The sequence below is a fragment of the Nelumbo nucifera genome, chromosome 1 (assembly GCF_055504915.1).
Source record: "Nelumbo nucifera cultivar China Antique chromosome 1, China Antique-T2T, whole genome shotgun sequence".
In the NCBI taxonomy this organism is placed as follows: Eukaryota; Viridiplantae; Streptophyta; class Magnoliopsida; order Proteales; family Nelumbonaceae; genus Nelumbo; species Nelumbo nucifera.
In genome coordinates, this window is record NC_142649.1 from 124,404,790 (window position 1) to 124,465,035 (window position 60,246).

Consider the following 60,246-nt stretch of genomic DNA (forward strand, 5'->3'; position numbering starts at 1 on the left):
ATAACAATTAACAAGGAAATTTTCAGTCTTACCAAACTCTGATCCAAGGGTTCAATTTGAGTCAATTGATCACCGATCCTAGGCTAAAAATAGAAATCTTGCAATTCAAGCATTTAACTTTTAGATTTATTAGGATAGCCATAATAAACCTTATACCTTCCTAGTTTAGTTTATCAAACCCAGCATTCAATCAACACTTATCATTAACCGACTGGGCACGACAACGTTCCATATCAATTAATGATAGCAATAAATTTTATGAAAGCAGTTAAACCAAAATAAAAAGAATTGAGATAGATGCAATTATAAAATTTTGTTCCGTTGATTCCCTTTAGGTTAAAACATGCCAACACATTGGTCAAAGGTTGTCACGAACAAATATATTGACCTAATTGCTACTTGTATCACTATTCATGACAATTACGGATCATCGAATCATGGATAGCCATAGGAAGATCAATATTAATTAATTTGTCAGATTAATCAACATCAACTTTCATAAAAATATACACAAGAATAAACATATACTTGAATTAAAGGCAAGATTTTAAATTAAGCACATAACCTCATGGTGACACAATTGAACCAGAAATTCCCCTTGAATCGGAAAAGAAAAGCTCAGCCACTCATGTTTGTCATCTCCTTCTTGCTTGGCTTCCAAGATGGATAGATCGATTGATGCCTAAAGCTAGTTCCCACCCCCCCCCCCCTTTATATAGCTTTAGGAAGATGGGTTGTTTCCAACTCCTTTTAGGAGTTCATTCTCAAAAATAGAAAGCCCTAATTAGTTTTGATCTAATCCTATCCTATCTCTTATCTAGTAGTCTCAATCTTCTTTATCTTTCTAGGATTACATTTGAAATTTAAATCTGATAAGACTCTTTATTCTTGAATTCGTGTTAGGCTTCTTTAATAATTTGGGCTGCTACAAGGCTTTTCAGCGAATTGGGCTTCAGTTGTGAGCTGAGCTTCTCTACGAATTTGCTTCGATTTTGGGCCCGATTTTGACATTGATGCAGACCGAATCTGTCAAGAAAGTTGTGGAGTTATCCCTTATCTTTCCGGTGCATCTTGAATCATCCCAATCGGACTCCAGTTGTGAGAGTTATGCCCAGATTACTGAACGGTGCCGAAACTGTGCAAAATCATCCGATTAGCCTTGTTTCCCTCCTGTCGCCTTCTTGTTTGCCCCGAATCGAAATACAAGAGTAATGAGTCCAATTAAATGTTAATTAAGTGTAAAAGAATGAATATTTAGGAATAAAAATATGATAATTTTTATTCACATCACAGCCTCTCGATCTCATTATGTAGTTGCTCTATCTCAAGCGCCTGCCTTTCGGAATGCTCATCTTTTGCCAGCACCTCGCCCTCTAAATTATTGATGACACTAATGGCCTTCTCCACTCTAACCTGGTACTCCGCCACCACCACTTCGGCATTCTTCACCCTAACGTGTTGTTGTTCGGACAACTTCAGGAGAGCGTGAATAATAGAGTTGGTCTTCAAAAGGAACAAATTTCACTAAGTACCAGAGATAACATCCTAGCAACAGCACAGTAATGAGATCGGGACAAACCACCATAAGATTGTGTAGCACCTTTGTGCCCAATTCAGAAGTCTGCTGCTCGGCAAGCTGGGAGACCTCCTCGGGGAAAGTAGCCTCCATGCTCTTTTTGAGGCTAGTCTGGAAGTCCATGATGCTTCGGTTCTCCTCGAGGCCCTCACTTGAAGAACCAACCCTGGGATGGCTGGATTGTGGCTCGGAAGACTGAGCCACCTCAAGATGATGTGGTGGCGACCTCCTTTCGTGGTCCTCCTCGACCAAGTTAATAACAGGGACCTCCTCGGGCTTAGTTGGGGTGGTAGGCTTAGTTGTTGGTTCATGAGAAGTATCACCTCGAGATGGCTTCCTCTTCCTCTTCTTCATGTCCGAGAAAAGCCCTTTCAACGAAAGATCAATCATGATGCTTGCAGAAGATGTGTAGAAAGTCAATCAAAGCAATACAAAGTCGAAGTAATATGAAAATAGGTGCTCGCACCTGAAGTGGCGACCTACTCGGAAGACTCAGCTCAGCCTTAACCAGCTTCTCCTCGGACAAGTAATCAACTTCAGGTCAAACTCTGCCAGGTTGCGCATTCTTTTCTGCGTTTTCCTATCCATTCGGTCCCCAATGTCCTTAATGTCTTTCCTCCAGTGCGTTGGGAAAGGCCACCCCCCGTCAATAGCAAGAGTGAAGTATCTCCTCTTTCAAGCTGGGACTTTCGAGGGATACTTGTGAAGGAGTTTGTATCTAGGTCGAAAGGACATATAATAACTAAAGTTGTCCTTGGCTATAGGACTAGCAGGATTCTGCTTTATCGAGCATATCGACCTGAAGGTATTTATGTCTAAGGGGAGACCGAAGTCATGAAAAATAGAAATTGTACTGACCAGGGTATAGACTGAGTTCGGGTGATGTTGGTCTATGGTGGCATCAAAAAATTTTAAGGCCTCAACGATGAATGGGTGAAGTGGAAAGCGAAGCCCGACCTTCAGGTGCTCCGCGGAGGTGGTTATTTCCTTGTCGTTATGGTCCCTAGGAAAACCTTCTAAGGGAAGGTAGTAACTGTACCGATTAGGAAATTTGTACCGAGCAGCCAGAGCACTAACTTCCTCGGTGGACATCATGGAAGGACCAAAGCGGTCTAGTTCTCTAGAACGAGCTACACGTCGGGAAGACGAGGCCCTCTTATGAGAGACTCACCGGTCTTGAATCGAGGTACCCACCTCTGTCAGACCAGACTCCAGGTCTTGAGCTGAGGTACCCTCCTCGGCTTGATTAGACTCCACTACTACTTCGCTAAACACGCTACTACTCGACATAATTGGAACAAAGGCAAAGAAAAAAACTGGAACAAGGGAAGATGACTTACCTAAGGGAAGAAGACCGACCTCGAAGACTGAAGACCGACCTAGTAACACCAAAGTTAGCGTGCAACCTCCAAACTCAAGCAAGACAAGGAAACATGGGTCCCCAAGGGCCACTATTTATAGCTGGTATGGCCAATCATAGATGGTCTAGATTGATCTGATCCAATGGCTCCCAAGAGGGTGGTCGCTCAACTTTCGAGGTCAAATTTGGTTGAACGCGTGTTTGAAGTCCGCGGACTTTATAGTTCGTGTGACGTCCGCGCGTTCCCGAGATACAATCAAATTCTAGAGTTGATCCAATCAGGTCGGTCAGGTTTGACCTATAGACCAAATGTTGGCCAAGCCAGAGACCAAGCCAAATCCACCCAGACTCGTCATGAACTCCTGCACCGAGTTGACCACCCCTGGCACGAGAGTGGGGGGCAATTGATGAGGGGTAATTCGGTCTGACCTATTAGCACACAGACACATGGAATGACCTACTGATTGGATGATGACTCGACATTTCCTGCCACCTCACCAGGCCAAGTCAGCTCAGGTACCTCGGGCACCTCGGCCAAGATCGAGGTCCGAGCAACTTGTAATGGCCCGACCTGCCGAGGTGACACGTAGCCCACTTCTAGAAGTTGGTCAACTGTCTCCAACCTTTCCAGGATCACAACACATGTATGCAAAACCTCACCCTCATCCCATCCAGATCGGACGGACTCGATAAGGCTTATCAACTCACACGAAGTCCATCTCTAGGTGTGGAATGGACTCTTAGTTATGCGGGCTGGGGATCTAGGAGGTGTTTCATAAGACCTACAACAGCTTTCCTATATAAGGGCTCCAACCCCAACACTACAAGGTACGCACGATTATTGCTCACTAGCTCTCTTGCTTACAAAACTCTCCAGCTCGTAAACAATAGTTGCTAACTTAAGCATCGGAGTGCCCACGCCGAGTAAGCCACCCTGGGTCCTCTGAGCATTCTTTCCTTGCAGTTCGATCAGTCAACTAAGCAGACCAACGTCCGAGTAGCCATCCAGCTAAGAGCAACCAGATCGTGCACCATCACCTACCACTAGTAGTGGCAAGGGTGGCTTCATCAGTAACAGTACCACTAACACCCATATCGGTGCTATCGTACTATGATTGGACATCGTTGAAGCCAAGGTCATAGGGAAAGGGATTTTGAGAAGAACCAACCATTTAAAAATTTTGAAATATTAAAACCCTAAAAAAAATTTAATTACCACTTACTCGGTTTGGTAGTTTGAAATATCAACTTGATTTCAACTTATGAAGCTTCTAAGCCTCCCAAATTGTTAACTAATACACTTGAGCAAGCCTTTTTTGTTAAAACTTGAATAAAGTTGAGAATTAGGGACTAGGGAGCAACAGACTAAGAGGATTAGAGAGTATAAGAATTTGAGTTATGAGAATAAGAGAAGGTAAGGGTATTTAGGGGTGATCATGAAAAAAAAAATGAAAAATTGAATCGAACCAACGAGACCAAACTGAAAATTCCGATCCAATTTTTATTAACCAATATTAAAAACTAACGATTAACCGAACTAACCAAAATGCACACACACACATATACATATGTATGTATGTATGCATGTATATTATATATTTTTTTCATAAAAGCTTTATATTTTATTATAAATATATATTTATAATATATAATATTATTTATTATTTATAATTATTGGAAATGAGTATTTCAAAAAGTTAATTATTACATTACTAAGATGCCCCCAAACTAACTATTATATAGTTGTTAGGAACATTTAAGTCATTTTCTGCTCCAAAGCCAAAGTATATAAATACCCACAAACATTTTCTGCTCCAAAGCCCAAGTATATAAATACCCTCAAACATTTTCTGCTCTTGGGGATATTTTAATAACCGCCCCCCCCCCCCCCCCCCCCCCCGAACAGAAGAAAAGAAAAATAGCTAATGCAGACTATTGCATGCTAACTTCATACTTCATGTTGCGTTGGGCTGAGCTGTACCATGTTGGGGCACGGGTCACACTAGCATGACCAACTTTTTTATTCCATGTCCTGTCAACCTGTAGGTCTTAAAATGCAAGTCAGACATGGCACAAGGGTATGGGTCGAGCCTGGCATTATAGTGATTGGGTCGTGCTAGTCTCGAGCTATGTCATACTGGTCCATCCCACTTTAGAACATTATTTCTGGCATAATTTTTATTTATTCAACAAATTTTTTAGGGTAAAATATTTAAACCTCTCCCAAGATTTGTCTTAAATACTGAAATAACCCCTCATTTTTTAAATTAGACTTAAACCTCCCATCTTAGATCCTTTCTTTTATAGAAGAAGAAAAATGACTTATATACCTTGAATTAAATGGGTCTCATAAATTGAGTGAAACACTCCAATCGTCTACACCATTGCAATATTAAAAAATTGATTGTCCTTTATATTATTCTTGGGTTTCTCCAAAGATAGATGGACCAATTATTAGCACTTTTATAAGGAAATTATATGGGGAAATCAGTCTGATTTTTCTTGGTTTTTCAAAAAAAATCAGTTCTTTTTTATCTATGGGGAAGTCGGAATGTGTTATGGGTTTTTACATTTTCATTGATTTTGTATTGTTTGAATGGAAATATAATTGGAGAAATAGTTGCAGTTCCATATCACCGAACAAAAAAATGGAACATAATTGTTTTTATACTCTACATATTTGTATTTGTGTTCCTTCCAAACTGAGTTTAAGGTTCAGTTTGGAAAGAATAGAAATGCAAATATATACAATACAAACACATATAAAATAATATAAAAGATAAGATTTTACACTCTACATATTTGCATTTGTACTCCTTCCAAACCGAGCAGCCAAATACAAACACGTAGTTGAGATGCCTTGGACCATTGCAGCCAAATAGAAATAGTGAGGATCATGCCCTACAAGATGAATCGGGATATGCTATATATCCACATACTATCGACAAGACACTACATGCTGGTTTGACTGGAACCCACCTTACAAATTTTTATGGGTATAGGAAAAAAACCTCCCTTGAGGTTTCTAACAATCCTGTGTTCTGAGAAAAACTACAGCTACCTCCTTTTCATTTTGAATTATGTAGAAAGTTGCCCTAACAAATGTATGTCAAGCAGCTCTAGTATGACAGTAGTGCTGGTCGGAGTCTAGGGAGAATGGTAGAGAAAAAGGGGAGAGAGAGAAAAGAGAAAAGAGAAGAGGGAGGAGAGGAGAGTTGTAAATAATTCTGCTTAATTAATTTGTTAATTGGCCTGTTCCGGTCTAATTTGGCCTAGATTCATGCCCATTCAATTGGGTTAATGTACTTATCCAAATCCACTATCTTACATGGCAATTTAGTAAATTTTAAGTCTCCATTATTGGAACAATTACCACAGGGAAGGTTATTATGATTGTCACAAACCTCAAGGGAGGTTTTTATATTTTACCCAATTTTTATTTGCTCGTATGGTCATAACAAATAACAAATTGTAACTTCCAAAACCTCCGGTTATGACATTGTGTCCCTTTGAAGTGGCATAAATTCCCCTCATTGTGACTATTTCCAACTATACAAAGATTTGTTAGTTAAGGGTAAATGAAGATTCACTTAGACTGTGTTTGGAATCAGTGTAAAACATTATCAATGTAATACACTGAACCAGAAAGTGACCATTGCTTGTTTGAAAATAGTGATGGGTGGAAGAGTGTTATCGATGTAAAACTTTAGAGTTGAGGTTTTACGTCAATTATCAATGTAAAACTACACTCCATCTAAACACACACAAAATTGAACCGGAGTGTAATTTTACGTCGATAATAATTACACCCTCTTTTCAAAAACATACAAAACTGAATCGATATAAAATTTACATTGGTTCTTGATTTATATCGCATCCAAATGCAGCCTTAAGGCCCCATTTGTTTACCGGTAAAAAAGGGGGAAAGTTGGTTAATGGGTATCTCTTTCCCATTGCCCATTGACCAAATTTACAACATTTTTTTTGCATCAATTACTGGGCCCCAAAGTAAAGAGAAACTCACCTATCCGGGTAAAACTTACCCATCTCCTAGGTGGATAAATTACTTTCCCACCTAGAAAAAAATTATAAAACATAATGGGACAAGTTTGCCCATTTTGACATTAGCTTTTTATGAGTAAAAAAGTAATTATATTAATTATATAGGAATCAAAAGACTGGTAAGTGAAGGAAACATTTACTTGAGTAAGTTGAAAACTTGTAAACAAACAAGGCCTAAAAAGATATGTTTGATGAAAACATGAAAAGATGGAATCTATTTGATTTACTGAATATTTTTTTTATATTTTTAGTAATTAGTAATTCAGAAATTCAGAATTTGTTGAAAATTAATTTATTCATATCAATATTTGTACTAAGGATTTTTAAGATATTCAAGTTTTCTATTTCTATTTTTTATTTTTTATGCAAACAATAATAAATGAAGAATTGTTATTAATTTAATTTTAAACATCCCATGCCAAAGTATCAACCAGTTGGTTGGTAAAGTCTCCTGCTAGTTGCAACAAAGACTTAGGATCAAATCTAGCTTGCACTAGGGTTGGGGGGCTTTATGGGTTTGAGGGGTGATCTCCCAATTGTGTAACATCATGAAGAAACAATTTTAAGCCTTTCCCTATATTTTGACATCTGCAAGAAAAAAAAAAATCTCTGGCATCTTTTACATTATTATTTAATAAGATCAATCAACTTTCTAATTTTTTCAAATAACTAATATTTATTAATAAAACAAATATTTGCTTGGATTTGATTTAATTCTTTGAAAATTAAATCTAAATATCATATTTTTTGCACATGTACACAGCATGGGCTATTACACTAGCAAATACTTAATCACCCTTTTTAATTTAATAAATGGGAAAATACAAAAATCTCCCTTAAAGTTTCTGACAATCATAAAAACCTCCCCTGTAGTTTCACTTTAATAAAAACCTCCCCCTCAACTTTTAGAAAATTCGATGAAAACCTCCCTTCCATCATTGACCCAAACGGAAAATGCTTAACTGATTAATAATTTCTTTCCAAATACCCATTTTACCCTTTTCTAAAATGGATACTATAATACTAACCGGTGAGCGGCGAAGAACAAATTATGCTAATCAATAACAATCGCCATTGACTGTGAAGAACAGTATAAATCAAAGATTATGACGCCATTAATCTCATCATTTGTTAAAATCCTCTCTTTCTCTTTCTCTCTGACTCCATTTTGTGAACTCGTAGAGAGAAAAGTCTGTATTAAGAATATGCTCCAATTATACAAATTTAGATTTTGGAACACCACTTTTCATAGGAATATAGATTGTTCACTATACCCTCAAGGGTTGTCATTTTAATTAATCACCCTAAACTTATGTTTTCCTTCATCACATTTAAAGCAGACAAAGAAATTAAAAATGACAGCAATAAAATCAAAGAGAAATAATTGGAGGTTACGTAGGTGTGCATGGGCCATGCATGGGCCCATGGACGTCTAGTTATCATTCCCCCGCAAGATGAATGGGGTAATGAGAAGCTTTTCCCGAAGAGAGGCAAAACGGGTTGTGGAAAGTGGCTTAGTGAAGATGTCGATTATCTATTCCACAGTTTGAATATACCGAATCTGAAGCTGCTTCTTGGTGAAAAGATCCCGCAGGAAATGGTATTCAACCTCGACATGCTTTGTGCGAGCATGGAAGACAGGGTTGGCAGCCAAATGAGTAGCACCCATGTTATCGCACCATATAATAAGGGGAGGTGCGAGAAAACCAATGTCTCGTAACAAAGACTGAATCCATAACAATTCTGTGACTGTGTTGGCCAGAGACCTGAATTCAGATCCGGCGTTGGAGTGAGCAATAGTGGGTTGCTTCTTGGAGCTCCAGGAGATCAGATTGGAGCCAAGGAAAACGGCATACCCTCCTGTAGACCGGCAATTGTTTGGACAGCCAATCGGTGTCAGTGTACGTCGTTAACTACTGAGATGAAGACCCGCGTAAAAGAAGATTGTGAGTGAGAGTACCTTTGAGATACCAAAGAATTTGTTTGATGGTTGTCCAATGCCCATCAATGGGAGAGTGAAGAACCTGGCAGACTTTGTTGATTGCGAAGGAGATATCTGGACGTGTGATGGTGACATTCTGTAATGCGCCAACAATACTGTGATATTCTGTAGGATTAGGTAATGGATCACTCGAGTCTTTGGACAAACGACTAGAAGTAGACATGGGGGAACTTGCAGGTTTGGCCCCTTCAAGATTAGTCTTACAAAGTAAATCCAGGATGTAACATTGCTATGAGAGAACCAAATTGTCTGACTTGCGACTGACCTCAACACCCAAAAAATAGTGCAAGGATCCTAAGTCTTTCAATGGAAAAACTATAGAAAGTGATTTGAGAAAGTCACTAATGGCAGCAGTAAAGTTTCCACTTAAAATGATGTCATCCACATATACCAACAGAAGGGGAGTGGATTTGTTGGAGGAGAAAATAAATAGAGAATGATCAGCAGCTGAGTTGCGAAATCCCTTCTGTTTAAGAACAAAAGTCAAACGAGAATACTGGGCTCGTGCTGCTTGTTTCATGCCATAGAGAGCCTTTTTCAACTTGAAGACATAAGTGGGACACCTGGGATCAACGAAGCCCTTTGGTTGATGAACATAAACGTTTTCGTCCAGGATGCCATGAAGGAAGGCATTGTCAATGTCCAATTAATGAACAGGCCAGTTCTGTGCAAGAGCAAGAGCAAGAATTGTCCGTACAGTCATCGGTTTGACAACCAGACTAAAGGTATCAAAATAATCAAGGCTTGGTACCTAGCTAAAACCCTGAGCGACCAGTCTGGCTTTATAACGGCCAATGGTTCCATCAGCCTTCTTTTTTATTTTGTAAACCCACTTAGTTCTGACAATATTCATGGAAGGATCATACGGAACTAGGTACCAAGTGTCATTTTTAATGAGGGCCTGATATTCTTTTTGCATGGCCTCTTGCCATTTTGGTGATTTGACAGCTTGATTAAAGTTTTTAGGTTCTTGTTCTTAGAGGAGAGAGATAAGAGCGTAAGGGATGGGATACCTTGTCGCAAGTTGAGACCAAGGCAGGGTCCCGCTCATTGACTGGGTACGCATGGAGTGAGTGCGTACTGGTTGAGAAATAGGTGCTATAGATTCTAGTAAATCTTGAATGCTACGATACCTCTGTTGCCGATCAGAAGAAGATTGCTCCAATGGTCCTAAATTTGGAGAGGTGGTTGTTGAAGTGGAACTAGATGTCGAAGCAAACAGAGACTGAGAGGGAGGAGAAATGGCTGAGTTGCAGATTGCAGTGGTGTCGGTACTAAAATAAGAGTTCCTATGGGAGTAGGAGTTGGACTTTGTTCTGTTTCAATAATGCCGGGAAATGAATCTTCATCAAAAACAACATGGCGGGCGATGAAAACATGCCCTGAAGGAGCATGGAGACATTGGTACCCTTTGTGAGAGGTAATGTATCCAATGAAAATACATGATAGGGACCGAAACTAAAACTTATTTCTGTTGTAAGGCCGCAAAAAAGGATAGCAAACACACCTAAAGCATCGCAATTGAGAATAATCAGGTTTCTAAAAAAGTTTCTCATAAGGAGACATACCATGCAATGCCTCTATTGGCAATCGATTTATCAAGAAAACTGCAGTTTCTACTGCATCAACCCAGAAGGAGAAGGGGAGCTTGGAGGAGGCCAGTAGAGATAAGGCAGAATCGACCACATGTCTGTGCTACCGTTCTACGGGTCCATTCTATTCGTGTGTATGAGGGCACGACAAACAGTGTGTTATTCCTTGCGAGTCCAAGTACCGGGAGAGAGAGCGATACTCTCCACCCCAATCTGATTTAAATACCTTGATTTTGGTATTGAATAAAACTTCTACATGTCTCTTAAATTTAATAAAAACATCACACACATCTGATTTTCGAGCAATAGGATACACCCAAGAAATTTTGAAAAACCATTTAGAAATAAAACATAATATGAGAATCCATTATTTGATTGAATGGGAGCAGGTCCCCATACATCTGAAAATATTAAATCTAATGGATGCTTAGGTTGAGAAATAGATGACTTCAAGGGCATTCTATGACTCTTGCCCATTTGACAGGACTCACAAATAGACTCATTAACACTAGAACGAATAAACGGAAGACCAAACTGTGAAACAACTTGTCGTACATTGCGCAGATTTGCATGACCAAGACGAAGATGCCAACCATGAAGAAAAGGTGTGTTCTCCACGAAGAGCTTTGGGAGAGATAGTGGCTGACATAGGAAAGTTGTATAGGTTGTCTCTACTGGTTCCTCGAAGTAGGATTCTCCTTGTATAGTCCTTCACATAGCAACAATCACAGTGATATTCAAAAAGATAAATTATTATCCCTGGTAAATCGACTGACAGATAATAGATTCTTGCAAATGGAGGGAACATGACAAATATCTCTCAAAGAGAAAGCATGTTGATTAAAAATCATAGAAGAAGATCCTATAAGATGAATATTCAAACCTTGACCATTGCCGACCTTCACTTGATCTGGTCCAGTATACTCAGTGTGATTCTGCAGATTGTCTAGATTTTGAGTCACTTGTGTCATAACTCTTTCAGTGAGAGAGGAAATCAGCCAACTCAACAACAGTTGGTTAATATCAGTCCATTTTTCGAATTCAAGGTTTACAATCATTTTTGTACCATCTGGGTTGGGTATCACTCCAGGCGGTGGCTTCTTCTTCCCTTGTACATGCTCCAATAGGTGGTGGTGTCAAAGGATGGGAAGGAACTGGGCACGCCACAAGAGGTAATTGCCACTTCCAAGTTTGATAAGAAAGTAATGAGTCACATTCTAGATTGAAGGGAGCGCACTACTCGTGGACAATCTATTATTGGAGGTTACAGGGCTGCTACCATGTGTGCCTGTCTCTGTCAACATGGCTCTGATACCAAGTTAAAGCAGACAAAGAAAATAAAAATGGCAGTAATAAATTAAAGAGAAATAAACACAAATAATAATATGCCTAACCTGCATTGATGGGGGGCGAATCAGCCATATTTATAGTTTACAGATATTCAATTATAGTAGAACTATACAAGATGAGAATTCAAGAGATAGAGTTTATCTGGGTTAGTTGAGATAGATCTTATCTTAGGATAGGATTAGGATTATCCTAGGTTTATTTAGGATAATTCTTATACCGGGTAGAAGTAAGATTATCCCAGTTAGTTATATACAAGAGTCCATTGGAATTGATTATGCTAAATGGGCTTGGAAGTTACATAGGTGTGCATGGACCATGCATGGGCCCATGGACGTCTACGTTATCAATCACCAATCTGATTTTCGATCTCCACTCCATTTCCCTAAATTTAAACTTCATTATGTCAATTCATTTTCAGTTGCCTTTTTCATTTCATCTTAGGTTTCTTCATCGACTGTGATGCCACTGCATGCTCCGATATCGACGGCCTATCATCGGTCCCCGACAACAAGTACGTCTTCCCAGGAGTGCCCAAATCAGTGATTATACCCGATAACCCCTACTTAGTCCGGACTCTTTCCACCTCCGATCTTTCTCTCTTGAAGGTTGTATTCGTCGGAAATTCTGCTACGTTCTATCGGTCACCCGCTATGTTAAATACTTTTATGGGGGAATCAATGGTATAAATTTGCCTCCAATTTTTTATTAGAGAGTTGGTGGGGTGTTCCGGAGCATCGTGAACACGACGGAGGATTACGCCATAGGGAGATGATCTTAGTATGGAGTCTTTGTTGCTGTTGGGAAGACGATGAGCATTTGTGTTGCTGGAAATACGTACGGATTTAGATCCATTTATCTCTACTTCGGAAGTTGTTCGTTTGGACATTAATTTTTTATTTTTTGTTTTTTAAATTTAAAACTCCAGATTCCCTGATGACAAATTTGATCGATACTAGGAACCATTTGAAGAGATCAGTCCTACAATACAAAGCTTTAGAGATCTCTCAATTTGGAATCTTCCGCCCTGAGACGTATTTAGCACTGAGTTAACGTCTGACCAAGGAATGCCTAGGGAGTTAATGACAACTGTCATTCACCAGTGACTGTTGTTGATCGACATAATTCGTTCTTCACCGGTTAGTTATTTTAATACCCATTTTAAAAAAGAATAAAATGGGTATTTAGAAAAAAAAAAAAATATATATATATATATATGCATCGTTTAACGTTTTTCCTATGAAACTACATGAGAAAATTTTACCCTTAATAATTTGACTTTGTTCTATTAATTTATTAAAAACGGCTCAGTCAACGCCACTTACAAGTCACAATCCCATTAATGGTGAGAGTAACTAGGTTATGGATAGCCACTAGCCGGCAGGTCTCGTAAGTACATGGACCACATGGTTGAGTAATTACACATTGGATTTTGACGAGAATAGAAACGAATTAGTCTGTGATTCTCATTCCGCCCCCACAAACGCCCCATTGTCACGAGACATCCCGCCGTTTATTGTGAACATCTCCCGATGATATATATATTCACAATACACGGCAGGATGTGCTGTGGGGCGGAGATGTGAGCTTGATCTGTATCCGCGTATTGCAGCCAGACATGCATAATGGATCCAATTTCATGTTGAGACGTGTGAATACAGATTATATTACAAGTCTGTTGGAATAGTTTTTGTTGTGAAATGAAACAAAAAAATAAAAAATAGATTATGTGTTTGGTTGCATGTAATTTTATTACATTAGTATAAATGTATGGGAATGCAAATTCTCATTTAATTTTGTTTTGGATGTTACTTTATTTTATTTGGTCTTAATTTTTTTCATTTAAACTATAATAAAACAAAATAAGCTAAAATTTGAAATAAAAATAAATCTGAATTTACACTCAAATTATTCAGTTCAAACTGAATTATCGAATCAAAGATTTTGGTTTCGGTTTTTTTTCATTTTTTTAATAATTCAGTTCGGTTAATTCGATTTTTAGCAATTTTGGTTTTCGGTTTCAGTTTTTAGATTTAAAAATTCAGTTAACCAAAAAAACCGAATTAACTAAAATTCATTATATAATATACAATATACATATGATATATATTTATATATTAATATATTACATATAATGTATTATAATGAAATTAAATTTCATAATATATATTATAGGTTATAATATATAATATTACATATATATTAATTAAATTCAATTTTAACCAAAAACTGAACCGAAATTTTTAATTCAGTTATTTCCATTTTATTGTAATTCGGTTTTGATTCAATTTTCATTTTTTTATTTTAATTTTAAAAATTTGATTTATTCAATTTGGGTTTTAACCAAATAAACCTAATGCTCACCCTAGCCATGATTTTGCATTTGCAAAGCAACCAAACACAGCCGAACGGATCCCAACTCCATAAGGATGCAGTTTTATTGGGTAATCAGGCGATTAATCCGCTTAACTCATAAATACCGCTTATTTAACCTGAACCCAAAAGGCCAGCGGTTTCTGATTTTCACCTCCTGACCATCCCGGTCGGATTCGAGACTTACAAAACTGGTTTGGATTTCATGATGTCTTCTTTGTTATCTCTACTCAACAACATTAATCCATGTATAAGATTCCAACTTGATGGATGGTTTTGATTGGCTACATCAATTTTCTATAGAAAAAAAATGAGAGAGAACTGTTCCCGGGCTAGGTTTTGTTTATGTATCAATTTTATTCAGGCTCAAACCCGAATTGGATCATAAATTTGAAAATAGAATTTTTTTTATTTTTATATAATAAAATATATTTTATTAAATAAAGTATATTTTTTATTATTTAATATATAATATTAAATTAAACTTGGGCCTTTTTAAAAAAACTCAAGTATGACTAAAAAATCGAACCTGATGTTTTAAACTTCAACCCGAACTCACAAACCGAAAATTATAACCAACTTAGTATGGACGGGCCCGTCAGACTACTCGACCATGAAAAGGTCTAAAATCTAGAGAATTGATAAAAAAATTAATTTTAGGAATTTTTATACTACACTCCACCTCAAAATTCTGATTTGAATAGCAGACTTACCACAACAATTCAAATTTATTCATTTTACGGTGGGCGTCTCCTCTCTCTCTGCTACCGAATTCGTTCATTTATTAAATCCGATGGGCTGGTCAATAGATAGAGATGGTTTCGTGGTCTGCGACGGTTTCCTCCGTGGACAAGGCTGCTCTTTTTTGTTTAGCACGAGATTGGAATTTTGGAATTGGAGCCCACCCCGTACAACTCTTTGTTTTATCATTTTCTATCACGCGCATAGCCCCATTGCACCAGATACGGCTCTCACTGGACCTTTGTTTCTCCTTACGATTTCAGCTAACAATATTTAGTTTTGGGCATTTGACTCACAAATGCGTCACTTTTCTCTCGAGTCTGTATGTTCTTGATTCCGAATCCTCTATTTATTTAATTGAACTTACCCAAAACAGTGGTTTGATTCTTCGCAGTTTCTCAGAACTGTTTCAATGGGGATGACTGGATTGTTTGACCTCGAGAAGCATTTCGCATTCTATGGGGCTTATCATAGCAACCCTGTAAACATATTCATACATATGTTGTTTGTTTGGCCAATCCTCTTTACATCTCTTGTTCTTCTTTACTTCACACCTTCTCTTTTCGGCCCCCCTCACGTTGAATTCTCTCCTTTCGGGAGCAACGTTAATTTGGTTTTCAATTTCGGGTTCTTGTTAACTTTGATCTACGCGTTGTTCTACATCGCCTTCGATAAAAAAGCTGGTTCCTTGGCTGCCCTTCTCTGTTTCTTCTGTTGGGTCGGGAGCAGTTCTCTTGCAACCAAACTTGGCTATTCCCTTGCTTGGAAGGTAATTGCGAGCTCTTTATTTCTCCTTCTTGTTCACGAATCTGATGTGGGTTTCTATTATTTTGTGGAATTAGATATCGTATCTTTCTACCGAATGGTACATTGATGGGGTTGCTTTGCTATTCTGCTATGTTATTTTGCAACTTGGGTATCGAATTCTGTTATTTTGGAACTTTTTATTTGTTTTATCCCTATGTATGAGTAATTATTTGCTGTGTGTGTGATGAAAATTCTGTCTTTGATTCATCTGTCATTACCAAGGGGATATTTTGTTTGTTTTATGCCTTTTCACAATAAACGATTAGAAGGAAAACGTTTCTGTTTTGTTCACAAACTAGTGTAGTTTTTACTTCTAAGTTCTAATATTTGATATTTAAATCAAGTCATTTTAACTTTCTGTCCTTTCATTCTTGTCATCATGGCTATTCACTATTGGTAAATTCTATTTCTTCTGGAGTTCTAATTTCATTTCTCTTACTCTGAATAATTCTGTAAGGTGAAAAGTAAACTTATTATTTGTTTTATCTTTCTATGTGAATAATGTGTTGCAAAAGATGTATTGATTTCGTGTAGTTGGAATTACTATACAATCTGTAAGTTTCTAATGTTAAGTACATCATGTTAGTACTCTTTTTTTTTTCCTTTTCTTTTTGATAAAGATGTTAGTAACTCATTTGCTTTGTGTCGGATATTTGTCTCTTTCAGATGTGGAATCTTGTCTCCCCTATCCTGTGCTCTTTTAATTCTAGATCTGATGGGTTTTCTCAGGGACCATTCCTTGGTGCATGGTAAAATCTTGGGTTGACAATTGTGAGAACACAGGTTGCTCAGAGTAGCAGCTTTATGTGAGAAAATGTCAAATGTTAAGGTCATATCCAGTTCACCCATCCCAAGACTCTTAATAGTATTATGCAATAGCCCTTCATGTGATGGGTTTATCAGTTGTAGTATGGTCGGGCATTCCTTTGTTCATTCTGATAGTTTTCACCGCATAAAGCCTACTTCTGTTATTTGCTTGCTGCAGTCCTCTTTTCTTTGTTTTTTATTTTCCCTTTGGTTATTTGTAATCAAAGAATGGGTATTTTAAGACACGGTTGGAATGGTTAACACTGCATGACCTTTTCATTTTTTTTTTCATACCTGACAGATCTAAGTAAGTTGGCTTGTTGGTTTTCTATCTTCTTTTTTTGTTATATTAATCAGAAATTACCTTGTTTTCCTTGATTTACTTTTGTTTATCTGACTTAGTTGTGGTATTTAGGAATTGTTTCTGGTTTCTCTTCTTCTTCAACCAGTTCTGTTTATCTTATGTTATCATTATGTCTCTTTGTTTTTCATCTTTCTTTCCTTTACATTTTTCTAATCCCTGCAACTTTAATATTAAAAACTTAATGCTTTTGCCTTTCATTCCAATGGACCTTTGTCAGTGACTTGGCAAATCACTGCTAAGTTTATCATTTGCACAGTTGTGATCAACATTTCACACAGAACCTCTCCCAAATCGAATATGGTCTTCTCTGAGTAAAAGAATATAATTTCTCCTTTTGCATCATATGTTGTTGGGTGTTGATTTTTTTAACCCTGCACAAGTTAGAATGGCCCTTCAGTTTTTGTTTTCTATTGATCAATTTGTGGCATTTCATGTTAGCCTAAGCAGAATTATTATCTTTCTGTGCTAGGGTTGCATTGTAGGAAACCTCATATATCAGACTGTTTGGAGAACATCTTTTCCGAATTTTGATGTTTCTACGCTCCTTTGCTACTTTGATTCTGCATTCCTTAATGCTAGAAAATACTTGAAAAGCTTAAACTCAATTCAGAATTTGGGTCTTTTTGATTCTAAATTTGACATGAGCCTGCACTGAATAATGAGAATGCTATCTCTCTGAGGACCTGGATAATTGGATCAATAAATCCCAAGAGGCCAAAACTCTCGTCTTCATGTTCCTGAATGGTGGTCGCAGTCTGATAGGGTTTTATATTCTTTTCCTCATTTTTTCCCATTGGGGTTTTGCAACAATGCTATAGAAGCATTTTATCTTTAATTGCACAAAAAACAAGCATTATGAGGTTAACAAAATAGCTATGGATGTTTAGACTGTACAGAGCCAAATAAAAGTTTGAGCTTAGAATAAATTTGGGACTCATCTCTTTTCTTGATGGTTCTATAATGAGAAATTCAGCATTTCCAACAATGGAGATATCTAGGTGATTGCCTTTTCAATCATATTAACTTTGTTGTGGAAAAGAAAGAAAATACTAGGAGGTAGCCTATTAAGGAGACTTCAGGAAAGGTGGACTTAAAAAGAGGAATAGGGCAAGAATAGGATGTGGAAACTCAGAATGGGGCAGTAGGTTAAATGCATATGGAACATAGTAACTAATGAAGCTTCCTGGTTATAGAATAGAGGAACATAACAAATACTCCAGCAGCTAACAGGGTCAGGGCAATAAAAGATTCATAATGATGACAACCATAAAACTTAGACCATAGCATTCTCAGTGTATAACGGGAAGAACAGTTGTATGATATTAATAGTTGACTTGAAGATTCGGATTGTCAGGGATGTTTTGTTTTAAATTTGGATGCTTTTGAAGTTTATGTTATCTACTCATTGTCGTTCAGTGATTACAGCAAAGACCTACTGTTTGGACTGGTTATATATATACATACACACAGTGTTTTCAACCCACCGTTGACCCGACCATTTGAACCGTCACCCGGCCAAGATTCCAGGTCTGGCTCAGTCAAGACCCGTCATACAGTAAAAAACTGTTGACTTGGTCAAGAACTGTTTGACCCAGCCGGTTCAACTGCTGACCAGTTCGACCCGGTCACCGGGTCGTGGGTTGCACACTCAATGTAATGCAAACTTTTGAAGGCCATAACTTTATCCGATTGGGGTGATTTTTTTTTATTTTGGGTAACTTTTCGAGATCTATGCGTCCAAAGCTGTCATAGGCGCCTTGCCCCACTATTTTTGCGAAAAAAAACCCTTTTTGGCCTCAAATTCCAATTTTTAATATTTTTTATAAATAAAAAACTAAAAACTGAGTTAAAAAATATAAATGAAATATAAAAATACATATAACATATCTAAAACGTATTTATACATATGTATATATGTACACACACACACATATATATATAGATATACTTAATACATATATATGACGACGTGGAACGGTCTGAACCGTTCGACCCAGCCAGTCGAACCGGTGACCGGTGACCCAGAGGCAAAAACAGTTTGGCCTCTGGGTCGGTTTTAATCATCTCAAATAGATACTGATTTGTTGCCTACTAAAATTTCAGCAATTAATAGATTAGTTATGGTTGGCAGGTGTACTTTGAATCCTTGATGTATGGATTTGAGTTGTATTGATCATGCACAAGACGGGAATCATGCATATTTCAGTTCTCAAAAAAGTTAGAAAAGCAAGATAAGATCCGTAAAAAACATCACAGACATGTTAAAGCACCTTCTGAATATATGAAAAGGATAACTTACTGGTTATGTTTTATAGGGGTGCTCACGGTTTGGTTAACTGAACCGTGGGCCTTTTTCTAAACCAAACTGATAGTACTGGTTTTTGGAAAACCGGTAACCGAAACCAAATTGAAGCTGATCGATCAACCGGTTGATAGGTTTGTTTAACTGTTGGTTCAGTTCGTCAGTTTTTCGGTTTTCTATATTCATAATATTATATATAAACAAATATTATTTTATATTATAAATATATATTTATAATTTATAATGCATATATATATATATATTCATTTATAATATATAAATAATATAAACTATATATAATATAAATATATGTATACTGGTCGGTTTGGTTAACTGGAATTTTCAGTTTGGTCTTGTCGGTTCAGTTCTGTTTTTCAGTTTTTCTTGATCACCCTTAATGTTTTATCATGGTTATGTTTGAAAAAAAAAAAAAAAACAGAGTATGTTTTACAGTGATGCAAATGTAACAGTGTCTTGAAGGATTAGCTTATGGTAAAAAATAGAAGAAATTTTACATTATATGGTTGGGTCTATGTGTCCAAAGCCTAATGATGCAGCTTTCTTGGCAGTGAGTTCACAAAATCCTTAGCTTCCAGAAGCATGAATAAGATTTAGGACAAACAAAAGTGAGATAAAGTTACTTTGGAGCCCAAAGGAATATAAGCTTCATGGACGATTGAGGCACATAGTGCACATTTAGTCAATGAATGCAACATTGAATCTATAAATTCTAAGCTTGTCCATCTTTGTTTCTTGTGCTATGGTTGGGCCAAGGGGAGGCTTCTTGGCAAATTGAATGTGTATTGGCTCTTGTAGATGGACAAAGTACCAATGTTGGACAGGTCTAAAATTCTGACACTACCTATGAAACAGTTTTTGGATTTTCTTTTTTTGTTTCTTTCTTTGCATGACATAAATTATCATTTACCATGCCTTATGAATTTTACCTTTTCCTGGAAAAAGTTTCAAAGGTGGCAAAAATTACATTTTTATAGTTATTTGTCCTTGTCTGTTGGTGTATGATACAGTATATTGGCTATCCCATTGCTTAATTCAATATATTTATTAGGAAAAAATAATTACTTGCTTCTACTTGGTAATAATACTACGTTTTTTCTTGTTTTGTTGGTTCACCAATCTACAGCTTTATGGACAGTTTAAACCATATGCTGTCACTGTACAATTGTAATAGCTTACAATTTTATGCCCATGCCTCTGTGTATTTCGTTACAACCACTTCAAGTGCCCAACTTTCAAAGGTCTTGGGTCATCTAGGATTTTCTTTTAAAGAAGAAAAAGCCATTTTGATTCCATTTGAAATGAATATGTCACTAGGAAAGCCATTAGAGTAGATGATCCCTGCAACATTAATCACTAATTGTAATAATTTCAAAAATTATGAAAGTGGCCAGTTACATGGAACATCTGACAAACTAAATCCTACTTTAATTTTGTACTCTAACAAAGGTTATGGTCAACCTGGATCAGCCACCAGTCTCTTGTTGAAGTTTCTGGTTGTTAAACCTAACTCATGAGCATTTAGTACAATGACAAAGGTTATAGACAACTTGGACAGTTGGACCAGCCACCAGTCTTGTTGAAGTTTCTGGTTGTTAAACCTAACTCCTGATCAATTAGTATTTCGTATGTTCTATTTTCCAAGATTGAATATATTGTTGAGGCATCTTGTTTCTCATTTAATTTCAATTATTCTTCAGGTTGTTCTGGCAGCGCAGTTGTTCTGTTGGACTGGACAATTCATAGGCCATGGGGTCTTTGAGGTGATTTATTGTTCTAATGTGAAACATGATTCATCATTACCGTTCAGGTTTATACAACTTATTTTATACTTGTGTAGAAACGGGCACCTGCCCTTTTGGACAACCTTGTTCAAGCCTTTTTGATGGCTCCTTTCTTTGTTTTGCTAGAGGTAATTTTCTAAAGTTTTTCAATTCTCTGATGTTTCTCTTATTTTAAGAGTAAGTTGGGCATACTTCATTATTGGTTGTTGCAGGCTCTTCAAATGTCCTGTGCTTATGAACCATACCAGGGTTTCCATGCAAATGTGAAAGCAAAGATTGATGCTGAAATCAAAGAATGGCAGGCTAAGAAACAGAAGAAGATTTCCTAGTTTGGAGCTAGGGTGTCAAAGCAGAACATTTCCTATTTCACAGTAGGGGATAGTCTGCAGTGAATACTAGTTGCATAGAGTTGTGGATCCTTCATCTATGTTCAATTGCATCCATGATAGACTATAGCTTCTGTACATCAGGAGATATACCTTATGAAAGCAACATACAGGTTTCATATAAATATGGTGTTTCATATTGCTTGAAAAATTGCATTCTGGATATAAGACATACAAATGGCACTAACTATGGCTGTTTGAGTCATTGGAGATTCTATTAGAGATGCGTAGGGAGAAATATAATAAATAAAAGATTACAATCATCTGATCTGGTTAATCCTTGGACCTAGGAAATCTATTTGATGGGATGAAAACATAACCTTCTGGTTGTAGTAAGGTAAGCTCTGTTTTATCCTTTTTTTTCATTTTCAACAAATAATATGTATTAATTCAAAAGGGTGTACATGAGCGGTCCATCACAATAAAATTATGGGAACATAGATCTATAGCTATACAAAGAGGCCCTCTCCACCCGAACTAGCAAGTAGATCAGAAACAAAGTTAATTCCCTTGTAATCCATTTGAAATGAATTTTTAAGCATCCTGTGATTTCCCTATATTAATTCAAAAAATCGAGCCAATTTCATGGACCTTCTCCCTAGATCCTTGATCTATCTGCTCTCATTTACTGAAGCCCCTTCCACAGATAAGGAGAAAGGACAAGCTGTTTTGCCACTGGACGGCCTGTAGAAGATCAATAACAAAGCTTTAGCCTTTAGGAGAAAGGACCAAACTGTTTTGCCCTGGTTGTAAGAGAAAGTAATGATGGAACGGCTCTACGAAATAACACCTGTATGTTCTTAAGTTCTTTTCCTTGAGGCTCAGCTTGGGATGAGTGCATATACAAATATGTTCAGTGTATATCTAAGGAATCTAAACCTTGTAGTTGCACACTGAGCCAAAGTAATAGTTGTTTAAACAGCAGTAAATGTAATGTGTAAAAGGTTTACATTTTTATTAATTCAAGCAGGAAATTTTGTATTTTTCTACATACTTTAAGGTTGTTTTTTTTCTTTTCTTTTATTTTTCTCTTTTCTGTTGGTTTCAATATCTAGGTTAAAGTTATAGGAACTAATATATACTGAATTAAAGGAAACCTGTCATAAGCTTATAGCAGTTTTGCAGCAATTTGTTTACAGCAGTATGGACAGTGTGATTTGAATAGGCGATTACAATGGGCCCAATACAAATAAAAAATAAAAAAACAATAGAGGACATCCAAAATGTGGAACTTAAATTGGGTCAAGGAGAAATTCTGGTTTTAGGCTTTTAGCTTTAGTTGTAGTTGTCTTTTTCAGTTTTGGTTACTACAATATTTTTTAGTCGACTCCACATCCGAAGATACAGTACGGTGGACGCCAATGTAGCTGTTGCCAGGCTCTGGTTTTTGAACTCCTCTGCTCTTCATTGTTTTTCTTACTTCCAACATGTCATTCCACTGGCCTGCACTCGCATACATGTTTGCAAGAAGAACATAGTCTCCACTATGCTCTGGCTCCAACTCCAGAAGATGCCTTCTCACACATTCCCCTAGTTCAAGGTGCCCATGAACCCGACATGCACCCAACAGTGCCCTCCAAACAATTGCATTACACCTGATAGGCATGGTCTGTATCAGATGGTAAGCTTCCTCCACTAATCCTGCTCGTCCAAGAAGATCCACCATACATCCATAGTGCTTTATGGTTGGTTGAATTTGGTACTCCGTGTTCATACTTTCAAAATACCGTCTTCCTTCATCTACCATCCCTCTGTGACTGCAAGCACATAGCACTCCTAGGAAAGTCACATCATTCGGTGTGTTAAGCTTCCTTTCTACCATCTTGGAGAAGAGTTTTAATGCTTCATCAGCATGCCCGTGCATCGCGAGTCCTAGGATCATCGAGTTCCATGATACTATGTTCTTCTCATTCATCTCATTGAACACCTGACGCGCCTTTTCAATTGTCCCGCACTTGGCGTACATATCAATCAACGAATTGGAGATGGAAATGATACGTGCAAGACTGGTACAATTGATACGAGAATGGACCCACTTCCCAAAATCTAATGCACCCAATTCAGAACATGCAGAGAGGACCACAACCAAAGTGGCTTCATCGGGTTCTACGTTACTTTGTTGCATTATTGAGAACAGGTCCAGTGCTTCTTTGTATCGCCCACAGTGAACGTAGCAATCGATAATGGTGTTCCAAGCTACTAAATCTATTCTGGGTATTTCATCGAACAGCAAACGTGCGGTTTCAATGTCCTTAAGCATGCCGTACATGTGAATGAGGGTGTTCCTCACATAGACATGCGAGTCCAGGCCATGCTTCAGGGTAGAGCAGTGAATTTGCTTGCCCAACTCCACCCAACTCAACTGCCCGCATATCTTGAGCAAGAAAGAGTAGGTGAAGTTATCTGCTGTGTGTCCCTTATTCTGCATTCTCCTGTAGAAGTCGAAAGCAGCTTCCGGTTTGCTTGTATTTCCAAACCCCCTAATCATGGTATTCCAAACGAACCCGTCTGGATTTTGGATTTGTTCAAAGACTGAAATCGCGTAATCCATTGGTCCATGTCCGGACACTGCACAAAAGTTGATGATTTTGCCCACCACATAGAGGTTTTGGTCAAATCCAGTTTGGATGACTTGGGCATGAATTTGTATCAAATCCTTCATGGTGGAACACTGCTTCAAGAGGGAGAGGAGACTTTGTTCTCTTGAATTACTGCTCTCATGTGGATTTGATTTTAATGTTGTCGTTGATAATTTTGATGAAGGAAGAGGTAGTGATGGTGGTGTTGAGGAAGAAGATGCATGGAACGCCACCGAGAGAGACCATGATGCATGAAACCATGTTCTTTTAATAGAAAAACCAAGGGAAGGCTCAAGGTATGGTTTTAGGCAATTGAAGTAGTTGTTAGTATTCATACTCGATAACTAATAACCTGATTGCTCCGACTTCCAACTAAATTCCAATAGGCAACATCCACACTCCACATAAAAGGCAGAGCCCACTCAGCTTAATTTTATGATTGTTTGGGCTTCTAAAATGAGAATGGATAGAATATTGACACACCCATTCAAAGATCAACTTTTATTTATTTTTATAGAAAAGTGAGATGTTCCTCAAGCAGGGGTGCAAGTCGGGCGGGTTGGGCCGGGTTTATGGTCAATTCAGGCCCGATCCTAAATTTTGGACTTAAGGCCCATCCTATAATTCGATGCACTCGGGTTGGGCTTATGCAAATATATATATATACCCTACTTCTTAGTCTCGAACCCAACTCGTATAAAATTCTGGGTTGAGCCGGTTTGGGCTCAGACTGGGCCCGCCCAAGTTGCACCCCTATCCTTAAGTCAACTAATAGCCCGCCAAACAATTGAAGAGTACATAAACAGTAATTTGTTGGGGGTCAGGTGTGGACCAGTTCTCTCTCTCATTAACTTCTTATTCCATTTACTCATAATTTGATCAACTAAAATGGTAGGAAGTAGGAACCTAACAATTGAAATCCTAAATAAACCTGGGCCTCAGATCAAATGCAGTTCAAATTTAAAACCATTATTACTTTTTAAGTCTTCCAGAAGCCACATCATATTCAATACGTGTACTGTACGTGGTGTCCAAATACTAACTCTATTCTTACATGTTCGGGTCATGGTTGAGCTGGTCCAGAGAGATACATGGCCACCTAGTCATTGCCCGGTCAGCCCAGCCACGTCGGCATGGCTCGACCAACTCCGTGATATATATTCATTCCGCAGCTTAGGTCGGGCTACGTTATTATTGTGACCCCCCATCTTATCCTCTCAGCCATGTTAGCTACACGTTGCACGGATAAGCTTACCTCATCTTGACAAGCCCGGAAGCCCAATCCGACCAAGACACGGATCTGTGGCTATAAAATGGTATTCCATGCTCAAGGTAAGGGATCAAACTCCTAACACCCATACTTTCGCTTTGTTCAGCCCAATACACTCTTACCTCCTACTTACTTGAGCTTCGAAGTACCTACCTGGGGATAGCTCTCCAGGCCTCTGACTTCTCCTTTCTTGATCCCAGGTCTTGAAGCGCAGCCTCGTCCTTGTAGCTCGGCACCGCCCTATTGACAAGGATTATCTGGTTGCTCTCCTCAGTTCATGCACCACCTCGGATTGAGTAGCATCAAATTGGTGTCGTTTGTGGGAAACGCACAAAAAGCCTTTCCCGAAAAACTTTTCATCCTCACCACGCAATCAAGAAAGCGATCAAGATGCCCAAGAAACAGTTTGAATGATCAACAGGTCGATCCCCATCTCGAGAATCTCGGCATCGCAGTCCTCCTCATCAAGAAATCCCATAGCCTCCAGTTGTGGTTGATCCTATTCAATTCCGAGCAATGCAAGAGAAGGTCGATAAGATCTTCGAGATGATGCAGACACAAGGATCTGCAGCATCGCCCAACCGGGGCATCCCCCCTCATGCCCTATCACGTACGAAGGACGATCCTCATCCCGAGGACCCCAAAACGCGTCAACCGGAAAGGAGGGGAGCGTGGTACAAGCGTGAGAAGTATGACACAGCAAGAAGGTCCGCCTCCACAGCCCGCTCTCATGAGCCCAAAAACCGCAGTAGGACACACCAAACCACACGAATCCCCACCAAAGAGAGATTCGGAAGGCGGACGCCACCTCGCTTGGTCTCCGTCATGAAGTCCAACTCAGTGAAAGACCGCTCCACACGGCCCAAGAAGGAGAAAGTCGTGCGTACCGCGGTCTCAGATAACAGAGACATAAAAATCTGGGACATTCGACAATGATTAGAAGAGTTGGAGCACAACCAAGGCCAAAGAAGCACAGCGCTAGTTCTAGATCAGCCTGCACAGCCAGCCACACCAACTGCTAAGGAACCACCGTTCACCCAAGAGATCGTGGACGAGGTGCCTCCCACAGGGTGGCGGGCACCTCATCTCGACAAGTACGACAGGAATACTAACCCCACCAACCACATTGAGGTGTTGAAGGCTCAAATGATGTTGCACGGATCCTCTGAGGGATTGATGTACAAAGCCCTAGTGGCCACCCTTACAGGTCCAGCCCTAACTTGGTATTACTCCCTACCTCCAACGTTCCATAGCGTCGTGGGAGCAGCTAGAAACCCAATTCCGCACACAATTCACGGCGAGCCAAAAGCACTGGAAGACCTCAGCCAGCCTTATGCAGGTACGACAAAGGAAGGCAGAATCTCTCAAAGACTACTTGGCAAGGTTCAACAAGGAAGCACTACAAGTCCGGAACCTGAATCAGTCTGCGGCCGCCACCGCTATTCAACATGGACTCTGCCCCTCACCATTCAACTTCTCCATCTCAAAAAACCCTTCACAGACCCTAGCCGCACTAATGAGCCAAGCGCAGAAATACATCAATGCAAAAGAGGCACAAGCACAGCTGCAAGACAAGGAAGAAAGGCTTGATAAAAAGAGAAGAGACACAAAGGAGCGGAAGTCAGATAGATCAGATCAGGACCACAAAAGGCAGGATCGCCAACCCGATCATAGAACGTGAACACCACTGCCGACCAATCGGAACTTCATGGCGCTGAATACACCGCGGTCTAAAGTTCCGATGCAAATCCTTGACCGCAATTACGTCCGCTGGCCCGAGAAGATGAAAACACAAGGCAACAAGAGGAACTGCAACAAGTACTACGAATTCCACAGGGACCACGGTCATGACACGGAGAACTACTTCGACCTGCACAACCACATCAAAGATCTAATCAGGGGTGAGTACCTCGGCGGGTTCATCAACAAAAGTTAGAAGCCAGCACAGGAGGAACAGCGCGCGGAGAATGCTTGGCCACCGCCCCGAGCTCCTCCTGCCGGTGTGATCCATGTGATATCAGGAGGGATCGCCGCAAGGGGAGAGAGCAACTCGGGGCGCAAGAAGTATGCGCGGCTGTACGAAATCGACAACCGAGAACACAAGAAGAAGCGCAGCCAGTCAATCACCTTAACCGATGATGACCTCCGAGGGGTTCAAACCCCGCATGACGATGCCTTGGTAATCACAGCCAAGGTTGCCAACTTCGAGATACAATGGATTATGGTTTATACAGGTAGCTCCGCCGATGTGCTCTTCAAGGATGCATTCGAGAAGCTCGGCATCGACAAAGAGCGCTTCACGCCCGTCAACAGTCCCCTAATGGGCTTCTCTGGGGAGTCCTTCTTTCCCATTGGAAGGATAACCCTTCCCCTCCTAATCGGAGATGGCAACATCACTACGAAGACCATGGTGGATTTCATTGTGATTCGTTGCCCCTCGTCTTACAACGCTATCCTTAGCGGGTCGACCCTTAATGCTCTACAGCATATGGTCTCCACATTCTACCTCGCCATGAAGTTCTCCACTGAATATGGCGTAGGCATAGCACGTGGAGACCAAAGGACTGCGCGGCAGTGCTACTTGCTCTCCTGTTGAGGACCACGCCCAATCGTGGAAACATTGATGGCTGAAGCTTAGGGCCTAGGGGACGAGGTGAGAACCCAGTGCAATCAGCCCGTTGAAGACTTCATCCAGGTGCCACTCAAGAAGAAGACCCCGAGAGGATAGTCCAGGTCGTCTCTCTCTTAGATGACCGCCTCCGAGAAGAACTTATGTAGCTACTAAGGGATCATGCTGACGTGTTCGCCTGGTTAGCAGTAGATATGCCAGGGATTGACCCCAAAGTCATCTCGCACTACCTGAACGCCGACCCTTGCTACCGACCTATCAAGTAGAAGAAGAGGAGCTTTGCTACAAAATGGTGGCAGGTGATCATTGACGAAGTGCAGAAGTTGCTCGACGCCGACTTCATTCGGGAAGTGGAGGATATGCATCAACTTCACCAACCTAAACAAAGCTTGCCCTAAGGACAACTTCCCTTTGCCAAGGATTAATCAGCTCGTTGACGTGACGACAGGACATGAACTCCTGAGCTTCATGGATGCCTTCTCAAGATACAACCAGATTCAAATGCACCCAAATGACCAGGAGAAAACGGCTTTCATGCACCTCAAGAACGCCGACACCACCTATAAGTGGCTGGTGAATGAGGTATTTAAGGACAAGCTCGGCCGAGCACCACCTTGCCAACCTAAAGGAAGTCTTCGGCACCTTTCGGAAGTATAAGATGAAGCTGAACCCAACCAAATGCGCTTTCAGGGTCGACTTGGGTAAATTCCGGGGGTTCATGGTGACACAGAGGAGGATTAAGGCAAATCCAAAGAAAATACAGGCCATCCTAGACATGCAATTGCCCCGGACTCACAAAGAAGTGCAACAACTCACTAGTAGAGTAGCCGCCTTCAACAGATTCATGTCCAAATTTGTGGACCGGTGTCTGCCCTTCTTCAAAACCCTTAAGCGACCGAAGGACTTCCAATGGACCGAGGAATGTGAACGGTCCTTTCACAAACTGAAGCAGTATCAAAGCTCACCACCTCTCCTCAACAAACCGAGCCTAGGGGATGAGCTATTGCTCTACCTCTCAATCGAGGATGAGGTCGTTAGCTCAATGTTGGTTAAGGAGGAAGACCGGGTATAAAGGTCGATCTACTATACCAGCAAAGTTCTCAATAGCGCGGAAACCCGGTACTCCAACTTGGAAAAAATGGCCTTGGCATTGGTTACCTCGGCCAGGAAGCTTAGGCCATACTTCCAAGCCCACAGCATTCGAGTGCTCACTGACCAGTCGCTCAAGCAAGTCCTCTAAAGGCCAGAATCATTTGGCCGCTTGATCAAATGGAGCATAGAACTGAGTGAGTTCGACATCAAATATGCACCCCGACCTGCAATCAAAGCTCAATCCTTGGCCGACTTCATTTCTGAATGCACATTCACTGCCAAGGATCCTGCCCCGCCGCCACAAGTATGGACTCTGCATGTAGATGGCTCACCAAATTAGCAAGGCGACGGGGCCAGCCTCATTCTTCTCAGCCTAGATGACACAGTGTTAGAGCATGCTCTCAAGTTCAAGTTTAAAGCATCCAACAATGAGGCTAAGTATGAGGCCCTGATCGTCGAACTTCGCCTCATCTTAGACCTGGGAGCCCAAAGAATTGAAGCCTTCAACGACTGCCAGTTGGTAGTCAACCAAATCCTCGACCAGTTTGAGGCGCAGACACCTATGATGGTGAGCTATCTACAGAAGGTGCAAGACTTCATCCACTGGCTTGGGCATTTCAACATCCAGCAGATTCCTCCAGCCAAAAATACACGAGTCGGTGCACTGTCAAAACTAGTTAGCTCCGCGAAAGTCAACCTCGACGCAACAGTGTGGTTAGACATGCAGACTCAGTCGAGCATCTCACTGACAGCCCTCCTCATACTCCCGGTGCACCACGGTTCGTCCTGGATGGACCCCATCACATAGTACCTTCGAGAAGGCACGCTTCCAGAAGATCGGACGAAGGAAAAGAGACTCCAGCATAGATCAGCTCGGTACTTCCTCATCCAAGGTCAGCTCTACCACCACTTGCACACTCTCCCTACCTGAAGTGTCTCTCTCTAGCTGATGCATATTACATCCTCAGGGAGATCCACAAAGGCATCTGCAGAGACCACCCAATGTGGGCACCCTGGCAGACAAGGCACTCTGGCAAAGTTATTTCTGGCCGACGATGAAGCAAGATGTAGCCCAGCTAGTTCAAAAATGCGACATTCCAATTTCCATCATCAGCCCGCAGTCCCCTTGAAACCGATCACTAGCCCGTGGCCATTCGCTCACTGGGGTATGGACATTCTTGGTCCCTTCCCCACCGCAGTTGAGCAAAAGAAGTTCCTCCTAGTGGTCGTGGATTACTTCACCAAATGGGTGAAAGCCGAAGCTCTGGCATGCATTACCGTGCATAATGCTCGGAACTTTTTCTGGCAAAGTATTGTCTGCCGATTCGGTATTCCATGCATCCTCATCACAGACAAAGGGACGTAGTTCATCGACCGGAAGTTCGAAGCTCTCTATGTCGACCTAAGGATTGACCACCGAACCACTGTTGTACATCAACCACAGAGCAATGGGCAGACCGAGATGACCAATCGAACCTTATTGCACGGCCTGGAAACTCGACTGGATCAGGCCAAGGGAAGGTGGGCCGAGGAACTGTCGAGCATACTTTGGGCATATAGGACTACTCCACAGACGGCTACCGGAGAGTAGACCTGTTCATGGGCCGGGCCGGGCCGGGCTCGAGCCGGGCTTTTACTTTTTATTAACAGAAAAATGTTAGGCCCGAGCCTGAGCCTGACCCGACCAACGGGCCTACAACTTGGGCCCGAGCCCGACCCTGATAAAAAGCCCGTAGCCCGACCTAATAAAAGAAATTCAAATTTTTCCCTATTTAAATGAACATTATCTACTTTAATTCAGATGTTTTTTCCCCTATTTAAATGAACAATGGGCCTACAAGTGAATCAACAACCTTCTTAAATCAAAAAATTTATTCAAATGGACATCACATAGGGTTTCTACTTAGGTTTAACTATAGGTCGGGCCAGGTCAGGCTCATGTTGGCCTATTTTGGCAAAGCCCGAGCCCGGCTCAAATTTTATGCGGGCCGGTCTTTTTGGCCCGAGTATAAACCCGCGGGCCAAAAATTCAGGCCACCCGGCCCATGAACAGGTCTACTGGAGAGACACCCTTTACATAGACCTATGGGGTCGAGGCCATGGTACCCGTGGAAATAGGCTCCCCAACTCTCCGGACCGAGCTTTTTGACGAAGATCAGAATGACGGGGACCTCCACACAGAGTTAGACTTGGTAGAAGAAGCTCGGGACTAAGCACATATCAAGATGGTAGCGCAACAACAGAGGATGGCGAAATACTATGATTCCAAAGTTAGAAGATGCGAGTTCAAAATAGGTGATCTCGTCCTCTGCAAAGTCAATGTGCCCGCACCTGGGGGAGGCAAGCTTGGACCAAACTGGGAAGGGCCATACAGAGTCACCAAAGTCCTTTGACCAGGCACCTACAAACTCAAAGACCTCAATGGCTGACCAATACTGAAGAGTTGGAACATAGGGAATCTTCGAATGTACTATCAGTAGTTTGACGATAATGCAGAATGTTTTATTCCAGCCACATATCTGATTGTCCTACACACTACACACACACCGCGTGAGCTGCACTACACAGCCGCACAACACATGTGTAGCTCGACACAACTCACTAACTTGGTTGATCTTCGAATGGCCCGAGCCCACGATGCATAGCTCAGTAGCGTATCGCTGACCAACTTGACTCAGTTGTTCATGGCCTGAGCCTAAGGTGGAGAAGAATGTCCCCGCCCATCAAGACCTGAGGATGGTCATTAAACTCCACTCACCCATTGACTAACAGTCGGTCAGAGCTAGTCGAGCAATGGCCAACCCTCGAAGGTCCCCAAAGGCTCCTGAGACCAGAAACTGAGCATCCCAGAGATGAGAGCTCGAAATATACTCCGGCTCCACTAGCCGAAGACTGAAGATCTCATCCAACCCTAAACCTCGGCCAAGGCAAGGCCGAAGAACCCAAAAAAAAATGATGTATGCACACAAGTTTAGAACAAAAAGTTTCATTAAGTTAAATAGTCAGTACAGTAGATGAAAGCTCGGCATACCGAGCCATTACAAGAACAAGAAAAACAAAGGAACTCGCAGCTGTTTAATCCTCAGCAGAGGGATCAGTGGCTTCGTCACCGCCGTCACCATCTTCACCATCCTCGTCCCTGTCGGATTCCTCATCAACAAGATTGCCTGAAGCAGGTGGAGTATCCAAGTCGTACGCCTCCCAAGTCCGCACAACCTCGCTCAACTCTGGGCAATGACGCAGAACCCTCCTAAGGAAGATGTTGAATTCAGTCTCAAAGGAAGCCGAGGCATATTGATTCATCTCTCGTCAGAGCTCCACTGAGGCCTTGTATCACTCTACCGCCTCTTCGGCGGCCTCCTGCCTTAGCAGCTCCTTCTCCGCCTTCAGATCGGTAATCTCCTACCTCAGGTCGCGCACTACGTTCGCCTGGTCAGCCAATTGGGCCTTCAACTCGGCCACCTCCTTCTCCAACACGGCTGACCGTTCCCCAACCGCCTTCAGCTCGGCCAATTGAGTCTTCTACCGCAGATATTCGGAATGCTCCACTTCATACATTCCCCACAAATTTCGAAGGCAGTCAACCAGATCAATCGTCGAGCACACATTCTGCGAACAGAAGAAACACCCTTAGTGTGAAGAAATTTACTTGAAGCAACGAGAGCAAGCACGAACTTACCTGAGCCACCGCTCGAGTGAGTGAGCATTCCAGGGCGCCACTCCCGGTGTTCACAACCTCCTCAATGATATACATTGCCATCATCCCACAAAGCAACTACTCAGGGACTTCAGGGATTTCTAGCTTGTCCCTGCTACGGACCGACCAGTGCGGCATGTGGATCTCTGAGCTACTACCTCTAGCTTCAATCTGCGAAGGAAATGCAGCCCGACGAACTTCCTCAGGATCCACAACGACGACGTCCTCATCATCACCTCCCCGTTGCCGAACTCTTTTTTGGCGACAGGGCACCCTCTCAGAAGACCTCGGCGGAGGATCTACCTCCGGACGGACCTATGGCTGCGCACTAGCTCGGTTCTGCCTTTGTCGGTTCTTCCTCATCCGGCAGACAATATCCTCCTCGCTGGTCATCTCCACACCTATGCCGACGAATCATAATAGTAAGTACAAGATCATAGAAGCAAAATATATATATATATACACAAGTGAACAAATCAACGAAAAGGACAGACCAGCCACTCTGCGCATCAACCCAGCGAGCATCAACATTTCCGAGCGTATGTACACTGCCATGCCTCTCTCATAAATCATGCTCAGAGCCGACCTCTCCTCCCAGGTGAGCGCTGACCACAGAGGCTGGGGTACTCTCGTCCCCAGCTCCTGCAGCATAACCGAGAAGGGGAGCCCCCCAAGACAATGAACAAAGAAGAAAGTCTCCCTCCAATGCTTCATAGAACTAGGGACTCCAACCAACACCTTGATGTTCTTCCTATTTGAGAAGCAGTAATAACCCTGTTGGCAAGGTTTCAACTAAAGGAGGAAGCTCACCATGTCCAGGGTTAGTTCGATGTCACGAACCGCACAGTAAGACATGAGGCCGAAAAAAAAACTAAAGGAGTATGTCATCAGCTACACCAACAATATTTGGTACCACCCAAGCACCCTGGCGTTCCCTTCATTTAGAGGAAACCTCAGCCCGACTTCCAAACTGTTCTCGTATACGCATATCTCGTCGGGCCGAGCATCTGTTGCCATCTCACCTGGCTGCGGGCACCTCATCTGGAATTCCTCGGGGATGTCGTGCATAGCTCGGATCCGAGCCATATCCCTAGGGGTCAAGACGTAGGGTGTGGCCCCAAACCGACGACCAGCCCGCAAGGGAAGCTCTACTTTTACCCTCGAAGGACCAACCTCAGCAACCTCAAAATCCCCAACCTCCGACTCATAGTCAAAATCACTAGAACCCAAAGAAGAGCTAGAACTAGAAGAAGAGTGGGGGGATGAGGAAGACATCTTATCGAGCTAAAGACCGAGGAATAAGAGCAAAAGCCGAGGAACGCCAACAACACCTCGCCGAGCAATCCAAGCAACTCCTTTCACAAATGACGAAGGAGAAATTCCCGTCCACCCCTTCTTATAACCCCTAGGAACGCAAATCAACGCCAGATCAATGGTAGGGATCAAGCACCGCTCTCATGGAACTCGGGAAGACCAATCAACGCGACTGTCACAGCACGCGTATAGCCTCAGAAACCAAAGCGATGACCTTGACAAGCAACGCTCAGAGCATTAATTGCCCCGGTTCGCCGTTTGGCACCAGTCCAACAAGCGCCGCGGATGCCAGGGGTTCACCCAGGACCATCAATCCAATTCACCCCTCGGGCCTCCCTAGGACGCCGACCAAAGGAGGCCACGCGTTGCCTCAACCGAGCACCACCAAGCACCCCACTCTTTGACTTCGAAACTGGGGGAGTGGTGTTCGAATTCCAAAATTTCAATTTACAAGTTCCTCAGTTGAAGAGTAGAGACCCTAGCTCCGTAGCTTGGCACCTCCAAGGCCCCCGACTTCGAAGCTCAGCCTCCCACGGGCATCAGAAAGCCCTTCCTCAGCACCCGGTCGAGCTAAGCCCCCGACTTCGGAGCTCGGCACACCATGCCCGAGCATCATGGTGGCCTTAACACCAAAGCCCGGCCTCCACCAGGAATTAGAAAGCCCTTCCTTGACACCCAATCAAGCTAAGCGACCACGCAGCATTTCAGCCGAGGAACAAAGAGCCCTTCCTCGGCTCCACCAGGAAGACATAGACCTCGAAGCTCAGCTCAACACCTCAGTGCCCTACCGAGCTACACGGCTGCGCAACACCTCAGCCGAGCACTCCCCATCCTCGGCTCCAGAACTGGGGGAGTGGTTCGGATTTCGAAGTTACAATCCTTGGAGTTCTGCAGTCGATAATTGAACGACCCCTCGGCCATGGCCTACATTGTGCGGACCTCAGATTCTAGCAAGTGCCAAGAAACATCAAATGGATCAAACACTCAACCAAACTTCAACTAGCCTTTGACTTGGAGTTCCTCAGCCGAGGAACAAGGCATTTTGTCATTCTACACCTCGGCCAAACACCTTATGCCTCGACTTCAGAACTAGGGGAGTGGTGTTCGGGTCATGGCTGATCTAGTCCAGAGAGACACGTGGCCGCCCAGTCATTGCCCGGTCAGCCTAGCCACATCGGCATAGCTCGGCCAGCTCCACGGCATATATTCATTCCGCAACCTAGGTCGGGCTACGCTATTACTATGACCCCCCATCTTATCCTCTCAGCCACGTCAGCTACACGTTGCGCGGATAAGCGTAACCACGAATAAAGATGAGTAAGGAAGACAACTCCACTGGGGATTAGGTCTCTATCCCGAATACCTCGGCGACTTACCTCATTCCGACAATCCCGGAAGCCCAATCCGACCAGGACAAGGATCTGCGGCTATAAAAAGGTATTCCATGCTCAAGGTAAGGGATCGAACTTCTGACACCCGTACTTTCTCTTTTCTCGGCCCAGAACTCTCCTAGCTTGGCCTAACCTTCTACTACCTCCTACTAACTTGAGCGTCAGAGCACCTTGGATTGAGAAGCGTGTCCTCATTCTTATAGCTCGGCACCACCTTGTTGGCAAGAATTATCTGATTGTTCTCCTCAGTTCGTGTACCACCTTAGATTGAGAAGCATCATTATCTTATTCATCAACAGATTTTATGAATCCAATTGATTATGAAATAATGTATAAAAACAAATTTAAGGATAATCCAAAACATACATGGCTCATTATTTACCATAGGCAGATAGAAAAGGCCAAAAACAGAACAAATTATCCATATATAGAGTTTTGGGTTTTCAAAGAGAGAATCCTTTGTAATTTGTATTGCCAGACAATCTATATAATGTTTAGGAATTAGGAGTAGAGATGAAAAGGACTTTTTTTTTTTTTGCTTGCTCGAGTTTCCTATCCTACATAGAATAATCAAACAACATTGTTTTCCGAGTTTGCAGGGCATTTGCTTGCACGGTTTTCTTACATAGACTAATCAAACTTGGATTTAAACTGGGTTTTGATTCAAACAAAAAAATCATGAGGTCTTTGTGATCGGCCTCAATCAAGCTACAGCCAGGTTCTTTCTTCACCCCACTGTCATCCATCAACTTCCTCACCTTCTCCACGCCATCCCACTCACCCATGGAAGCATAGATGTTTGAAAGTAGTACGTAATCCCCGCTCTGGTCCCGTCTCATTGCAAGGAGTCGTTCATTTGCGCGCTCCCCTAATTCAATATTTCCATGAGTTCCACAAGCCCCGAGCAGAGTCCTCCAAATAATGGCATTGGGTTCAACGTCCATGACCTCTACAAATTTGAAAGCTTCATCCAATAGTCCTCTACGCCCTAGCATGTCTACCATACACCCATAATGCTTAATATTAGGTTCAATGCCGTACTGAATCCTCATAAGATTGAAGTATCGACGACTCCTCATCAACCATCCCACCATGACTACAGGCAACCAAGACACCAACAAAAGTGATCTCATTTGACCTGATTTGATTTTCTCTCTGAGCATTTCCTTGAATAGACAGATTGATTGCTCAGCGTGACCATGAAAGACTAAACCTCCAATTATGGAATTCCATGTGGAGACATCCTTTTCTGTCATCCCTCTGAACACATCGAGTGCCTTTTCAATGCTGCCACACTTGGCATACATGTCTATAAGTGCATTTCCAAGAACAATGCTTAGTCCCGAACCCATCTCCAAAAGAGAGGAGTGTATCTGTTTGCCAGCCTCCAAAGCCCCAGAGTCTGCACAGGCAGACAACAGGCTCAACATGGTCACTTCATCAGGCTGTTCTCCTGCACGTCGCATCTCTTCAAACATTTCCAGAGCTTGGTCATTGGACCCAGATAGTACGTACCCCGCAATCATCGCATTCCAAGTCACTACATCTCTCTCTGGTACTTGATCGAAAAGTTTCTTCGCACAATCCACGAAACCAAGTCTTTAACAGGGATTTCGTCGAAAAGCTGACGAGCCATCTCCAAATTACCTCGTCTAGCATAACCAGCGGTCAAGGCAGACCAAGCGACCACATCCCGTTTGGCCAATCCATCAAAAAGCATTCTAGCAACAACCAAATCTCCACAGTTAGCATGAAAGTAAATAAGGGTGTTCCTCACGAAAGTATTGTGCTCGAACCCAAGTTTGATAATCTTTCCATGAACCCCATTGCCCATTTTAACCCATGAAAGTTTAGTGCCGGCCTTGAGAAGAAACGGAAAGGTGAGGTTATCAGGACTTTCACCCCTCGCTTCCATTTTGGTATAAATAGATATAGCATTTGAAGGAGCCGGACTTTGAGCTGAGCCTCTAATCATTGTGTTCTACATGAAGATGTCCGGTTCAGAAATCTGCTTGAACAGTTGGTGTGCGTAATCCATGGTCCCAGAGGGGGCAATGGCGCAGGGGTAGATAAGCTCTCTCAATGCGGAACGGCTGGAGTTGAAACCGTGGACTACCATAAAACCATGAATTTGCTTCAGAGTTCGGAAATTTGTACAATGTCGCCATAGATTCGACCGTTGCTGGAGGTTGGAGCCGTGGCCATTTTTCTTTCTGATCATCACAATTCACAAGAGCTTTTTATACATCCCATCAGCTTCACATGCCTCCATAAAAGTCCATTGTCCTCATTGTCCTCCATTAACCGCGCCCGAAATCTTTATTGTATGCCCATGAATGACCCATTAGCAAGGATTAAAGTATGGTACGAGTTTTTTGACAATTAGGATAAGATAAGTTTGGAAAATGCATAAATACGGACGAAAAATATGAAAATGTTTAAGTACAATAGGAGAATATAAAATAATTTCATAAATATATTAATAATATTAAATTTAGGATGAAATAACAATAAATAATGTATATATATACATATGTGTGTATATATATATGCCCATGAATGACCCATTAGCAAGGATTAAAGTATGGTACGAGTTTTTTGACAATGCAAGAATACGGACGAAATTTATGAAAATGCTTAGGTACAATAGGAGAATATAAAATAATTTCATAAATATATTAATAATATTAAATTTAGGATGAAATAACAATAAATAATGTTAATTATTATATTAGGAGAATATATATATGTATATAATGTATATTTTGATGATGTATATGAAAGAATATATTATAATTAATATAATAGAATATAGATATCAAACAATTTTATTGATAATGTATCAATCAAGAATCCAAAATGCAAAATATATGCTCCTATTATATTTTAATTATTATATTAGTTATTATCTATTTTACTATTTTTACATTTTTACATTAACAAAGAAGTCAACTGAATATTAAATTATCAAATGAAAATTAAAATATCAATTAATAATTTATAAAACATATAATCTCAACCTAAATTATATCAAATATATTAAAATATTTAAGATACATATCATAGGAAAATTCATAATTTTTAACTACGAAAATGATTATTTCATTATTAATATTTTATTTCTATACATTTTTAAAATTAAAAATATTTTTATAGTAATGTAGATTAGTAGATTTGATAGATCCTATTTAATATTATAATTTTCTATTATTAATATTTTTATTTCTATAATTTTTCTAAAGTTAAAAATCTTTTTTTGATACAGATGTATATTAGTAGACTAAGTCATGTGCAAATTTATAAATTTTAAGTATTAAAATATATTTTTTATTATTAATATTATATTTGTATAAATTTCTTGAAATTGAAATAATCTTTTGAAACAAATATGGATTTGATATATTATTTATTCCATAATTTTATAAAATTATAATTTTGATTTTTTTTTAATTCGAGTTGTTAAACATAAATATTTAATATGTATTTGGGTTGACTTTTGACAATAATAATAAAGGTTATTTTATTTTACATATTCACATAAGTGTTGGGATAGCTTCATGGCTTAAGAATATCTGCCCAGGTTTGAATCACCTCAACACTCTTTTTTAGGAAAAGGTGTGTACACGTGCATTCGTGTATTGTGCATAGCAACGTGGAGTACCAGTTCGTATCGGACGACAACATATACCTCCAGTCGTAACGTATCCCATGTCGGGTGCTACCGATACAGATACGATATGCCTTGTATCAAACGTATCATATCAATATTTTAATCCTTGCCCAATAGACAGTAGCTGATAAGACTACAACTTAGGCCGAGTTGGCCCGAACCCAACTCAAAAAAGTCGGGTTGGGTTGGGTCGGGTTGATGCTCGGGTTAGGGTTTGGGTTGAAATTCATGAACCCGACTTTATTTTGGATTGGGTTAGGGTTGACCCCTTAGGCAACCCGACCCAATAGTATATGTCATATATAAATATATATTATATATTATATATTATATATCATATATTGATTTGTTTAGATGTATGATAGTTTTGTAGCCCTCACTACATATTATTATGTCTTTCTTTTAAGATAATCACTTCACTTAATCCCAAGTGAAAAGACTAAAACCTTAATAACATATTTTATGTTTTTTGGATATTTTATTCTTCATCTCCTCTCTAATGTTTGCCACCTATAAAAGATCTATCAAAAATCATAACTCATAATAAACTATAGTCATTTCAAACACTTATTTTTTTTTTGAATTTTGTATTAAAAGATAACTAATAAAAACATCAGCAAACAAATACTAATAAAACATAGGATTAATATATAGTGAAAATTGAGTTAAGATTTGAGATTTGAGATTAAATAGTTTTATGAGATTTCAAGGGATGGGAAGAAGGTTGAGTGGGGCCCAACCCAAAGTTGGGTCAGGGATTGAAGGAATTTAGTTAGGGTTAGGGTTAGGGTTAGGGTCGGGTATGTCAGATTGAAGGTTGAATTGGGTTAGAATTGGGGGTTTAGAACTTAGGGTTGAGCTAGGATTGGCCTCAACCCGACCTAACCTGGTAGCTGATAAGGTCACTTTGTCTAAGTTTGTAATTGATTTTGAGACACATGGTCCCACCCTCGGTTTCTTAAAATGAGTCGGATTCGGATTAATTATTATCAGCATTTAATAAAAATATGATATTTAAATCATTTATGAGGGCAGATTTGGCCCTCTAGTAAAATTGTGACACGTGGCACCTCGTGACAACTAGGCGACACCCAGGTAACAACTTACCAAGTTGGTGTCCCACTCGGGCACCAGCCTGGCCGGCCTGCGCGTGGCCTGCGCGACCTGGCCGACCTGGATCAGCCTGGCACACAACCCGACTTGGCCGACCTGGCAACCCATAAGACGTGCCCACCGATAAACTCTGCATGCATACCCCACGATCCGTGGAGGCCGGCCCACGTTTTGGAAGTTGGTCAACGTGCATGGTGGTTACCTCCAAGGAGCTCGGTAGCTCACCAAGGAGCTCGGTAGCTCTCCAAGGAGCTCGGCAGCTCACCAAGGAGCTTGCCAAAGAGCTAGGCAGCTCTCTAAGGAGCTCACCAAGGATCTCACCAAGGAGCTCGCCAAGGAGCTCGCCAAGGAGCTCGGCAGCTCACCAAGCAGCTCACCAAGGAGATAGGCAGCTCTCCAAGGAGCTCGGCAGCTCGCCAAGGAGCTCGGCAACTCTCCAAGGAGCTCACCAAGGAGCTCGTCACCAAGTAGCCACTAGGGAGCTCATCGCCATAGGCAGCTTGCCACTTGTAGGGTAGCTCGGTACAGAAGAGTAGTTCGGCATATCACAGGAAGATCTCCTGCCTGACAACCATACCTGACAAATCTGGTGGCAGCGCCCATATCTCTTGCCAGGCGGCGTCGCGTCTGCCGTCTCTGAAAAAGCATGACACGCTTGACGAGTCCATACCCTACAACAGCAGCCTGCACCTGCCACCTCAGTCTTGGCAGTAATGGCTAGGGCAGTGGCGGTTACGCCTGATGTGACTGGGCACCGCTATATAAGGACTCTGACCCCCAAAGCCAAGGGGGAGAGAATGAAAAAATGGAGGTAATCCCTGCTCTCTAGCTCTCTCATTCCTCTAATATCATCTTCAAGCTCTCTACAATCAGAGTGCTAAGTTAGGCATCGGAGAGTCCCCGTCGGGTAAATACCCCTGGGCCCCTAGTTCAGTTCTCGCAGGTTCCTCAGCTCTCACCGCCTACAAAGAGGAGGAAAAGATGGAGTTCTCGCAGGTCCCTCAGCTCCCGTCGCCTACAAAGGAGATGAGATCACCTCACGCAGAGGGCAGTCGGGTTGCGCTACACCAGGGAGCTCCACCATCCTCTGAGTTACAGGCCGCCTAGGAGCAGGTCAAATGACGAGTGCACCAAGGTAGCTCACCACTAGGGAGCTCAGCATAGCTCTCCCCCAGGTAGTTAGCCATCAGGGAGCTCGGCATAGCTCGGGTAGTTCGGCATAGCTCTCCCCTAGACGGTTAGCCATCAGGGAGCTCGGCATAGCTCAGGCAGTTCAGCATAGCTCTACCCCAGGCAGTTAGCCATCAGGGAGCTCGGCATAGCTCTCCCCAGCTCGGCATAGCTCTCCCCAGTTCGGCATAGCTCTCCCCCAGGCAGTTCACCACCAGGGAGCTCCACCATCCTCTCCTGGGAGCAGGTCAAATGACAAGGTACTTAGCCAAAAAATTGGTTCATCAATCATCTTCGCCAATAAATAAATATTCACTTCATATAAATAAGCACTTATATATGCAAATATCATCATGCTCTGATCTTAGTCAAATTAGATTCGGATACCTCAAAATATGATTCAATTGTAAATTGATCTGATATTTGAGATCCAAATCAGTTCAATCGAATCAAATTTCAAACTCGGACTTGGATAATCCACTAGACAAGTCAACTCAAAGCCTTACTCAGTCTCTACAAGTGTTACCACAAGTCCACATTACATTAGAGTTGCATCATTTTTCCACTGTTTTGCAAATTGGATCGGACTGTACGGTCGAACCATTTGACCTAGGAGTTGATCATATTTTTTGGTCCGGTTTTGAATTGGACTTTTTTTTTGAATAAAAACGTTGAATTGGTTAGAAAACTGCTGACCTGAATGATGGAACTTTTAAACCATTCTACTTTGGATGTATTTTGTTGTTTAATAAAAATTTATCTAATTCATTTTAAAATTATTAACAGAAAAAAAATACGATTGAGAGATGGGGGATGGATTGAGACGATCTTAGTTTTGAGATTACTAAAATCAGAGAGAGAGAGAAACAATATCTAAGAAGTCAGATATGAGATTAGAAAAAGAGAGTTGTTCTATTGCCGTCACTGTCATTATTGCTAGTGAACGCCCACCTCCTCCTCCTCTTCCTCCTTCTACCTTCATTATTTCCTTCCTTTCTTTCTTTTCTGCATTTCTACCTTCATTTCATTTTTTTTCTTTCTTTCCTTACTTTCTTGTTACTCAAAAAAAAAAACAGATATGTCTATATGTTTACCCTAATATTCCAATCTAAGGGTCAAATCACACTGCTTGAACCATTCGACCCGAATGGTTGAACCACTAACTCAAAAACTGATGATTAAAACGATTCCATTTCCAGTTCCATTCTTAAAACATTGCCTTTTTCATTACAAATGGAAATCGTCCATGGAATTAGAGGGTATCGGGCCAATCATGATTATGCCACATCATTATGATATGTGATGATACACAATCTGGCCGCTCCTAGCTGGAAGTGATTTTGCTCCTAGTTGGCGACGGGCAAAAGAGACCTGTGTGAAGAGAGTTAAGGAGCCCGGGGTGGTTCACCCGGCGGGAATACTCCGACACTTAAGTTAGTACTCGGTTGTGAGCTAGAAAGATAAGGTTGCAAGAAAATGAGAGAGCTAGAGAATGGTGATTGCGTGACACCTTTTCCCCTGGGGGAGCTTGAGTCTTTATATACTGGTGCCCTGTCAGATTTGGTGGGGTTGATCACAAATCCCTGCTGTGGCGGGATCCATTGTCAGGTAACGTTTCAGAGTGACTGACCGTCCTTATCAGAACTAGGGAGCAGGTGGGCTAATGCGACTGTTGTAAGGTACGGTCCCGCCAAGCAGGGGACAACCTTCAGGCTTGGCAGGCACGGCGTCGCCTGGCAGGGGACAACCTTCAGGATTGGCAGGCACGGCGCCGCCAGGCGAGAGGCATGAGTGTAGTCCTCAAAGTTGGCAGGAACGGTTCTACCAGGAAGGGAGCTTCCCGCGAGACATCGGGCAACCTAATAATGGGTTGCCTTGCAGCGAACTAACTGATGGCGAGTTACCTGTGACGAGCTACCGGTGCAGTGCCAAGGTGATTTTGTCTGGGCCAGGTCATCTTCGAGCTGATTCATTCGCTTGGATCGGGTAGGCACGAACTAGGCGCTGATGTTCAGTTCGCGAACTGAGATGATCTTAGCCCGAAGTAACTTCAGCTCTGGATATCAGCGTACTCGAACTTGCTCTGTGGCGAGCTGATACTTGCTGAGTTGTCACCCGCGTTGTCACGCCTACGTGCCGATCTGTTTATGTCGAGTTGTCGTTTACACCGAGTCACGTCCATGTGTCTCCCTGTCACGAGGTCGGGCTACCTGATAAGCGGCCACGTCAGGTAACTATGTAACCCAGGAATTTTCCCGATGTGACACCAAAGACACATTTGTTAGGGTTTAATTTCATATTGTACTTGCACAGGATTTCGAAAACACAATGCAAGTCACTTATTAAAAAGTTCGAAAGTTGGGTTTTGACGACCATGTCGTCTACATAGCATTCAACCTTGTCGCCGATCAATGGCTCAAAAATTCGATTCACAAGTCTTTGGTAGGTTGTCCCGGCATTTTTCATTCTGAAGGGCATGACCTTATAACAATACAGCCCCAGTTCGGTAATGAAAGCCGTTTTTTCTTTATCGGTGGGGTCCATCTTGATTTGATTGTAGCCTGAGTATGCATCCAGAAAACTCAATAGCTCATGCCCTGAGGTCGCGTCCACTAGACGGTCGATCTTGGGGAGCGGAAAACAATCCTTTGGGCAGGCTCGATTCAGGTTAGTATAGTTGACGCACATGCACCATTTACCATTGGCCTTCTTTACCAAAACGGGGTTAGCTACCCAGCTTAGGGAATGGACCTCCCTGATGAAATCGGCTGTGAGAAGTTTCCCGACCTCCTCGTTGACTATCCTCCAGCGTTACGGGGCGAGGTTGCATTTCTTTCGTCTAACGGGCCTGACTATGGGATCAGTGTTTAGCTTGTGAGTTATTATTTTTTAGTCTATGTCAGGCATTTCCGCTACGGACCATGCAAATACATCTAAATTTTTTAGTAGAAAACTTATCAGTTGGGTTCGAAGAGGTTCTCCGGCTGCTGCCCCGATCTAGAGGGTCCTGGTCGGGTCTTCTTCCGAAGTTGGGATGAGGATCGTTCCCTCGGTCGGTGTAGCTCGCTCCTCAGGATACTATACGGGCCGTTCAAGCTCAACGCTTTCCGCCAGCTTGGCTTTCCCCTTGAGGGCCGCGACATAACACTTCCGGGACTCGAGCTGGTCGCCCCGAGCTACCCCTATCCCGAAGTCCATGGGGAACTTCATTGCTAGGTAGTAGGTAGATACCACCGCGCGAAGCGCGTAGGTGATGGGACGTCCTATAATGGCATTGTACGGGGAGGGCATCGCGACCACCAGGAAGGGGTGCTCAAACCTCACGACATTGGGCCATGTTCCGACTTCCACAGGCAACAAAACTCGACCAAGGGGCCTGACTTCTTCTCCGTTGAAGCCCACTAGAGGGGTACTTGCGGGCTGGAGGTCGCTTTTCCGGAGTTGCAGCTTGTCGAAAGTGCTCCTGAACAGGATCTCGGCTGAACTTCCCGAATCCACCAAGATGTGTCTGACTTCAAAGTCGTTGATCTTCATTCTTATGATCAGAGCATTATCGTGGGGATAATGGACTCCTCGCACATCGTCCTCGGTGAAGGATATAGGGTCCGAGGGCCGCGGTCGTTTCGAAGGGTTCTGTTTTTCTTGTTCCAGCTCGCAGACCGAGGCCTTTCCTGCTACTGAAGTGCAGCCCGCGACGATGGACCCGCCAGTGATAGTGTTGATCACTCCGTGAACTGGCCTTTCCTCGGGTGGTTGTCTTTGCTCACTCTATCTATTACTGGATTCGGGAGCATCTCTCCTCTACTTCCCTTGGCGATCTGTCTGATTTTTATTACTTTTTTGTACAAAATTTTTCAAGTATCCGCGACGGATGAGCTCTTCAATCTCGTCGTAGAGGCTTTTACAGTTCTCAGTACTGTGACAGTGGTCCCTATGGAAGTGACAATATACATTCTTATTTCTGGTGGCGGGGTCCCCCTTCATCCGGGGTGGCCACTTTACAAACGGGGCATCTTTAATCGTCATAAGAATTTCCCCTCGCTTTGCGTTGAGGGGGGTGTAACTCGTCCTTTCAGCTGGAGGAGTTTGGGAGTGCCAACTTGACCTGTTTTCTCCCCTGGCCGGGGACTTGCTTTTCTTCCTCTTGCCGCTTCCATGATGCGTCCTGCCGTCGTCCCTCCTCCTCTTCTCTACTGGAGCTCCGACTTTTTGATTCATTTCCTCTTCAGTCTCAATGAATTGGTCAACGAGCTTGAGGAATGCGGTGATGTCCTTGGGCTTGTTCACCACCACATCCCACTTGAACTCCCTGTGAGTGACTCCTTTCTTTGCTGTGGCGAGTCTCACAGCGGGGTCTAGGTTTGGGATCAGGAGGTAGGTGTCGTTGAAGCGCTTGATGTAGCTCCGGATGGACTCTCCTTCTTTTTGAACTATGCTAAGGAGACTTTCCTGCGACCTTGGACACTTCTTGCTGGTAACGAAGTCCGAGGTGAACATTTGTGCGAACTGCGCCCAACTTTTGATTGCTCCGGACGAGAGGTTCCTATACCATGTACGCGACACCCCCCTGAAGGTCGTGGAGAAGGCAATGCACATGAAGGCTTCACTAGCCCCAGCAAGGTGCATCTAGGACTGGAAGGAGTCCACATGGTCATTTGGGTCAAACGACCCGTCATATTTGTCTAGAGGGGGTACCTTGAAGTCCTTCGGCATGGGAGCTGCTAGGAGCTCAGAGGAGAGGGGGGAAGGCACCGAGAGGAGAGGGGTAGCCTTTGTAACTTCCGAGTTTGCTCCCGCCCTACCTTTGGGTTGTTTGGGTCAGCTGGGTTCCGTAAGCCGTTCGGGGATTATTTCACGGCACACCTTGGGACGCCGTCTTCGCTGCTTCTTGGCGGGGCCCGTACTGGTGCTACTTGCTTCGGTATTGTTAGGCTGGGTCCCGGCCCGGTGAGAATCAAGCCGATATTGGCTCCCGTGAGCTGAAGGGCCTCACTCAGAGCTTGCGGCCAAGGCTTCGAATCGGTTGCCCGTAAGTGCGGTTTTCGGTTGTGCGCGCTGGGGCGGACCGGCTTTGGTGGAGTGAGTGTCTTTTGATCTGCCTTATTGCCGCAAGGTGGTGGGAGCTATTTGTTCTCTCTAGGGATGATGCTTGGGAGGTGTCCCCTTGGCGAGAAGGGCGGCTGCTCCGACGGGGATTGAGTGGCTGCTGGTTCTGCGGCGTGATTGGGCATTGCGGTGGAGTTGGCTGTCGGTTTTGCTGCAGCGTTGGGAACTGTTGCTGGTAGAAATGATGCAGGACTTGCTGCTGGTAGTGTTGAAGCTGCTGGACTTGCTGCATTTAGGCCTGAATGGCCCGTACGCACTGTACTAGGTCACTCAGCTGGTTTTGCCCCACCGCGGAAGGAACCACGGAGGGTTCAGTGAAGGTGGCGTTCACCGCAGAGGGGAGTGGGGCGTTCACTGCCTCGGCGACCTGGGGTAGGTTTAGTGTGGGGACCTCGAAAGTGCCAAGAGGCACGGTAAACTGGCCGATACGCACGGTGGGGGCCTGAAGTTGCCCCCCTGAGGTGTTCATTTCGTTGTTCTGCCCGGCGTTGCTAGAAGATGTCATTAATGCCGATGGTTGATTGATAACGAAGGCTTTTTGAAAGTTTCCCACTGACGGCGCCAATTGATGATGCGCAATCTGGCTGCTCCTAGCTAGAAGTGACTTTGCTCCTAGCCGGCGACGGGCAAAAGAGACCTGCGTGAAGAGAGTTAAGGAGCCCAGGGTGGTTCACCCAACAGGAATACTCTGATGCTTAAGTTAGTACTCGGTTGTGAGCTAGAAAGATAAGGTTGCAAGAAAATGTGAGAGCTAGAGAATGGTGATTGTGCAATACCTTTTCCCCTGGGGGAGCTAGAGTCTTTATATACTGGTGCCCTGAAAGATTTGGTGGGGCTGATCGCAAATCCCTGCTGCGGCGGGATCCGTTGTCAGGTAACATTTCGGAGTGACTGACCGTCCTTATCAGAACTGGGGAGCAAGTGGGCTAATGCGACCGTTGTAAGGTACGGTCCCGCCAGGCAAGGGACAACCTTCAGGCTTAGCAGGCATGGCGCCGCCAGGCAGGGGACAACCTTCAGGATGGGCAGGCACGGCGCCACCATGCGAGAGGCATGAGTGTAGTCCTCAGAGTTGGCAGGTACGGTTCTGCCAGGCAGGGAGCTTCCCGTGAGACATCGGGCTACTTGATAATGGGTTGCCTTGCAGCGAACTAACCGATGGCGAGTTACCTATGACGAGCTACCGGTGCAATGCCGAGGTGATTTTGTCTGGGCCAAGTCGTCTTCGAGGTGATTCATTCGCTTGGGTCGGGTAGACGCGAACTAGGCGCTGATGTTCAGTTCGCAAACTGAGATGATCTTAGCCCGAAGTAACTTCGGCTCTAGATATCAGTGTACTCGAGATCACTCTGTGGCGAACTAATACTTGCTGAGTTGTCACCCGCATTGTCACGCCCACGTGCCGATCTGTTTATGTCAAGTTATCGTTTACGTCGTCACGTCCACGTGTCTCCCTATCACGAGGTAGGGCCAAATTCCCCTCCATCAATATGGAACCCTTGTGTAAATCCTGATTACTAGTCCGAGAACTTACCACCTGATGTCCCGATGCCGAAATTAATTTATATCCCGGTGCGATATAAATCAGAATTGTCTGCTTATCCAGACGTTTCAAAAACAGCTGAACCAGTTTCGTTGAATCTTTCAGCTTAACCGTCCCAAATGGGCCCTAGGCCTTTCACAATTGGGCTGACAAACACTTAACAACAGTGACAATGTTGCCCATCAAAATAAAAGTGGGTTAATATAAGGGACTGTCACTTTAAGTTATCGTATGGATTGATAAGACATAAGACCAACGCAAATAGACAGCTAGGCCTAAATAATGGGTTGTCCGCTTGAATGTGATGCATTAATAATGGGCTGTCCCAACTCCAATACTCTTGTTAGATTTTGAGGGGAGGGGATGTTGGTACCACAACCTTTATCTCTCGTGGGGTGTATTTGTGATATAATCCAGTTCAATCCAGGTTATAATAACAGTTCAAACTATGTTGCACCCTCAAATTAAACCAAACTAATAGCTTGTGACTATCGTGTGGACCTAGACTAAACCAAGCAATCTACGATATTTCCACAATACAAAATACCCCCCACCCCCCTTAATGAACGAAACCAATCTGGTTCATATGTCAAAGAACTACTTGGGTTTGGGTTGAGATTGAGAGTGCAATGAATATGCAACAGCCTTCACATCAAACATCATGTGTTTAAATTGAAAAAGGTTGTAAGCCTCAAGTAGTAAATAAAAAGATTAACAACGCATCTAAAAACAACAGAAAGCCTAAATTAGCTTAATCTACCAAATGACAAGTTAAGAGCGTCTGGTTACAATGAGCTTCAGTCCATGTTCCATTGATAGAATTGTCATCATCCTGTATGTACTTGAAGAATCTGCACAAGATGGCGAGTGTCATCTTCATCTGCAGGTACGCGGAGTCCTTCCCCAGGCATATCCTGGGCGCAGCCTGCAAAACAAAGGAGCACGTTAATAATAATAATAATAATGAGGTCTGTGGAATGGAGGTGACAGTCTGTCTACTCCAGTATGAGTCAGAGTGACTAAAGTTACCTGGAATGCAGTGAACTTGAACGGGGAGGAGTTGTGGAAGAAGCCATCCTTGAAGTAGGGGACATAGGTCACCATCCCTCCTGCTTTAAGTTTGGTTCCATCAGGCAACACATCATCCTTTAGGATGCCCTTGGGGTCATACAATTGTACATTCATTTTCAGGTGGGTCAAACCACAATTACCAACCAAACATTGTTTTCTTTATTACTTTACTCTGCAAAAGCTAAACCAGATGTAGTAGAAATTTCAGGGATCAGGTCAGGATTCTGGTTCTGGACCACCATTTCAATGTCTCCCGCATAATTTTATGTACTATGTCACGATCACTATGCCTTATGAGCTTAACGACTCCTGAAAGATCAGTCTCAAATAAGAACCGGAGACAGATGACACACCTGAGGGACAGCGGGGTATAAACGAAGTGTCTTTGTAATGGCTGCATGCAAGTAAGACAACTTTCCACGCGAATCATAAGTTAGGAACCCTGCAAATTGGGTTACTCTTTCGTTGAATGATGTGTGGTCTTCTGGGTCTTATGGAAGCAAACGGAGCTTCTCTTCTTTAGCCCTATCTTCCTCAAATGCTTTGAGCTCTGAGTACAGCTTAGCAGCTACATGTGGATGAGTCATTATCATGTAGATAAACCAAGAAATTGTTGTGGCCGTTGTGTCACGTCCAGCAATTACGAAGTTGAGGACCACATCTCTTAGGCTCTTGTCAGTTAAGTTATTGTCTGGGTCCTCGCTCAGCTCAATGAATCTTGCCAGTATGTCATGCTTTATCTGATAAAACTCATCATTGGTTTAATCCGTTAAATGAGGAATAAACAGAGCAACAGAGTGAAAAATACTCTAAGTTCCTAGTTTTGGATTTTGGGTAACAAAATGGTTTCATCATCATCAGTCTGCCTACCTTATCATCCTTACTGTGAACTCTAGCTTCTTGTATCTCTGCTTTCCTTTTCCTAATCACAGAGTATGTGAAACTATCAATAGTTTTAATGCTTTCACCAAGTTGAGCTTCAGAACCCACATTGAGAAATTTCTTTATTCTCCAAAAAGGATCAATGAACGGAAGAGTGACAATAATGTTTGCAGTGTCAAAAGCCCGAGCAAAGCAATTCTCAGGTAACTCAGGAGCCAAGCTTCCAATTTCTACTCCAAATCCCACCTTACATATAGAATCCAAGGTCATCCTCATTAATAATTCCTAACCAAGAGAAATTCCAGAACCCATTAGCAATGCAACATGGTTATGGTTACAAAATGCAAGATTTAAATTGTATGTTATTAGGGGCATATAACAAAGCAGAAACTTGTGAATGCATGTTTAGTAGAAAATAAATATAGGGTCAGAGACTTGCTAGTGACCTGCATGTCTACTTGGTTTTGAGCAGATGTTTGGGATAAAATATAAGAGAGCTTCAAGGCATACTCTCTAAAGTCTAAATACAATGGTGCTGAAATCCCTCAGGTTCTTGGATGCAAACTCGAAACTTGCAGTCTTCCTTTGCTTCCTCCACAACTCCCCATCTGAATTGAATATCCCATCTCCAAGCAGAACTTCCATGTATGAATGGTAAACTTCACCCTTTAAAGAAAAGTATAAGCTCTTCTTAGAAATTCAGGATCTATCTTCAAAGGCAAACAAGAAAAATAATCTACTTGACTTAATAACTGACAAACTTTACCTTGGGATAGTTATCAAAGTTAGTCTTGAGAACATGTTCCACATTAACAGGATCTTCAATGCAAGTATATGTAGTGAAGGGCATAGGAACCTTCACAGTTTTCAAGTCAGACAGATATTCCACAAGCCAACCGTGCATCCGGTTGTAGTTCATTAGCTGTTCAATTGCTGCTCCAACAAGAGGCCATGTTTTAGGTCCTTTCGTGTTCCTCTGGTTCCATCTATGAACAAAGACCCATGATATAAGCATGCAAATGAACACCACCATTCCCTTGCTGTATCCAGTTGGAGATGAAGAAATTGATGAAAGATTTTGTTCTTCCATTTCAGAAACAAAATGAATAGAAAGGGCTATGTAAATTTTAATAGAGATGTCAAGAGGATTTGGTGCTTATAAAAGGTATAAACAGTAGCTAAGATGTGGGTAAGTGGTGATGCCAATGAACCTGCTATCTTTTATCAACAATCTTCCTGTGTGTATGGGCGTAAGGATGCCTTCACTCCTTTAGTGTGGCAAACCTAACTCAAGTTGTGCATATTGATGGTGCGCAATCCGGCCGGTCCTATTTGTCAACGATCCTGTCTCTAGCTGGAGCAAAAGCTGCCTGAAACGGAGGAGAAAGCGAGTAATCTCCAGGTAAGAACCCGGTGATAGTGCTCCGAAGCTCAAGTTAGTATTTCCTCAAAAGCAAGATAAAAAACCAGATGGCGCAAAGTTATCACATACCTCCTTCTTGGGGGGGAAGGGAGCCTTTTATAACCACTTCGCGCACTCACTCCCAAGCTCCTATCAGGTCGGGTATCATTACCTCTGCACTTTTGCCAATTCGGGTGTCATCACCTCTGCTGGGGCAGACAACTGCCACTGCTCTCTTTGTCGGAGCCGTCTCTGTGACTGGACGTGGCGGTGGCAGGTGGCCATTGAAGTGCCACTGTCAAGTGTCAGATCCTAAGTCAGTCAGGTGCGCCGCCTCAGGATACGGGCTCCTTTGGTGTTAGGTCAGGTACGGTTGTTCAGTTCGGCGTCCTGAAGACGAAGTGCTGGAGTGGTGTGCGAGGTGAAGTCTTGAGTTCGGATAGAGGTGTGGCCCGAACTGTCCTGGGGCGGGCCAGTTCGGGTTGTTGCCCTTTGCGCTCCTCGTAAGGCTCGGGGTCAAAGGGAGAGTTCGGGCTCTTTTTGGGGAGCTCGGACTGCTGGTTCCTTCTTTCGGAGCTCGCGCCTTGGGCGTACTGTCGTGCCGAGTTGTTGCCTCTGCCACGTGTTGAATGGTTACAAGTCGGGCCAAATCTTCCTTCATCACATATCAAGTATAAAAATATGTTGGATGTGCAAAGAATATGCATATTATATATTTAATTCTCCTAATCTATATAGACATAGATATATACATATAAATATACATGCATGTATTCTTGTAGCACATATTCATCCTTTGTTTATTCCTAGCATACTGCATCTACATGTACATGTAAGTAGGGGTTAACATGGATTGGTTTGGTTCAGTTCCAAGGCAAAAATTAGAACCTATCTTGTCAAAAGTATCAAGATTGGTTTCAAGGTCAGTTTTGGTATTAGTGGTTCCAAGGTCAACCCATGAAACCTATTATTTCTTTAACTCGCTGCTTACAAAAATGGAACTTGTTCTTTAAAAATTTGATTTTTAGACTCAGTTTGGGAATGGTACAAATACAAATATGTACAGCGCAAATACATATAAAATAATACAAAATACAAGGTATTGCACTATGCATATTTGTATTTGTACTCCTTCCAAATCGAGCCTTAGGTTGCGTTACGATGCAAATAAGTGTGAATGCAAATATGTAGAGTGTAAAATGGTCTATATAAATTGCAAAGTTGGGTTAGTTTTGCACTAACAAATTTAGCTTCTTACCAAATAGACTTTTAGTTGTAATGGATGCAAATACAAATTCCAATAAAGCATATGCCTTTTTTTTATCAAAAGCCCACTTGAATGCAAATTTACTTCTTTTTTATTGATCTACTTTTACATCCTATTATCAATGTAAATATGCATTGGAAAATGTGTTTTCTATCAATTGTCAATGCATAAATGTAATGTTGCCAAACATAGGCAAAAGTGAACCAGTGTGCAAATTTACCCACTGGGATTTACACACCATTTGCATCATTTCCAAACACAATCTTAATAAAAACAACAACAATTATAATAATAATATAATTCAAATTTATATATATATATATATATATATATATATATATATATATATATATTAACTTTAAAATCTTGATTTTCAAATCTTCACATCCCAAAGTATTGGGATTTATTTCAAGGCAAGTTCGACTCCAAGGTCGGTTCCACCAAGGCCAATTCTTTGGGTCAATTGGATAGGTAAACCCCTGGACCCTAGAATCGACATGGGTGGAGGTAGATTCCAAGAATTTGGAACCAAACCCTACCTAGTAACAAGTTGGGAAGGGTTGGTTCAAGGTTAGTTCCATTCAATTCTAAGTAGAACCTATCCATTTGCTCACCGCTACATGTACATTCATCAATTTCCAATCTCAACTTATATGTGCAATCAGAGTGAATTCAAATTAAATTAGAGAATTCAGTATCTAAATTAGACCAATTAATTGTTTTAATTAATTAATTAATAAAAATGTGTATACTAATATATAAATATTCTATTTACATAAATAAAATTTATAAATTATTTATATAATTTATATTATATATCCAAATTCAATTTGATTAAATCAAATCTCAAACTCGAACTCATATTTGTGAATACCGTTTACACCCCTATTCACATAGTTCCCCATATATAAGTATAACTATCATTGGTTTCGTGGATGGAAAGAAAAAAAAGTTTTACTTAATTTGAATAATTGAATTACCTCATTGAAAAGAAATGGGCAATAATAATCAAAATTCTCATTCAAGTATTATCATGCAAAAAAAAACATGTATATTGTGTGAATAAATAGAAACCCAAACAAACTTCATGTGACTCAACAACAAAAAATACTCCTTTGTTTGGCGGCAACTAGGAACACCGGCAAAGTCCTTTTTGGCAACAATTTCATGAGCTAACAAGCGTGCGATGAACACTATAACTTCAAACATTGGTTGTGTTAAGCAGTGTCTGGTCTAAGCGAATAAGGGTTTACACGCATGGGCAGTTTTGTCATTTTGAAAAAAATGACACCCTCTATTCTTTACACCGCAAAGGGGATTTTTGTCATTACACATGTGCGTTAATGCCCATTGACAGGTAGGGACCAACTTAACACTTTTTGAAAGTTTGTACACTACAGTGACACGTTTGAAAGTTTGGGTATTAAGTTGACACTACCCCCAAAATTCATGGTACTAAAGTGGAATTTACCACATATTCAATGACAATGCTTCTTTTTTTCCCCATTCATTCTTTAATTTTGTTTTTTTTTTTTCCTTTCTTTGAAGTGAAAAGTACAAATTCAACATCTCAATTCTGATACTTTATTATCCACAATGGATTCAAGAAACTCATGACACACTAACCAAGTACAAGCTCTAAGAAGAGAAGTAGCTATTTCAGATAATCAATGTGCAGCTTTATTGGCACCTAAAAAACCAATAGCCAATCGATAAGTATTTATCCAAATGATAACCAAGTAATTCGTATTTATCCTAATTCATGTCAAATTTTCCTTAGTTAAAGCTTTCTAGACACCATGCTTTACATGAGTGTGTTATTTTAAATTGCCTTCCCATGTGTGTGTACATTCAAATACAAACATACATATATTTATATAGTATTTTCAACTTAATGATTTGGCCGCAATATTGTGAAGCCAAATGATTAAACCATAGACCTTTTTTTTTATAGAAAACCATTGACCTATTTCACTTGTTCACGAATAGAGTATTGGTTGTTGTATTAATTTTAATTCTATTTTTCTTTATATATTAATTAGTAATAATACATGTGTGAGTATTAACCATATATATTTTGTATTTAATTTTTATGACCTACACCAAAACCAAAACAAATATTTTCTTTACATAATATAGATAGATGACATTATGAACTTACCTATTGATATGAAAAAAATCATTCAACCTTTGGATTGGATTTTAAAACACTATACTTATACATGCGTTGAATTGGATTGAACCAATGCAAATTTATTATATATAATTCGATTTGATTAACAAGGTGTTCCCATGGTGCATTGTGTATGAGGTATAGTGTGTTTAGATACTTGAGCTTAAGGGTGTAAATGGATCGGTTTTGGATTGGACCTTATCCAGTCCAAAATCAATTTGGATGGATTGAATGGACTAACAAGACATATTGGATTGGACCAATCTGGTCCAAAATATTTATTCGATTGGATTGGACCCGGTCCATCCGTAATAAATTTATAATTGATTGGGTTGGATTAAGCCAATATCTGGTCCATTGATATAAGATAAGAATGTAGGTGTCAATGGAACAAGTTTGGGTTGAAGCCAATCTAAATCGAAACAAATTTGAACAGATTGGATGGTCCAGACATTGAATTGGACTGGTCTAGAATGATCCAAAATATTCATTGGACTGGATTGGACCTGGTCCATTTATAATGGACTCACATTGGACTGGATCGGATTGGACCAAACCCAGTCCAATTGACACCCCTCTTTGAGCTCTATTCTTATATAATTGAAGAAATCACATGGTTTAAACCACATCACATATTTTGGGGACAACAAAGTTTAAAAGAAGTTATTGTAGTCATTTATTACGTCATATATAATAATTATTCAATTTACTATAGTGTGGATTAAAGTAGAAGATTTTATGATAAAAAATTATAACTTATAAATGGTTTCAAAACACACACCCATCTCTAAAAGAGTGCCTACTCTAGTTGTCTTGTATTCCATGAGCAAGTGATCCATAGAAAGTAAATATTCCAATCTCCCCATTGGATTCAGATTCAAATACCATCAAACAATACATCTATGAGCATGGTCTTCAGCATTTTTTATATTTTGGGAAATGTTTTTGAACTACCCTTATGGCTTAGCTAATTGACTAACTCACCCTTACTGTTTACATTGTCTTAAAGTACCCATATCATTTTTGGTAATTGTCTAAAACCTCCCCTACCATTAAGTCTCCGTCATAAACTATTCACATGTGACATCACATGATTGATATATTTTTCAAAAATCTCTAAAATACCCTATTGTCGCAGAGAACACAAGGTATTGAGACCATGAGCAGGAACTCTGTTATAGAGTTTCAAAGCTAAGTGCAAAAGAACCAAAGACAACCTTTTTCTTTTTGAACCGAGGGACAAACAAGTGTTTGGATTTTTTTCTTTTCTCCCTCTATTTTTTTCTTATTTATCCCTTATTACATCTCTAACAATGATGGCCTCTCATCTATACAATTTTCAATTACATATAGTGTCATTGCTTCTTTAAAATGGTGACTACTATTATTAAGCAATCAACAAACAAAAACCAAAAAAAATCAATAGCTTATCTACTACCAAATTGTGGGAGAAAGACGCATGAAAAAAATAACTATCTTGTTTTGATATGATATTAAGAGGCATAGTGACCTTAATTATAACGCCATTGACTTCGAAATTAGAACTATTATTGGTGTTGGTATAGTTGTAGAAGGTCTCCCTCAGATAAATTGTTATGCGGATACAAATTGTGGAGACATAACCTTTAGAACTTAATTAGGTTGATCAAGAAGAAATGAGAGAGAGAGAGAGAAAAATTATTGGGGGAGGATGCGGAAGCCTGGGATGCCCATAGCATCACTGGGATTCTAGAGCTCAAAGTGGTTGCAATAGGTGAGATAGGCTTTGCCAGATTTTGTTAGTGTTGGTTTTGCTACGACTAAAGAGGCGAGGGATCTGAGAGGCGACACTGGGGTCATCAAAGATGTTTTCTTCGGTAAGGAGATCAAGAGGGTCAAGCCGAAGGGTATTGTCGATGTGGAATGACTAGGGGTATAAAAGGATTGAATTCGAATCAGATCAAGCAATATCTGAATTCAAATCCAATTAGAAAATTCGATATCCTACAGATTTTGAAAATTAATATCTGAATTCGAATTCGATTAAATATTTGAATATTTGATTCGATTCGAATTCGATTAATTAATTATTTTAGGTAATTAATAAATATATAAAATAAATATTTCATTTATATAAAGTATATAATTTATTCATATAATTTAATTATTATATATATAAATTATGTTATACATTTAAATATTCTATAATTATATATAAGAATTAAATAATCGGTCGAATTTGGATATTCATCAAATCGAATTAGATCATATCAGAATTCTAATCCGACTACCTATTCGATATGAATAAGATATCCAAATTCAACCGATTAGATATTTGAATTATTCGAACCCGATTCAATTATGTTGAATCTCGAATTCAAAATCAGATTTCCGAATACCATTGACACCCCTAGGAATGACGGCTTACAGAGGCGTATCACCCTAAAGGCTAGGGAGTGTAATCCTGATATGGCGCTCTTGTCTCTCCACTTCCACTTCTCCCAATCTCTCCCAATTCAATTGCAAGCGGAAGTTGGGGGAATAAGAATGACTACTATCAAATTTGTTCTTTGTTATGTTTATAGCCTTCCATGACTTCCTACTCAATTCCTTCCCAATGAATAAAAATGCAGGGTTTCCTTCTTTTATCAAATGAATAAAAATAATCCCATGGAAGCTGAATCTATATATTAAAACAAGGAAGTCTAAAATTTTTCTCCTTTTTATGAATTTTTTAATTTTTTTTGTTTCCATGACATTTTTTAAACAACCAATGAGATGCACTTTCCCAATAATCTAAACAATCAATTCTCCTAAAATTTCTCCAAAACTACCTCCCCTACTATCTTCCACTTTCTCCAAAATTATCTCTAATTCTTATTTATCTTCTAAATTATCTCTAATTCCTATTTATCTCCAAAATTATCTCTAATTTCTTAGAGAGTTTCTCTCCTAAATTATCTCTAATTCCTATTTATCCTCCCCCTACTTTTTATCTATAGCTATCTAAAGAAATTTTGGATTAAAAAATTTAAGAATTATTTAAATATTCTAGCAAAATTATATAATAACTTTATAATATTTATTAAAAACACAAAATTAATTTTATATTATTACAAAATGTATCACAGAATTATGTACTAACAATTTCAATTATGTTTTTCTAGATTATCAATTTAAATGTTTTTCAAATATTTAATAATATGTAATAGATTTAAATAAATAAAGTTCAAATAACAAAAAAATTTAATATTGTATAGATTATTTAAATATTTATCATAACTAGATTTTAAATAGTTAAAATAACGAAATTATGTAACAAATTTAAAAAATTTCTTCAAAGTAGAAAATGATTATAACATAATATTGAAATTAATAATAATTTAATATATTACAAAATTAATAATGAAGCTATGTAATAATAGTATAAATTATGATTTTATGGATAATTAAATTCAATAAATAATAAATATTTTACATATTATTTAAGTTTTTAAATAACAAAATATTTAATATAACTACATTTTAAATAGTTAAAATAAAGGAATTATATAATAAATTTAAAAATTTTCTAAAATGTAGAAAAATAATTATAACATAATATTGAAATTAATAATAATTTAATATTTTTATATAATATTATAAATAACTAATTTCACTTATATCAAGTAATAATTCGAGAAAGTAACTTTCAAAAAATTAATATTTATTAATAATAACTTTAAACTCTTCATATGTATTTATTATATAATTATATATACTAAAGTTAATATTTATTGTATTTTGTTAATTATTTATTGTTTTTTGTTATAAATGTATTTTCAATGATTATGTATAAATTTATTTTGTTTTGTTATTTAACAGAAAACTTTCAATAATTATTGGAGATTAAATTACTATTATTGAAATTTTTAAATTTAATTTATTGTATCGTATGTTAGCACCCATTTTTTGCTCGATCCCTTCACCCTACCTCTTTGTACCCCCCATACCCCAAAAATTTAGAAACACAACTAGATTGACTTGACACTCAGTAAAACTTGAAATACCCCCCTTTGACGCAATCCATAGGATAAATAAGAACCTTGATCAGACATCATCCCTAGACTTGGAAAACTACAACTTAGTTACACACCACTTTTCATGACTAAACTGCAAAGATCTATCGTTCATCATGCCAACTTCCTTTCTAACAGCCCCGATTTATGCGATATTCAAACTTCAACTCCCCAAAATCAAATCCAACATACCCATCACCTCAAGATCACTTGGAAGCAATCAACTAGTGAATCCCACCACAAATCTACAGCGATCAACCGTAAAAACATAATGATTTCATTGCGATGGCCATAAATGATTATCAAGATTGACCATATATTTCTTAGATTAGAACCATCGAATTGAATTCTCTCATTAATCCATGCCTACCCACCAAAGTGTAGCTTAAAATTCCCTCATTTGACTCACCATCAAGCCAATATCCTATTTCAACAAATCTCATCAAAATATAGCTTATCACCTATTATCCCAGAAAACCCCACCATGTCAAATTTCACGATCAAACACCTCTATTTGACCATTAAAAAAGTAAAATTTCATTTCGGGTCCTCTCATTGATTAGAAAACCATAAGCTAAGACCATGATATGAACTAAATCTATTAACCCATACCACCGATCAAAGACCCATAGCTTTCATTAGATCTAGGATGACCAAAAGTGCCAACCCACCAAATTTCATCCCAAAATTCTCTCATTTGACCCTTCATCAAACAAAGATTCTATTTCAGCAAATCTTGTAGGCCCGAACTGGTCAGCCATAGATTTCAGTCATCCCAGTCCTATTTGCCCAATCAGATCACCACTACGTTCAAAGGCCCAAAAAACCCTGGCACACCAAATTTCATGACCAGATTCATCTATTTAACTGTTAAACTATAAAGATACAATTTCGACACAACTGATTAAATTGCCACATCATCTATCCTAACCATAAGCCTCAAAAGGGTGATGGCTGATGTCAGACCCATTCTTGACTCCTTAGAACACTTGGACCAATGAAACAGAGCCTAATAGGATTAAAAATCTCAAAATACCAAAAAACCCCACTTAAGACCAATAAAAGACAAAATAACATTTAAAAGTTCATCAAATTTAAATTTTCTGCCACTGACAACCCCAAATACGAGACTGTCATGACAGGCACGCTCCAAGCTCCCATTGGACACACAAAACCCATGAAAACCACCCCCAAGTCAAAAATATATTTTACCAAACAAGAAATCTTGACTGGGTATCTATTTATTTGAATAATCTTTACCTATTTATGTGAAAAACCTCTGTTGAATCCCACACACTGTAGCTGGACAAGTTTCAAAC

The 60,246-nt window shown here is 40.8% G+C and overlaps 1 protein-coding gene and 3 pseudogenes across 2 annotated transcripts; 1 reads left to right on the forward strand and 3 right to left on the reverse strand.

The window, feature by feature from the left end:
• Positions 1 to 15,131: 15,131 nt before the first annotated feature.
• LOC104609724 (2-hydroxy-palmitic acid dioxygenase mpo1-like) lies at positions 15,132 to 21,784 on the forward strand. The gene is made up of 4 exons (XM_010276100.3): positions 15,132 to 15,822; positions 21,052 to 21,114; positions 21,192 to 21,263; positions 21,348 to 21,784. The coding sequence occupies exons 1-4, from the start codon at positions 15,466 to 15,468 to the stop codon at positions 21,462 to 21,464; spliced, it is 609 nt and encodes a 202-aa protein (XP_010274402.1). The 5' UTR covers positions 15,132 to 15,465; the 3' UTR covers positions 21,465 to 21,784.
• An 818-nt stretch (positions 21,785 to 22,602) lies between these two features.
• LOC104609726 (pentatricopeptide repeat-containing protein At4g21065 pseudogene) lies at positions 22,603 to 24,563 on the reverse strand (annotated as a pseudogene). The gene has a single exon (XR_016080085.1). The product of XR_016080085.1 is annotated as a pentatricopeptide repeat-containing protein At4g21065 pseudogene (transcript).
• An 11,336-nt stretch (positions 24,564 to 35,899) lies between these two features.
• Positions 35,900 to 37,974, reverse strand: LOC104609727 (pentatricopeptide repeat-containing protein At5g15300 pseudogene; annotated as a pseudogene).
• Positions 37,975 to 48,866: 10,892 nt separating this feature from the next.
• On the reverse strand, positions 48,867 to 51,215 carry LOC104609728 (cytochrome P450 704B1-like; annotated as a pseudogene).
• Between the last annotated feature and the right edge of the window lie 9,031 nt (positions 51,216 to 60,246).

Bases quoted from the DNA above. Each gene is read 5' to 3' on its own strand.
- LOC104609724 (XM_010276100.3), top strand. From the start codon at position 15,466: ATGGGGATGACTGGATTGTTTGACCTCGAGAAGCATTTCGCATTCTAT. The intron at 15,823-21,051 runs GTAATTGCGAGC...ATTATTCTTCAG, and splicing joins GCTATTCCCTTGCTTGGAAG to GTTGTTCTGGCAGCGCAGTT. The intron at 21,115-21,191 runs GTGATTTATTGT...ATACTTGTGTAG, and splicing joins TAGGCCATGGGGTCTTTGAG to AAACGGGCACCTGCCCTTTT.